The 72089-nt window shown below is 42.0% G+C and overlaps 3 pseudogenes; all 3 read right to left on the minus strand.

The window, feature by feature from the left end:
* Positions 1-15815: 15815 nt before the first annotated feature.
* On the minus strand, positions 15816-20060 carry LOC148147450 (putative G protein-coupled receptor 139; annotated as a pseudogene).
* Positions 20061-28948: 8888 nt separating this feature from the next.
* On the minus strand, positions 28949-33225 carry LOC148147451 (putative G protein-coupled receptor 139; annotated as a pseudogene).
* Positions 33226-60500: 27275 nt separating this feature from the next.
* Positions 60501-64543, minus strand: LOC148147452 (putative G protein-coupled receptor 139; annotated as a pseudogene).
* Positions 64544-72089: the final 7546 nt, after the last annotated feature.

Genomic DNA, 72089 nt, shown 5'->3' on the forward strand with positions numbered 1-72089 from the left:
CTAGAGCTCTATTACTATCAACTGTTGTTTGCTCTTAAATTAATAATTTTTACAAGATTAAAATGTCGGAGACAACACAGAAACTACAATTTGAGCAAATTGTCATGAGGTCAGTGGCAGACATTGCAGTGAAAATTGGTAAAAGGAATGACTTATTTATAACTGACACATGCCTCTGAGTTTTCTACCATCCTTGTTTCTTAGGGTTGGGCCATGAATTTCTCCTGGATTAATCCCTATTACTTCGCAAATCATTGGGATGGTGTGCAGTTTTCCTCTGTGGGAAGTCCAGGAGATTCAGCTACTCGCACCACGTGCCATCAGAGGCATTTGGAGGATTTGCGGCTTGACAACCAACTTTTCTCATTACTTTACAAACAAGCTTTCCAGGGCTAACAAGTCCATAAAACCATCAGGTACAGGAGTTTAATTCAGCCATCTGGGCAATTTAGCATGGTCAATTCACATAACCTACACATCTTTGTCCTCTGGGAGGAAACCGGAGCATCGGGAGGAAACTCACACAGATACTGAGGGAATGTGTAAACTCCACACAGAGAGGTTGGAAGCGAACCCAGGTCTCTAGTGCTGTGAGGGAGCAGTGCTAACCACTGAGCCACTGTGCTGCCCTAAAGTATGTAAAACACATTCGCAGTAAAAAGAAAAACGATGACCAAGGGAGACCAGCAGCCTGAAGAGTGAAGACACAGAAGGAGCCTGTGTGGTTTTGAGACTAAGTTAATGGAATTTTAATTAGTGGTTTATTGGAACAGCATAAGGTGAGCTTTTCTGGATGTTTGGTTTCATTAAATCTTCTGTGTCATAACACTGAGGAGAAAGTGAGGACTGCAGATGCTGGAGATCAGAGCTGAAAATGTGTTCAGCTATCTCCATTTCCCTTTCTTTCATTAGTCTTCTGAAACTCATTGAATTCTGATTATAACAGGCTCACTGACTGAGCTTCCACAACCCTCTGGGATAGGGCGTTCCAAAGATTCATCAGAGATTCCAAAGACGGCCTCATTCCTGATGAAGTGCTTATGCCCAAAACATCGATTCTACTGCTCCTCGGATGCTGCCTGACCGTCTGTGCTTTTCCAACACCACACCCTGTGACAGAGTTCCAAAGATTCATCAGTCTTTATGTGAAAAAGTTTTAATGCCTTCCACGAGTGTCACAAACAAGGGCAAACATCCTATCACTGTTAAATGAGTAGAACATAAACAGTACAGCACACAGTACAGGCTCTTTGGCACATAATAATGTGCCAAGCATTAATCTTAATCTATGATCAACCTAACCTACACACCCCTCAATTTACTGCCATCCATATGCTTATCCAGCAGTCACTTAAATGTCCCTAATGTCCCTGACTCTACAACCACCGCTGGTAGTGCATTCCATGCACCAACCACTGTCTGTGTAAAGAATCCATCTCTGTCTTCTCCCCTGTACCTTCCTCCAATCACTTTAAAACGATGGCCACTCATGTGACAGCCATTTCTGCCCTGAGGAAAAGTCTCTGGCTATCTACTCTATCTATGCCTCTCATTGCTTTATACAACTCGATCACGTCACCTGTCTTCCTTCTTCTCTCCATGTGAAAAGCCCGAGCTCACTCAACCTCTCTTCATAAGACATGCTCTCCAGTCTAGGCAGCAACCGAGTAAATTTCCACTGTACCCTCTCTAAAGCATCTACATTCTTCCGAAAATGAGGTGAACAGAACTGGATACAATATTCCAAGTGTGGTCTAACCAGAGTTTAAAAGAGCTGCAGCTAAACCTCACGGCTCTTAAAATAAATCACCCTGTTAAATAAAGACAAACCAGCATACACCTTTTTAACAGCACAATCACATTGGGTGACAACTTTGAGGGATCTATGGATTTTGATCCCAAGATCCTGCTCTTCCTCCATGCTGCCAAGTATCCTGTCTTTAACCCTGGATTCAGCATTCAATTTCGACCTTCCAAAATTAATAAGTGGCAGCTGGTATTTATTCAGGTTGAATGCCAGCTGCCACTTCTCAGCCCAGCTTTGTATTCAAGATGCTGGACAATTGACGTTTTGGGAATGAGGAGGGTCGATTCTCCTGCTCCTTTGATGCTGCCTGACCTGCTGCGCTTTGACTATTTGAACACGACTAGATGTAGTAACATTAAATCATGTGGGGCTTGGGAAATGTATATTAGTCACGCACATGGGGTGCCATTAAATGTACTGCTTTTACGCTCAAGACAGAGATCTGTTGACAGTTCCCCTAAGAGGTAGCTTGAAAGCTACTCTGTGGTGTCGACTCTAGATCTCTCACCGACTGAACTGAAATAAAGAGTATGTTGAAGCCGAAAGTTTTGTGTGGTATGGAATGTTTTGAGTCAACATTTTGCTGCTGTGGGTGGCATGGTGGCACAATGGTTAGCACTGCTGCCTCAGCGCCAGAGGCCCGGGTTCAATTCCCACCTCAGGTGACTGACTGTGTAGAGTTTATACATTTTCCCCGTGTCTGCGCGGGTTTCCTCCGGGTGCTCCGCTTTCCTCCCACAGTCCAAAGATGTGCAGGTTAGGTGAATTGGCCATGCTAAATTGCCCGTAGTGTTAGGGGCAGGGGAATGGGTCTGGGAGGGTTGCACTTTGGCAGGTTGGTGTGGACTTGTTGGGCCGAAGGGCCTGTTTCCACACTGTAAATAATCTAATCTCAACATAGGGAACATTACTCTGGGCTGAATGAGTGACCGAGAGTTAGAATCGAGCCAAATAGAGTGTAGACGCCTCGAAGTGTTTTACCTTGTTTTCGGACAGACGATCTGCCCCTCGCCCAGTCAGACTGATATTATAATTATAATCACTTTTTAAAACCTTGATTTGGATTGACAAAAATAGTTTCACTGAAATTTCTGTTTTGCTTTGCAATTCCTTGTGAAATCAAGAATTTTACCCAGAAGGGTTGAATTCTTATTTTAAATTACAGAGTGAAGTACTTCAGCAGTAAACTGATTACATAATGGACAATGATATGTCATTGTTTAAACCTATACCATCTTTATACCACGTAAACAGTGAAGTAGAGGTCACATTTTCAATCCATCCTATATCTGGAAAAGTAAGCAGACGGTATAATAAAGAAATGTATAATACTGTAGAAATCGGTTCCATATCTGGTAAAATGCACCTCACATTGATTTATTCTGTCTGTCTGTCTGTAAACAACAATTGCAGCTTTGAATGCAGTAAATGTTAACAAGGTGGATGTGGAAAGTATGTGGATCAGTTCAGAAATTAGGGCCACTGTTTTAATATTGGAGGAACCTTTCAGGAAGGAGATGTGAGGAGAAGAATTTTCTATCTGAAGGTAATGCAGCTTTCGAGTCTCGGAAGGCAAGGAAAGAGGAGTTACTGAATATTTTTAGAATGTAAGTAGATAGTGTTATGACACAGCTGAAAATGTGTTGCTGGAAAAGCGCAGCAGGTCATGCAGCATCCAAGGAGCAGGAGAATCGATGTTTTGGGCATGAGCCCTTCTTCAGGAATGAGGAAAGTGTGTCCAGCAGGCAAAGATAAAAGGTAGGGAGGAGGGACTTGGGGGAGGGGCGTTGGAAATGCGATAGGTGGAAGGAGGTCAAGGTGAGGGTGATAGGCCGGAGTGGGGGTGGGGGCGGAGAGGTCAGGAAGAAGATTGCAGGTTAGGAAGGCGGTGCTGAGTTTGAGGGATTTACATAGAACATAGAACATAGAACATAGAAGAATACAGCGCAGTACAGGCCCTTGGGCCCTCGATGTTGCGCCGATCCAAGCCCACCTAAACTACACTAACCCACTATCCTCCATATACCTATCCAATGCCCTCTTAAATGCCCATAAAGAGGGAGAGTCTACCACTGTTACTGGCAGGGCATTCCATGAACTAACGACTCGCTGAGTGAAGAACCTACCCCTAACATCAGTCCTATATCTACCCCCCCTTAATTTGACTGAGACAAGGTGGGGGGAGGGGAAATGAGGAAACTGGAGAAATCTGAGGTCATCCCTTGTGGTTGGAGGGTTCCTAGGCGGAAGATGAGGCGTTCTTCCTCCAACCGTCGTGTTGCTATGATCTGGCGATCGAGGAGTCCAAGACCTGCATGTCCTTGGTGGAGTGGGAGGGGGAGTTGAAGTTTTGAGCCACGGGGTGGTTGGGTTGGTTGGTCCGGGTGTCCCAGAGGTGTTCTCTGAAACGTTCCGCAAGTAGGCCGCCTGCCTCCCCAATATAGAGGTGGCCACATCGGGTGCAGCGGATGCAAGGGTTCGTCAGAGGGTGGGCGGGAATCCTGGTTGAAGAAGTAGGCGCAGAGGCAAAGGCGGCGGAAGAATTGTTCGATGTCACGCCGTGTGTTGAACTCGTTAATCCGGGAGCGTACGGGAATGAAGGTGACGCCTCTGCTGAGGACTGATCTTTCATCCTCAGAGAGGGCAAGTTCTGGAGGGATGGTGAAAACACTGCAGGGCTGGGAGCTTGGACCTGGTATGGGGCTGGAGCTGGGAGTGCGGGTGGGGTTGGGCGTGGGGATGGGGACAGAGTTAGGCGTGGTTACGGGCATCGACGTGTGGGCGGAGTTAGGCGTGGTGACGGAGATTGGCGTGGGGGCGGAGACGCATGCGGCGGGGTGGTCGTACAGGTTAGTGATGTCACTGGGGGCGGAAGTGGCTGCGGCGACGACAGAAACGGTGTTAGTCCCGATCTCCGCGGAGGCCGCGAATCTGTCAGCGATGGTCTTCCTGGCGATCGTGAAGGCGGTTGTCTGGGCGGCGATCGCGGAGGCTGCGAGGTTGGTGGGGGCGGAAGTGACGTCATGGCTCGCGGCGGCGGTTGCTGCCGCGGGCGCTGAAGCGGCCGCATGGTTAATGGCGCCGGACTGATTTCGGAGGCCAATGAAAGATTCTGGAACAGGTGAGAAACCCAGAATGTGGGGGTAAGTACATGAAAGTTCTGGAACAGTTGAGGAACCCCGAGTGTGGGGGGTAAGTACATGAAAGTTTCTGGAACAGTTGAGGATCCCAGAGTGTGGGGGTAAGTACATGAAAGTTCTGGAACAGTTGAGGAACCCCGAGTGTGGGGGGTAAGTACATGAAAGTTTCTGGAACAGTCTGATCTCCAGCATCTGCAGTTCTCACTTTCTCCTTGAAGATGTTAACCTACTGCGAATCCTCTTGCAAGGATGCCTACCTTGAAGAAGCTCTCTTCCTCCCTCTACAAGGATTTCAGTGAGTCCCTCTCTCACTGCACACCCCAGGTCATCTCCTCTGCCCAGAAGCTCTTCAGCCACGTTCTCAAACAGACTCGCTACCACAGCCACATCTCCTTCCTCAGCACCTGCCTATGGAACCGACTGATCCCGCACGGACTCTGGACTACGTTCAGACCAACAAAATTTGGACCCAACGAGGACAACCAGTACCTACAACAAATCCGAATCCTCCAGCAACAGACCTCCCTCCGGATCCTTCGCTCCACACTTGCAGCCATGCGCCGCTACCTGCATTCCCTGCAATTAGACCTACCCAGCTCAGGACAACACTCTCACAGACCTGCAAAGGACCTCGACTGTTCTTCATCCACAGAAGAATCCATACACTAATCAAACAGTTCTTCCTAGCCATATCGGAAATTAAAGACAGTAAGTATCAAAAACTTTCATGTACTGACCCCAACACCACGCCTAACCCCGCCCCCACGCCTAACCCCGCCCCCACACCGATATCCGTCACCATTCCTAACCCTGCCCCCACGCCGATCTCCGTCCCCGCCCCAACGCCTAACCCCGCCCACACGCCGACCTCTGTCCCCGCCCCCACGCCCAACCACGCCCTCACTCCCAGCTCCAGCCCCACAGCAGGTGCTAGCTCCCAGCACTGCCATGTTTTCACCATCCCTCCAGAACTACCCCTCTCTGAGGATGAAAGATCAGTCCTCAGCAGTGGCCTCACCTTCTTTCCCCTACACTCCTGGATTAACGAGTTCAACACGCGGCGTGAAATCAAACAATTCTTCTGCCGCCTTCGCCTCCGCGCCTACTTCTTCAACCAGGATTCACGCCCACCCTCTGACGACCCCTTCTCCCGCCTCCAACACACCCCATCCACCTGGACACCCCGTGCTGGCCTCTTACCTGCCCTCGATCTCTTCATAGACAACTGCCGCCGCGACATTAACCGCCTCAACTTCTCCACCCCTCTCACCCACTCTAACCTCTCACCCTCGGAACGTGCAGCCCTCCACTCCCTCTGTTCCAATCCCAACCTCACTATCAAATCAGCAGACAAGGGAGGTGCAGTAGTAGTTTGGCGCACCAACCTTTACACCGCTGAGGTGAAACGCCACCTCGCGAACACCTCCTCCTACTGCCCCCTTGACCATGACCCCACCTCCCACCATTAAACCATCATCTCCCAGACCATCCATAACATCATCACCTCATGGGATCTCCCATCCACCGCCTCCAACCTCATAGTCCCACAATCCCACACCACCCGTTTCTACCTCCTGCCCAAAATCCACAAACCTGACTGCCCCGGCCGACCCATTGTCTCAGCCTGCTCCTGCCCTACCGAACTCATCTCTGCATACCTCGACACGGTCCTGTCCCCCTTAGTCCAAGAACTCCACCTACATTCGGGACACCACCCACGCTCTCCACCTCCTCTATGGTTTTCGCTTCTCCGGTCCCCAATGCCTTATCTTCACCATGGACATCCAGTCCCTGTACACCTCCATCCCCCATCACGAAGGCCTCAAAGCCCTTCACTTCTTCCTTTCCCACCATACCAACAAGTAACCTTCCACTGTCACCCTCCTTCAACTGACTGAACTGGTCCTCACCATGAACAACCTCTCTTTCCAATCCTCCCACTTCCTCCAAACCAAAGGAGTAGCCATGGGCACCCGCATGGGCCCCATCTATGCCTGCCTCTTTGTAGGATATGTGGAACAGTCCATCTTCTTCAGCTACACTGGCACCACACCACACCTTTTCCTACATCGATGACTGTATCGGCGCTGCCTCATGCTCCCATGAGGAGGTTGAACAGTTCATCCACTTTACCAACACCTTCCACCCCGACCTCAAATTCACCTGGACCGTTTCAGACTCCTCCCTCCCCTTCCTAGACCTTTCCATTTCTATCTCGGGCGACCGAATCAACACGGACATTTACTATAAACCAACCGACTCCCACAGCTACCTAGACTATACCTCCGCCCACCCTTCCCCCTGTCAAAACGCCATCCCATATCCCCAATTCCTTCGTCTCCGCCGTATCTGCTCCAAGGAGGACCAGTTCCAATACTGTACAACCCAGATGGCCTCCTTCTTGAAAGACCGCAATTTCCCCCCAGATGTGATCGACGATGCCCTCCACCGCATATCCTACACTTTTCCTCCTCCGCCCTTGAGCCCCGCCTCTCCAACCGCCACCAGGACAGAACCCTACTGGTCCTCACCTACCACCCCACCAACCTCCATATACAGCGTATTCCGCCACTTCCAAACGGACCCCACCACCTCCACTCCCTTAAATTCAAGACAACACACTTGAAACAAAGTGGTAGACAGGACGCTATCAGGTCACGTTCTCCTTTGCTCAAAGTGCTCATTATTCCAGGATCAATCTTGAAAGAAGACATAGTCTTTATCTCATTTACTGCAAACACGTAAACTCGGAGTAGCAGTAGGCCCATTAACCACCCAAACCTACTCTTTCATCCAATATGATCACAGCTGATATAATTACTCCACCCTCCCAACTAACCACAATTCCCTTTCACAACCTTACTTCGCAACAATCTAACTAACTCTGTCAGCAAAAGATTCAACGAGTCACTTTGCCAAACGTTGGTGGAACCAGAATTCCAAAAGCTCATGACCCTCTGAACAAATTTGCCTCATCTTGGTCCTAAAGAGACGACTCCTGATGTTTAAACAGAGATCATTGGATTCTGAGTTCTCTCACAACAGGGTGTTCCCTGTCTTTCAAATGCAAACCAATTTTTCGCCGCTTCTGTCAGGCAGCAGCAGCAGCCATTTTACCATCTGTGCTTTTTCTCCTTTGTATGTCTTTGCTCCGTGACAAGTGGGAGGCCATCAAAGTGTCTTTAAAAAGGTTCAGAGGCATGTTCCTGTTGGGGAGAAAGACAAGGTTGGTAAGATTAGGGAACAATGCATGAACAAAGGTACTGAAGTTCAAGTCAAGAATAAAGAAAAATCACATATTAAATGCAGACACTAGGATCAATTGAATCTTTTCACATGTATAAAGAGTACTGGACCATTCTTAAGAAGGAAATTGGGAATGCAAAGAGGATATATGAGATTGCCTTGGCAAATAAGATTGAAGATAATCTAAAAAGATTCCGCAAGTATATTAAGAGCACAAGAGAAATTAGAGAGAGAAGAGGGCTCCTTAAAGATCAACAAGGTCATCTTTGTGTGAAGCCCAGGAGATGGGAGAGATATTGAATGAATGTTTTATATTAGGTTCACTGTTGAGGAAGATGCGGAGGCTCGAGAACTCAGAAAACTCAATAATGATGTTTTGAAAGCAGTTTACGTTATAGAAGAATTGCCAGAGATCTTAGAAAACATAATAGTAAATATATCTCAGGGAACCGATCAAATGTATTCCAAGAAGTTGCGGGAAGGCAGGCAAGAAATTGCAGGGCTCCTAGCAGGAATATTTGTATCATTGCATGATCGACAATTTAGTTACGTTAAATCACGTCAGATTCAAGGTGAACTTGTTAATTAGATACAAAATTGTGTTTCTGGTAGGAGGGTGGTAGTGGAGAGTTGTTTTTCAGATTGCAGGCCTGTTTCCACAGGGATCAGTATTGGGTGCACTTTTGTCTGTCATTTATATAAATGATTTGGATAAGAATATGGAAAGCATTGATAATAAGTTTGGAGATGACATGAAAGCTTGTGGTTTACTGAACAATGAATAAAATTATCTAAGATTACAAAATTACAAAGAGATCTGCATCAATTGGGTTAATGAACCAAGGAGCAGCAGATGGAGTCTATTTGAATAAATGTGAGATAATACAAACAAGGGCAGGAATGGTTGGGCCCTGGGTAGTGATGACATTTGGCAGGAGAGAGGACATTTCAGGCAGGGCCCTTCATCCCTGCCTGAAACATCGATTCTCCTGGTCCTTGGATGTTGCTTGACCTACTGTGATTTTTCCAGCATCACACTCTATTGACTCTGCCTCTCCAGCATCTGCAGTCCTCGCTATTCTCTGGATAGTGGTGTAGAACAGAGAGACCCAAGGATTCAGGTGAATTATTTTTGAAATTTGCATTACAGTTCGACGGGATAGTTAAATCTTGTTTAGTACGCTTGCCCTCATTGCTCAGACCTTATGGTATAAGAGTTTGGATGTCCTGTTGAAGTTGTACAAGACGTTCGTGAGGCTTCTTCTGGAGTACTGCTGGCAGTTCCGGTGGCACTGTTTTAAGAAGGATATTGTTAAAATGGGGTGGGGTCTGAAAGGTTTTACCAGGATGTTGCTGGGAACGGAGAGTTTGAGATATAAAAATAGACTGGAAAGTCTGGTACATTTTTCACCAGTGCATAGCAGGTTGTGGGGTTACCTTAATTGGGTTTATGTATCCTACTCGTGATTTTATAAGTTGGATGACAAGGATATTTTATTCGGGTGGTGGTTTCAAAACTTAGTGGGCATGTTTTTAAAGTGAGAGGAGAAAGATATAAAAGGACATGAGAGGCAATGTTTTTATACAGGGTAGTTCATGTGTGGAATGAACTGGCAGTGAAAGTGATGGATCCAGTTAGAATGTTAAAAAGACATTTGGATAAGTTCATGAACAGGAAGGGTTTAGAGTGATGTGTGCCAAGAGCAGTCAGGTGGAACTAGTTTACACTGGGGGCATGTTCAAAACGTGTAGTGCTGGAAAAGCACAGAAGGCCAGGCAGCATCCAAGAAGCAAGAGAATCAAAGTTTTGGGCATACGTCCTTCAACAGGAATGCCCTTTTCAACACCACACTTCTTGACTCTGATCTCCAGCATCTGCAGTCCTCATTTTCTCCTACATTGGGAACATGGTCAGTGTGGATGTTTTGGGCCAAAGAGTCTGTTCTCCTGCTGTATGACTCTGTTCTTTACCTATTTAAAGGCTGTGGATCTGCAACATCTTCCATTACTGACAATGAATATATTCTGCATGAGATTTAGGATTAGTGTCAGTGGAAGGAAACTTGGAACCAGGAAGATTGGGTCCAATCTTTCAGCATTCGTCACCTGACCTCAGCAGTCAATCAAGTCAACAACGAGATCCACGCCATCATGGTACAGGAGCAAAGTCTCCGGCTGCTGGAAGGCACAACACGGTGACATGAGCCGGGTGATCTTCCACCGTGTAGCAATTTGACCCAAACTCCAAGCATCAATATTGATGGCCGTCAAGGAAGATTTCCACTGACCCACTCTGCCACTCTCCCAATGTTCAGCCACAACCAATAGAGAAGTTTCCTAGCAGCTGAACACGGGGTAGGAAGGGCACCCCTTAAAATCTTGCCGAACTGGGTAATAATAATCTGACTGAGGAAGCTCTTCCATCACTTTGTCAGAAAATAAACACAAAATACCAGTGAAAATAGGTTGTGATGTGTGGCTCTGACAAAGACTCACTCCCCCTGCTGTTTCCAGCCATTCCAGTCGGCTGGTTGGTACGCAAGCGCAGAGCTGACTCCTGCTATTTTTGATCTTCTGCTGAATGTGACAGTCACTGATAACGGGAAAGTGTGGACAACAGATCAGAGTCAAACAGTGTGGCCAATTCACCTAACCTGCACATTTTTGGACTATGAGAGGAACCCTGAGGAAACCTGCGCAGACATGGGGAGAATGTGCGAACTCCACACAAACAGGCTGGTATCAAACCTGGGTCCCTGGTGTTGTGAGGCAGTAGTGTTAACCACTGAGCCACCGTGTTGCACCAATTCTTGCCTTAAATGTACAGAATGAATTATCTTAAACTTTTTCAACCTGCCCCCAGCTCACTCAACAGTAAAGTGATAACATAACGGATGATTGTATGCCATTGTTTAAACCTGTACCATCTTTATACCATGTACAGTGAAGTAGAGATCACACTTTCAACCCCTCCCATATCTAGCAACAGGCAGCAGACGGTATAATAGAGAAATGTATGAAACTACAGAAATCGGTTCCATATCTGTGGTGAAATGTACCTCACACAGCTTTATTCTGTCTGTCTGTAAACAATGATTGCAGCATTGAACACAGTAAATGTTAATAAGATGGTTGCGGAAAGTGTGTGGATCAATTCAGAATAAGGGGGCATTGTTTTAATATTGGGGGTTAGCCTTTCAGGAAGGAGATGTGAGGTGAAGAATTTTCTCTCAGGAGGTAATACAGTCTTGGAAGTCTCAGAAGGCGATGAAAGAGGGGTCACTGAGTATTTTTAGAATGTAAGTAGATAGATTCTTGTTAGACAAATGAATCAAGGGTGCATGAAGATATGGAACTTGAATCAGAAACTAATCTGTTGTGATCTTCTTGTATAGTGGTGCAGGCTGGAAGGATGGTATGCTCATATGATGTCCAGTTCACATTGCCCCTGTGGAAACTCATTGTCCAGTGAAATTTCCATATCCTTTTGTTTGGCAACATAAAGGATGCTATTTGAATCTTTGGATCCATTATAGCTTCTTGGTCAAGCTATGCAATTAATCCAATCATGCTGTTTCTACTTAGCCCTGTAAAGGAACCATAGTACCTTGAGAGGGCATAGCTGGCAGTGCAATGCTAGAGGCCACGCTCATGGACACAAGTTCTAATCCCAACAGGGCTCCTGCTGTTTAAATTCTATTAACAAAATATCACCTTGAAACCCTTCAGCCAGAATGTGGTGAATCTGTGGAACTCATTGCCATAGAAGGCTATGGAACCCTAAACACTGAGTATATTTAAGACAAAGGTTCTTGATTAGTCAGGCAGTCAAAATTTACAGGGATAAGGCAGGAGGATAGGATTGAGAAACATATCAGCCATGATCAAGTAGTGTAAGAGACTAGATCAGCCCAATGGCTGAATTATATGCCTGTACCTGATGTTTGTATGGATTATTAGCCCTAGAAAACTTGTTTGTAATGTAGTGAGACAAGTTGATTGTCAAGCTGCAAATCCTCCTAATGCCTCTGGTAGCACGTGGTGCAAGTAGCTAATTCTCCTGGACTGCTCTCCCACAGAGGAAAACTGCACACCATTCCAATGATTTATGAATTAATGGGGATTACTCTAGGAGAAAATCTTGGCCCAACCCTCAGAAACAAGGATGGCAGAAAACCCAGACAGAGGCATGTGTCAGTTATAAATAATTTTACCAATTTTCACCGCAATATTGTCTGCCACTGACCTCATGACAAATTGCTCAGATTGTAGTTTCTGTGTTGTCTCCAACAGTTTAATCTTGTAAAAATGATTAATTTAAGAGCAAACAATAACATGATACCAATACAGCTCGAGCACTATCGGCCTGGATGTGTCGAAGATATTTCCCCTCGTCAGAGAGACTACGACCCGAAGGCACAGCCTCAGAGTGAAGCGATGACCATTCATAACTGTGATGAGGAGACATTTCTTCAGCCAGAGGGTGGTGAATCCCTTGCACTTATTTCCATAGAAGGCTGTAGAGGACAAGCTATTGAGTATCTTTAAGACAGCGATAGCTTGTGGGGTTTTTTTTAATCAATAAGAGGATTAAAGGTTACTGGTAGTAGGTGGGTCAATGGAGTTGAGAAACATTTCATCTATTATCGAATGATGGAACAGACACAATGGGCCAAGTGGTCTAATTGCACTGCGAAAGAGTGATATTCATCATTTAAAATACTGTGATGTATTGACATAGAATTGAGTATTCTATCATTGGATTATGATTGTATAGTTCTTGCGTGTATTGAATGCGGCAAGACAGTTTTTAAGATATTTCATTTAAAATAGTGTGGTATACGTGGAATATAAGATAGTATTTATAAGTTGTAATAATAATTATGATGATCTGATTATAATTTATTGTGTTTGTAATTATTACGACACGAGGTAAACTCTTCTGCTTAATTTAAACGAGCAACACAGAAAAGACTTATCCCGTGCAGTAATTTGTCAAAATTCGAGAGGTCAAAAACTATTTAAAGTAAAAATTAACAACTTTATTTCTTAAAGTACAACAGAGAATAATCAATGAACAATTATTTAGAACTCCTTCCTCTAACTTATCTTTTATCTTCCCTCTCCACAATACTAGTCCGATAAATCTCCTAATTAAGATTTAGAAATCAAAACTTCTGAACTCAAAACTAAGCAGCATTTCTTTCTTTTTTGTATTTCTGCCTCCTTTTCTTCTTCTTGGGAATTCTGCTTCACTGATTACTATTTGACAAAGGTACATTTAAGAGAGCTATTTTTCAGGCAGATTTTACATGCTGGTAGCTTGGCAGTTCTCCTCTCAACTGTTAAATTTCCTTGGTCTTATACCCTCAAAATATCAGATTGTGTTATTGGCTTTTACGATTGGCAATATACTCCATTCAAACTTGATTGAGGGTGGGTGTTTTGGCGTATAATTTAAACTGATTGGCCAATTTGATATTGCTTTTATCTCCAGGTAAACAGCTAATCAATGTTACATTACAACTTTTTTCAGATCATTTGGTGCTGTCATGTACTTTTTGCTAGCTTTTAATTCTCTTAAAGGTACAGTACATCCACATCTTTATAACAGTAATATTAGCTCATCTGTTTTGAACGCTATTGTGCTTTCAGACACATAACCTTTAGATTTCCTTTCAATGCATTGGAATGTCTATCCTTATCTGTTGATGTACTCTTGGACTTGTTCTTTGATCGCCTCTTGTCATGGTCCATTTACAATTTCCCATTTAATGCCATTCTCTGCTGCCTTGTCCCTGTTCTTTGGTTTGCAATATCCCTCCAAGTTGCTTTCCTTGACTCACTGTTTGCTTTAAAGCTCTCTCCACGTCCCTAATTATGTGGCTTGTTAAAGCACTGTTCCCATCTTTGTTCAGTTTTAAACCATCGTTGTGGCATGGACCATTCTTTCCCCAATACTGGTGCCAGTGCTCGATGAAACAAAACATACTTACATTTCATAGTATTTGGGATTTGCATTCACTTCTTTAATTTACTAGCGTTGTTCCAACATGCATGTGGCTCTGGTAATATTCCAGAAATTATTAACTTAAACGTTCCTTTAATTTGGTCCCCACCTTCTTGTTCTCACAATGCTGAACGTTTTTACTTTATTCTGCCTGTATCCTTGTTATCTCCACGATCACAATGACAGGATCCACATCCTCCCACTCTGTGTCTTCAGTTCTGAGCAGATGTCCTCATCCCTGAGGCAGGACGGGCAAGTGACCTTTATTGGGCAGCCTCATTTGCTGCAGGTTATTTCATCAACAGCCCATCACCACTATCACTCCAATGTCTGCAGTCATCATAACATAAGCATTTGCTATCCCAACTTGTATGACTTCCTGTATCATGGTGTAATGGTCAATTATCTAATCCACACAGCACCTCTTGCTCTCATTCAAACAATCTGTAACTAACTGGAAGCTGTTGCATAGTTGCAGAGGGTGAGTATCTTACACTCCTGTCCCACTCCTGTTCAACTGCCTCGCTTGCAGTCACACAATCACTTCCCAGATAAGCCAAAGAACAAGACACGATCTGAAAAGAAATGTACCCACTTCATTGCAAAAGGTGCACAAGTAACCTTCTAACTCTATGTCCCAGCAATTGTAGTTTGGTCACCAGGCCATAAAACCTGATTTGGAATTATGCCAGTTTTAAACCCTATTGCTATGATGGGTGTCCTGGATCACATTGTTGTCCAGTAGATCCCACATTCCACAATCACAATATGCCTCATGCTTTGTACACTAATTAAGTTTGCAATGACATAATTTATGAATTAATGCCTGTTATCAGAATTACTGACATTACACCTTAAATCTCCAAAGACAATAGCCTTTATTTCTTTTGAATAAGATAAACATATGATTTATTATTTATCAAGGTCAAACACTATGATAAATCGTCATTATTATTGCTTGTGAACCTTATTTTGAACAACTTTCATGCATATTTTCTAAAAGAAATTGAATATCCTCGGGCAAAATATCCACCAACGAATTATTGCTTTGCTTTCGTAAGATGTCAGTCTTTGCTTTCTCTCAGAACATACCTAATCTGCTCCTGGTGACACTGGGTGGGAAGCTGTACTGAATGATGCTGACTGCCTCTGGTTTTCCATTCAATTGACCCTCAAACTGACATTGACTGACTATCTGTAAGCATGATACATTTGGGAAATAGTTATATGGCAAGTCACAGAAGGCCATGACCTATTGCTGGAAAATAGTATTAGAATAGGTGGCTGTTTTTGAACTATACAGACACACACTGTGCTGCAGATCTCTATGACTCTATGGATCCCGTTTTTGCTCGCTGTTAGAACCAATAGGGATTGCTCCCGTCCTGCTGCTCTAACAAATGCAGCCTGTGTCTAGAACTTGTTTTTGCAGACCTTACTTTCTTCAGGTAATATTCTCACTTTCTCCTCTAACTCGTGCTTTCTGTCTCTGGATCTTCCTCTCAATTGCTGCCATAATTCATTGCCTTTTCCATGCTTGCAATAAATTTTAATAAATCTTTTCCAAGAAGATCAAAATGAATTCTGAAAGTAACAAAAATCAAAGAAGTTTTCATAGTTTGATAGCTTTGAGAATCAAACTGAAAGGGTATTTCACAACTGTCTTTAACTGCTCTCGGAACTGACTCTGGGTCACTGTGTAGATGCAAGTGTTTGTGCAGGTACTGAGGAGCTGGAGCAGGTATGCAGCTGTATCAATAGTGGCTGAAGATGGAGATAAATTGTACACAAATGCAATTCGCTGATGGATGAAACATGTAACATTGCCCATCCATTGCCCATCCATGAAACTGCCTGAGATAGCGAAGAGTAAAATGATGGACTTTCTGCGCCTTTCCATCTCTGGGTCATGGGGACCCTCTCTTGCCGTTTCCACCCGGAGTCTCCTGCGGGCTTTACTTGCCATGACGATATGTCTGACTGTCAGAATGTTAAAGAGAACTATCAAAAGGAATGGCCCTAAAAAGTTAGAAAGCGATGGAGAAGTACATATGCAGTCCAGAAGATTGAAGTGTAATATTCTGGTTTTGTAATGCAAAACCACTCCATGTTATTGAAGGTGTATTTAGCTCTGTATTTGAAGAACCAGGGAATGCTTTCCAAACAGCCCGGCACACTTACTGTTCCAATAACCACAAGTGCTGTTCTCTCGGTACAGTATTTTGTTCTTAGCTTCTTACAACAAATAGCCACAAATCGATCAAAGGTGAAAGCAACTGTGAGCCAAACTGAACAGACTGTGGTGGCAAACATAAGGACGTCTACCAAACTACAGACAGGAGTAATATCCAGGAATGAAACTGGAAAGTAAATAATAAACCATCTCAACATTACGTCGGTGATGACGACCAGAAGATCTGCTGCAGCCATTGCCACCAGGTAATGACTGACACTTTTGGAGAGTCCACAGGTTCTGTGAGAGAGGATTGTGATTGCCAACAAGTTAACTGTTAAATAAAAGGTTAAAATTGCTCCAGAAGTACAATGCTATAGTTGTACAACAGAAGTGTTAATTTTGTGCACATGCTATGTGGAAATAGCTTTCTATTACATATGTGTCCTTGGTCGGAAAAATTAAAATGCTTATATTTAATTATTTTAAAAAACCCACGAACATAAAACTTTAGAAATAGATGTACAATGTTCAGTGGTTCAGATATCAGACAGATGAAGATAAGAAGTTCAGTTGACCAACTTAATTCCATTACCAAGAGAAATACCACATTTTTTCCTTGATTTTTCACTGGTCAGAAGTGTCGATAGAGATTCAGTTTGAGACCTTGTTGAGTCCCCAGGATCACAGACTTAGAGATTGATGATTCCACTGGAAATTCCAATAAGCCTGGAATCTGTTAACATCTTTGTTTATCTTGGAGACTTTAGGGGGTCCACCTGTAGTTAAGGAAATAATGACTCAAGAAACATTAGGCTGTTGAATACCTAATCCACATTCTGAGCAAATTAATCGACTGAATTCACAAATTACAACATGGATCCACGACTGCCCCATCTCCATGCATGTGTGTGTCCATCACATGCACATGGTGACAGACTGATATGTACACACACCATACAGAAGCCTGACAACCTGAGTCTACCTCTACTCTCTTAACTCTGGGATCCAGCACACTTCCTCCTTCAAGACACAGCTCCCGCATCCCCCGAGGTCTGACCCCTACCCTCCCCTGTTGCCTTCTCCAATATCTCCCATACTTCCCTCAGATGTGTAGTGCGTTATCACTCCGATCCCAATATACCCCACACCATACTTGAGACTTAACAATCTCTGACCTCCAGAACCAACAAGCTCTTGCTCCAGACCTGGTGTCATCACACCACCCCATCAGTTATCGGAATCTCCTTCCTTACTATCTTTAAAAAAGTGCTTCTCAACTATCGTTCACAACCGTGTTCACTTTAACTTTGAGCACCTGATGTACCTGGCACACTACCTACCTTGCACCCCACCTGGCACCCTACCCCATGTTCCTGACAATTCACCTACCTGGCACCCTGCCCTGTGCACATAGAATCACAGAGTAATACATTATGAAAACAGGCCCTTCAGCCCAATGTGGTCCATGCTGACCAAGGTGCCCACTCTGCTGGTTCCAATTGCCTGCATTTGGCCCATATCTTTCTTTAGCCTTCCTGTACATGTACCTGTCCAAATTATTTTTAAATGTTGCTATTGTGTTAGTTTCAACCACTTTGTCTGGCAGCCCGTTCCATATATGCACCACATTCTGCATGAAGAATTTGCCCCTCAGGTCCTGCTTAAATATTTTTCCTCGCACATTAAATCTATATCCTCTAGTTCTCAATTCCCTTTCCCTGGAGAAAAGACTATATGCATTCATCCAACTATGCCCCTCATGATTTTATGCACCTCAATAAGGTCACCCTCTCAGCCTCCTTGTTCCAAGGAATAAAGTCCTATCCTGGCCAACCTCGCCCTATAACTCAGGCCTCCTGGTACTGACAATGCCTTGTAAATCTTCTTTGCACTCTTCTAACTTGGCACCTTACCACTATACCTATCTAAAAGTTTACCTACCTAGGAACCTACATCTTCTTCACTTGATACCCGCCTTACCCATGTTCTCATGTCTGGATCTGTCACTGCTTTCTCGTCCTCTTTGGTTTGGTCAGAAACTGTGTCTAGTATGTGCATTGCTGTTTTGTATCAAAATATTATGTACATGGTAATAAGCATCTTGCATCAGTGATTTACTCATTTACTCCATTCAAAGCTGTCAAACACAATTTGTTTTTTCCAGTTTTTCTTCAGAATATCAGACCATCCTCTGAAGGAATATTTATGGGAATATGATCAATACTCAGTTTAATGGCTGTGTCCTCTCTTTTTGATGTGGCAACAACTTGCTTCAGTCTTTCAATTTGTTGTGATGTGCACTACTCAACAGTGATCAACTGTTGCATCCGTTGAATATCTGCAATTATTCGTGACAATTTCACGACCATTTTTGAATGCATTATACGCTAACAGCATGGCTTGCAGTTTCTTGGATTAATATCACAATCTAATCAATGAGGCCGGAATATACTTTACATACCTCTCAGGTTGAAAGTCAGTTAACTACTTTGTCTGTAGGCCTGGTTATCAATGTAGGTGCAATGCCAACAGCATTGGTCCAATTCCTGGACCCATCAGTCCTCTGGTGCCAAATGTATATTTAAAGGAAATTGAGAACATTTGGCCATTTACTGAGTAGTCATCAACCTTATTTCACTGACTGACCTGGATCCATTTGAACTGATATTAGCGATTAATCAACTTTAAGTAAACCAGCATTTCTGACAGCAGGTCTTTATCAGTGTTTTTCAATTATTGTTGATATTTAGTAAACCTTCATCACTTCTTAACCCTAATCTGCTACAACCAAGCCAAGAAAATCAAGTGCTGAAATGTGTTGCTGGAACAGCGCAGCAGGTCAGGCAGCATCCAGGGAACAGGAGAATCGACGTTTCGGGCATAAGCCCTTCTTCAACCAAGCCAAGAAAATCAAGTGCCTTATTAACACTCTTCTCAGTTTATTTCCCATCTTTAAAATATATTTTATATTTCCATTCATTTCTCACAATCCAGGATGATTCCAACATTGTACAATTTGTTTCCAATTAACTGATCCCATATGTTCTACTTAAGACCATTTGAATTGAATTTATTTAGAGGGAACATTGTGTTATTAATCACAAGCAGTTCTATATCTAGCCCAGCCTGAAACTAAAACATTCATACATCATCTTTCTCTGTGCTCTCACAGCCACTGATGCACTGCTGTCATGAATGTCAGCTGAACTGGTAAATAGTTTAGTCATAGTATTTTAAATAAGTTTTAATTATTTGAAACAAGGTTGTCCACAGGCAGTGAATGAGTGAATTCGTATTCCAATAATTATATTTTGTGATAACCACAATATTAACTTGTTAAAATAAAACATCATGCTCTTATATTCTTAAATATGGTCAACAATAAATTACCAAGGGTGTACATTCTTAAAAATCAACATATTACTGACTCATTACAGACTTTGTATTCAAGAGAGAAGCAAATAATTTGCTTAAGAACTTGATGCCATTTTATATTTTGACAGTTTTGAGCACAATTTGCTGCTGTGTTATGCATTGCAGTCAAAGCAGAAATATTTGTCTAATTACACAATGCTGAAGAGGTATTAGCAACTTACTGGGTATTCCAATAGCACCAAGTACAGGGCAATAAATGAATTCAATATCAGCGAGTGTTGGAAACAGATTGAATGGATACATCATACTCAGAGGAAAGCGATAAGATCAAGCTTATCTGAAATTGTGATAATCATTTATATATATAAAAGATGCCCTCCGGGGGAAGAATTTGGATGGATGATTATTGATATTAGTTACGGTTCTTTTAACAAACGTATCTGAGAGAGACAACTTGCATCAGATTAAACATTAATTCTGACTTAGAAGGGTTTAATGAATGAGAGAAATAAAGATTACTTGAAGATTGGGCACATTGAGGTCATGCGTAACAGAGTGGGGGGGGGGGGGGGGGGGTGTGAAACATTGTGATCCTTTCTTTGGTTTAACCTCTACAACCCAACAGCATCTCAATATCAGATGGCTCATTGATTTCTTATTATCATTATCACCATTACCAAAATGAACAAATGAGCCAATAAAGAGTGAGGGTACAATTAAACTCCTCGAAAGAACGACAGTCACAGAGAAAAGCAGAGATATTCCATGAAGCTGAAAACAAGGTCATTGAAAGATGGAATTCTGTGAAGGAATAAACATTTAGAGATTATTATGAAAAAAAAGGATTCACACTGTAAAAAAAATCAGTTCTAAACACATTAGAGAACCAAGTCTAACACAGGAAATATAAGAGAAACATTTAACTGAGAACAAAAGAGACAGATATCGATCAAGAGAAATGATTGTAAGAACACTTCTGACTTTATATGTTGTATTTAAGAGTTCAGAAGCAATGGACTAACTGCTACTTTGCAATTTTAGTGACCTCGTTATTGACAGGACATTCATGCCATAGTGCAACTTCATCAGAATTTTTGAACAAACTTTTGTTAATCAGCTTATGGACTGGAACTTACCAGTTTGGATGAACAATAGGAGTGGCTTTTATTCCAGAATGCTGTTCATCCAATCAACTTTTGGATATTTGGTTGAACTCACAAAGCAAAAAGCTCTAAGCCTAACACAAAAGTGGAATACAGCAGATGCTGGAAATCTGAATTCGAATCAGAAATTAGTCAAAATCACTCTTGAGGTCAGTTATATTGTGTGGAGAGAGAAATACTTAAGATTTCAGCTTAATTACTTCTCAAAGCGTTTCCAACATTTTCCATTTTTATAAGCACTAACCCTGAACAATTTGAAAAGTTTGGACAGAAGTTTTGCACATTTTTGAAGCCAATGGAGCTCTAGTAAAAGCTGTAAAATATTATCCTTTAATCAACAGCTGTTATCACTGTGATGTAAGTGCTCCTTTCCATTTCTGATGAAAACAAGGCATTGGGTTGAAATAGGAGGACCTACTGAACCAATGCTAATGTCTTGTTGCCACTTCACCCAGAGTAAATATCATTCTCAAAATCAGAATCATGTTGAATTGCTGAAAATCATCAGCACCAATTTCTGTCGTTGATATCTGTGTAGCTGATTTCACAGCTTCCTGCCCATTGTCTGTTTTCATCAGAATGGTCTGTTTTGTACTGAATGGTTCTATACTTCTGGCAGCGTGGAGACCAGAAGTGTCAATATTCCACACATGGCCTCACAAAGGTTTCTACAGCTGCAACATCGTTTGCTAATTTTTATACTCCATGAATCAACCAATAAAGGCAAGAATGCTACACACCTTCTTGAACACATTATCTACTTCTGTTGCCATCTTCTTCATCCCTCTGTATATTAATGCTTCTAAGTGTTCTGCCATTTATTGTAGACTTCCTTCATGCAGTAAACCTTCCAAAAAGCTATACCTCGCATTTGTCCAGATTAAATTTGACATTGATGTATTGCTGTTACCCAAAATTATCTGGTCATATGGGACATATATCAACCTTGTCAGAGTTCAGCCATGATCTCATTGAAATGTGGAAAATGACCAAAATAATATGGAATTATGGGAAAATGGAATGTCAGGAAATAGTAAGGACCATAGGCAGATGTTAAAACACCTACAGGTTTATACAATTGAAAATAGCAGCAAAAGATAACATCCATCCTCAGATTGTGCAACATTGCAATCAACGTCTCCCCAACAGAAGGTACAAAGAGTATCCTTACAATAGTTGAAAAAAGGGTGTAATATGGAGTTGAACTTCAAAGAATCATAAATCAACTGAACAAACAAACTTGGAAATAGTTAATTAGCTTAAATACCGACAAGTTCCCTGGGTCTGAGAGAAGGCTTAAATGAAATAGCTTTAGAAATATCTAATGCATTTGTTACTATTTTACGGAATTTTCTAGATGTTTGAAAAGACCCAATGGATTAGAAAAGTACAAAATGTACACTTCTGCTCAAGACAGGAGAGACAGACAGCAAGGAAGGATAGGCTAGTTAGTCTAACATCAGAAAATGCTTGAATCCATTGTTCAGAACATAGGAGCAGAACATTTAGAAAAGTCATAATAAAATCAGTTTAACAAGGAGGATTGGTGAAGGGGTAGTAGTAAATGCAAAATATGTGGATTTCACTTTTTTATTCACTTCTGGGATGTGGACATCGCTGTTTGGCCAACATTAATTGCCTGTTCCTTGTTGCCCTTGAGAAATGGTGGTGAGAGGGCTTTTTGAACAATTGCAGTTCATATGCTGTAAGTCAACCTTATGGAGGAAATTCCAGGATTTTAACCCAGCAACAGTAAAGATATATTTTCAAGTCAGGATGTTGATTGGCTGAGAGGGGAACTTGCAGGTTGTGGTCTTGCCAATGTATATGATTCCCTTGTCCTTCTAGATGGGTGTAGTCATGGGTTTGGAAGATGTAGTTTCAGGTTTTTTCGTGAATGTCTTAAGATAGTGCACACTGCAGCTTCTGAGCATCGGTGTTGGAGGGAGTTGATGCTTGTGGATGTGGTGCCAATTAACCAATTTGCTTTCTACTCGATGGTGTGAAGCTTCTCGTGTGTTGGTGGAGCTGCACTCATCCAGACTAGTGGGGAAATTTCTATCAGATTTCTAACTTGTACCAGTAGATGGTGGGCAGGCTCTGAGGATTTGGGAGTGAGTTACTTGTCACATTATTCAAAGAACAAAGACCAAAGAAAATTACCTTTGACCCTCAAAGCCTGCGCTGATTCAAATGCTCCATCTAAACCTGTTGCCTATTTTCTAAGGACCTGTATCCCTCTGCTCCCTGCCCATTCATGTGGACACCTGGATTCATCTTAAATATGCTATCGTGTCTGCCTCTACCACCTCCGCTGGTAACACATTCCAGGAACCTACCACCATCTGCATAAAGAATTTTCAGTGCATATCTCCTTAAAACTTTTCCCCATTCATCTTGAATTCGTGACCCCTAATAATTGAGTCCCCCACTCTTGGAAAAAAGCTTCTTATTATCCACCCTGTCCATACCTCTCACGGTTTTGTAGACCTCAGTCAGGTCCTACCTCAAACTTTGTTTTTCTACTAAAAGTAATCATAATCTACTCAACCTCTCTTCATAGTTAGTGCCCTCCATACCATACAACATCCTAATGAACCTGCTCAACACCTCTCCAAAGCATCCACATCTTTTTGGCAATGTGGCGACCAGAACTGTATGCAATATTCCAAATATGGTCGAAACAAAGTCCGATACAAATGTAACATGAGCTGTCAACTCTTATACTCAATACCCTGTCCGATGAAGGAAAGCATGCTACTTGTGTGGAATGATTTTTCTCATTACTTTTCAGCTCCAGCCTGGATATTGGTCAGAGCATATTGCATTTCAATATGACCCGCTTCAGCCTTGGGCGACTGTGTGGAGTTTGCACATTCTCCCCGTGTCTGCGTGGGTTTCCTTTGGGCACCCCAGTTTCATCTCACAGTGATGTGCAGGCCAGGTGAAGTGGCCATGCTAAGTTGCCCATAGTGTTAAGTACATTAGTCAGGAGTTGATATAGGGTAAGGAAATGGGGTGTGTTAGTCTTCGGAGGGTTAGTGTGGACCTGTTGGGCCGAAGGACCTTTTTCCATACTGTAGGGAATCTAATCTAATCTAATCTAATCTGAGAAATTACAAATCTGTTGGACAATATGCAAACATCAGCAATCATCCCCACTTCCAATGGAGGAAGCGTCCTTCATGAAAAATTACTACCGCATGTGCACGTTTGCGGGTGATGGTTAGCATGGAGAGAGGATGTCAAACGAACAGTCAGCACACTTGAGACAAACTGTTTCTTTCCAAGCTGGCAAGGCTCTACCATAGGGCTTGATGATTATCATTCAAGTTCAACAATTTCTTATCGATATTAATGACTTGGATGAAGTGACCAAGTGCTTTGTCGTCAGATTTGCTACACATTCTGGTTGGTTAGAAAACACTTTGCGAAGATACAGAGTCTGCAGAGTGATAGAGATAGATTAAGTGGTTGAATAAAATTTGTGAGATAGAGCACAATATGGGAAAACGTGCAGTAGTCAACAATGACAAGAAGAATTAAGGAACAAAACATTAATTAAAAGAGCATTTTCTAACAGAATGCTTCTGTACAGAGGGATCTGATACAATTACAAAAAATAAAGCATTCAAATAATAGAGTTTTGACATCCCTAATTAATGTGGCAAGCAGTTCAGAAGATGTTCAGTCAGCTGATTCTTGCAGGTTATGTGTTGCATTATGTGGGGAGAAAATTCAAGAGTTCTTCCATGAAATATTGACATCACGCTTATGGTAGTATATATTACCTTCACGAAATGCGTTGGAGAGGTCAATGGTGATCTGGCTTCGTTAATGACTGCATGTCCCACAGAAGTGTCAGTTAGTCAGTCCCAGGATTTGGGACAGAGTGAACACAGTCATATAATTCCATATCAGAGTGATATTCCTATATATCTGCTCCCCATATCGCTCATAGTGGTCACTTGTTTTGAAGGTGTTGTTGAGGAAACCACCATGAATTTTTACAGTGCATCTTGTCAATGGTGCACACTGCTGCTAATGTGTTGCTCTAAGCGACTGAGAGAATATTAAAAAGATTGGACCTATATTCATTGGAGTTCAGAGAAAACGAAGAAACAAGAATGAACTTGTTGAAATAAAGAAAGCTATTTTTTATATATTCACTTTGAGATGTGGGGATCATTGGCTGGGCCAATAATTATTGCCTGTTCATTCTTGCCTTTGAGAAGGTGTGGTGAGCTTCCTTCTTGCATTGCTGCCGCCTGTGTTCTGTAAGTAGATCCACAAATGTTAATAGAGCTATGGCAATGACAATGAAGGAACAGCTATGTATTGCCAAGTCAGGATGTTTAAGGGCTTCGAGGAGAACTTCTAGGTTCCCATGTAACTGGTACACCCATCCCTCTGGAAACAAGTGGTTATGGGTTTGAAAGATGCTGACTAAGCATCTGTCATGAATTTCTGCAGTGCTTTTGTAGAAAATACTCATTGCTGCTACTAAGCATCAGTGGTGGAGGGAGCGAACCAATCAAAGTGTTCAACAAGGCACCTCATGGGAGACTGGTTAGCAACATTAGATCTCAAGGAATACAGGAAGAACTGGATACAGTACTGGCTCAAAGGTAGAAGACAGATAGGGGTTGTGGAGGGTTGCGGTTCAGACTGGATGCCTATGACACAAGGATCGGTGCTGAGTCCACTACTTTTCATCATTTATTTAAATGATTTGGATGTGAACATAGGAGGTACAGTCAGGAAATTTGTAGATGATACCAAAATTATAGGTGTAATGGACAGTGAAGAAGGTTACCTCAGATTACAACGGAATGTTGATCAGATGGGCCAATGGGCAGATGACGTTTCATTCAGATAAATGCGAGGTGCTGCATTTTGGGAAAGCAAACCAGAGCCGGGACATATACACTTAATGCTCAGGTCCTATGGAGTGTTGCTGAACAAAGAGACCTTGGAGTACAGATTCATAGCTCTTTGAAAGTAGATTTGCAGGTACATAGGATAGTGAAGAAGGCATTTAGTATGTTTTCCTTTATTGGTCAGAGCATTGAGTACAGGAGTTGAATGGTCATGTTGTGGTTGTACAGGACATTGGTTAGGCAGTTGTAGTCTCCTTCCTATCAAAAGGATGTTGTGAAACTTGAAAGGGTCCAGAAAAGATTCACAAGGATGTTCCAGGATTGGAGGATTTGAGCTAACGAGAGAGGCTGAATAGGCTGGGACTATTAACCCTGGAGCGTCGGAGGCTGAGGGGTGACCTTATACAGGTTTACAAAATCATGAGGATAAATAGACAAACTCTCTTGCCTGAGGTGTGGGAGTTAACAACTAGGGGTTTAGGGAGAGAGGGGAAAGATATAAAAGGAATCTAAAGGGTAACATTTTTAATGCAGAGGGTGTACGTGTATGGAATGAGCTGCCAGAGGAAGTGGTAGAGGCTGGTCCACTTATAGCATTTAAAAGACATCTGGATAGGTACATGAATAGGACGGGTTTAGAGGGATATAGGCCAAGTGCTGGAGAATGGGACTAAATTAGGTTCAGATGTATGATAGCATGGATGAGTTGGACTGAATAGTCTGTTTCTGTGCTATACATCTCTATGATTCTAAATGGGCTGCTTTATCCTTCATTGTGTCAAACGTCTTGAGTGCTGTTGGAGCTGCACTCATCCAGACAAGTGGGAATTCTATCACAATCCTGACTTGTGCATTGTAGTTGGTGGACAGGCTTTGTAGAGTCAGGAGGTCAGTTACTCTGCAGTATTTCTAGCCCCTGCCCTCCTGTTGTAACCACTGTACTGAAGTGACTAGTCCAGTTCAGTCTCTGGTCAGGTGTAAACTCCAGGAGTTTGATTGCAGAGAATTTAGTGTTGATAATGCTATTGAATGTGAAGTGCAAATGATTAGATTTTCTCTTGTTGCTGATGGTCATTGCCTTGCAAATGTTACTTTCACTTTTCAGTAAAATCCAGATATTGCCCAGTCTTCATCCATGTCTTTGTGTGCTACAAACAGTGTGGGAAATAATGTTTACATACCACCAGGAAATAAATGGTCTCAGCAGTCTGCTAGATCCTTGCGGTGGATTCATCTATGTGCTGCAAACAGGTTACTCTCAGTGTAACAGTGGTGTATCAATTGTAAAATCACTAGGTCACTATGTCTCAGAGTATGAGCATTGAGGTTTGAATTTGAAATGTCACATTTGGATTAGTAGGAGCAACAAGTGTGCATTCGGTAGCCTTGTAACATAATCTGAATGTGGTGCAAACATTTCAATAAACTGTAACAATGTAATATTTGTTAGATCAATGGAATAATTGATGACACCAATTGTAACACAATCGAATTGCAGAAAGCATCGAGATTGTCTCAGGTTCATGGTTGCTAATTAATAGTCTGAATGTCTTAGTGGAGAGACATCAGGAGATCAGAATGCAGGGAACTATTTCATCCATCGAATATGCCCCATCATTTGATTAGAAAGCTTCCTGTCCAGATGCAACACATATAACTGTGTAAGGCAACTGTTTTAATGTGACCATAAGAAACTGCAGAGTGTTGTAAACACAGCCTAGTCCACCACAAAAACCAGCTATCCTTCAACTGACTCTGTCTACACTTCTTGCTGCCTCGGGAAAGCAGCCAGCATAATCACAGACCCTGCCTTATACTGTCTTCCACCCTCTTCTATTAGGTAGAAGATACAAAAGTTTGAAAACAATAACCAACAGATTTAAGAGCAGCTTCTTCACTGCTGTTATTAGACTTATGAATAGACGTTTCACAAATTAGAGCTGATCCTTCTACACACCTTCTCTGTAGCTGTAACACTATATTCTGAATTCTGTTCTATTATGATGTATTCGTTATGTTATAATTTGCCCGTTTGGCACTTAAACTATACTTTTCACTGTACCTCGGTACATGTGGCAATAATAAATTAAATTAAATCAGATCATGACTGGTCATTGGCATTACTGTCCAAATCATGTTCTAGACACAAATACCTTGCTCTCATTTGGGGAATAAGAGCATATGAGTAAACATAGTACTACTTTTAAAGGCACGCAGATGACAGACAAAATAGTAATGGACAAGAGACCTGAGTATTTACTTACAAGATGCATTGTCAGTACAGGACATATGAAACAGGTTGGTACAAAGAGAAATTGAGTACCTGTAGATTTATAAATCAAAGCACATCTAGTTTATTGTTACAGGTTTTTTTTTTATCACCTTCCCTATCTATGTAAAAGTTTGACATTGGTAGTGTTCCAACCCTGTATGACTTTTCCTGGATCTCAGGATTCTTGGGAGATTGCTATCAATATATCTATGATCTCTGTGGTGAATTTTCTTAGTATCCCAGGATGCAGTATTCAATCCTCTGTTGGATATAAGTTTAAGGATTATGTGAGTTTGTGGAAGAGATTTACTGCTTATACGCGGGATGAGGAACTTCAATGAAGCGATAAATAGGGCCTGTTTTTCAGAGTCTCTTCAGCGGAATTGGATGGAAGTAGTCAAGACCATTATGTAATCAATTGGGTGAAAGTGAGGACTGCAGATGCTGGAGATCAGAGTCGAGAGTTGGTGCTGGAAAAGCAGAGAAGGTCAGGTAGCATTTGACGTTTCAGGCATAAGCCCTTCATCAGGACTCCTGATGTCATTGTATAATCATAAGAAGGAAATGGTCAGACTGAAGTAATTGTAGTAGCCAGAAAACCCAGGGGAATGTAATTGAAGTGAAAGGGAGCTAGAAATCAATATATTTAATCACTGAGTTGTTGCGATGTGGACTGACAGGATGGTGGAGACTGGCATGACTAACTTCCTGAGGGGAAATGGATAAGTCCTTGACAAGAAAAATGAATAAGATTTTCTCTGATCTCTGTGCAGTGATCAACATCCTGATTGACTCTGTCGTGGGCTCAGAGATACTCAGCTCGGCTGTAAGATGATTTATGGGATGGAATTGAAATGAAATGCATGGAAACTATTACATTTACTGTTTGATGGATCTGAGAATCAGACTGAAAGGGAGCTTCACAACAGTTTTCAGCTACTCTCTGAATTGGCTCTGGGTCACGGTGTATATGGAAGTGTTTGTGCAAGTACTGAGGAGCTGGAGCAGGTATCCAATAGTACCTGCAGTCGGGGAAAGTTGAGAATAATCATGCATTACTGCAATTCGTCGATATAGGAAACACACCACATAAGGGATCCATAAAATAATGAAGCTGCCTGAGATGGCAAAGAGTAAAATGATGGATTTTCTGCGTTTGTCCATCTCTGGGTCACTGGGCATCTCCCTGGCACTGTCCTTCTGGAGTCTCCTGCGGGCTTTGCTTACTACGACAATATGCCTGACTGTCAGAGTGTTCAAAAGAAGAAGAATAACAAATGGCAGTAAAGGGGCTAGAAGGCGATGGAATATTTCATATACTGTCCAGAAGATTGAAGTGTAATACTCTTGTTTTGTGATGCAAAACCATGGCAGGTTATTGAAGATATATTTGGATTTGAATTTGAAAAACCAGGGAATGCATTCCAAATAGTTCAGCACACTCACTGTTCCAATAATCACAGCTGCAGTTTTCTCAGTGCAGTATTTGGTTTTCAGCGTCGGACAGCAAATAGCCACAAATCGATCAATAGTGAAAGCAACAGTCAACCATACAGAATGTATTGTTGTTGCAGGAATGAGTACCATCACAAAACTACAGACATGAGTAATATCCAGGAAAGATACTGGGAAATACATTATAAGCCACCTCAGCATCACATCAGCGATGACAACAAGGATGTCTGCTGTCGCCATTGCTATCAGGTACTGTGTAATACACTTAGTGAGACCGCATGCTCTCTGAGAAAGGATCACAATCGCCAACACGTTAACTGAAAAAAATAAATAAAACTAGGTGGATAGGTTTAATACATGAGTTTGAACAGATGTTCTGTTGAATTTGCTGCATCAAAATTTGATAATTAAATCTGATTCTACAGGTGTTTTTCACAAGCAATGTTTTGAAAAAAAGGTTTTTTTTACACAGTTGTCACAAATTGAAAAAAAAATCATTTTTAAAAACATGCTTGAATAGTCCCCAGATACTTCATTGCAGAGAATGTTGCAGACATTACTATCACTATCTCTGGATATGTCCTGTACCCAATAATACAGGACCCAATAGAGGTGGTGACATACTGGTATGCAGTCAGGAGGGAGTTTCCCTGGAAAAGCTCAACATTGACTCTGGATATCATGATGTCTCAAAGAATTAGATTAAACATGGGTAAGCTATACTCCTGCTGTTCTCACTCATCTATATCTCTTCTTGAATAAGTCAAACTGTGTGGTGCTGAAAAAGCACAAATGATAAGGCAGCATCCGAGAAGCAGGAGAGTCAATGTTTCAGGCATAAGCTTGAAGTGTCAATTCTCCTGCTCCTCAGATGCTGCCTGACTGGCTGTGCTTTTCCAGCACCACATTCTTCGACTGGCCTCCAACAACTGCAGTCCTCACTTTCTCCTCCTCTTGAATAACATTGAGAGGAAGCGTTGAGGGTGACAAGTGCTCAATTTGTATCCTGGCAGGGAAATTAAATGTTCACCACCAGGAGTGGCTCAGCACTACTGATGACCTGTTTTTGTCCTAATTAATACTGTTGCTAGACTGTCTCTGTGGTAAGTGGTGAAGGAGCAAAAAGGGAAAAATCTATTTAACCTTATCTTTACCAATCTGCTTGCTGCAGGTACATCGGTCCATGACAGTATCTGTAAGAGTGACAACCGCACAGTCCTTGTGGATACAATGTCCCATCTTGACATTGAGACTACCTTCCATCGTGCTGCAGACCATTGTTATTGTTCTGCATGGGACAGACTTTCAACAGATCCAGCAACTCAAGATGGACATCCATGAGTTGCTCTTGGCCACCAGCAGCGTCAGAATCAGACATAAATCCCCCTCTCGACCATTCCCATCATGCCAGAGGTTCAGCCCAAATCCAGTGGACAGTGCAGGAGCAGCACCAAGCACACCGAAAAAGGAGTTGTCAACCTGGAAAAGCTACCAAGCAGGATTACTTGCATGCCAAACAACATAAGCAGCAAGCGAGAGAAACAGCTAAGTGATCCCACAGTCAATGGGCCAAATCTACCATTTCCAGAAATGCATTGTGCTGGACAAGTTAAAAAATTCACTGGAGGAGTTGGAGCCTACAGAAATATCCTCAATTATGGAAGAACCCCGCTATTAAAGATAAGTCTGAAGCATTCACAACAACCTTTCACCAGAAATGCTAAGCATACAATCCATCTTGGCTTGCTGCAGTGGTGCCTAACACCACAGATTCCAGTCTTCAGACAATTTGATTCAGTGCACTTAATATCAAGAAACAGTTGGAGGCACTGGATACTGAAAAGTCCTGACAACATTCCAGTGTCTGCACAAAAGACTTGTGCTTCAGAACTTCAGCCAAGCTGTTCCAGTTCAGTCAAAACACTGGTATATACCCGACAATATGGAAAATTAGCCAGGTGTGTCCTGCATATAAGAAGCAGCACAAATTGACCCTGGCCAATCATGGCCCAGGCAGTCCACTATCGATCACCTGTAAAGTGATAGAAGCTGTCATCAACAGTTCTATCAAGCATCACATGTTCAGCTACTTCATCAATGACCTTCCCTCCATCACAAGATAGTTAATCTGATGCCTGTACAATGTCCATCACCATTCATTATTCCTCAGATACTGAAGTGGTCCATGTTCAAATGCAAACAAGAGCTGAACAATATCTAGGCTTAGGCTGACAAGTGAAAATGTAACTTTGCACCATAAATGTACATCTCCAATAAGAGACAATTTAACCACCAAACCTTGACATTCAATCACCAAATTCTGTATTATCAATATTTTTCGAGTTGCTGTTGACCAAAACCTCAATTGGACTTACCATGGAAATACAATGGTTACTTGAGTCAATAAGAGGCTTGGAACACTGCAGTGGGTAACTTAGCTTCTGACTCCCGAAGCCAGCTACCAATGCACAATGCACAATTCAGAAACACTCTCCGTTTGCCTGGGTGGTTGCAGCTCCAGCAACACTCAAGAAACTTGAGACCATCCAGGACAAAACAGTCTGCATATTTGGTGCCATCGATATGCATTCACTGTCACCACCACCAAAGTTTTGTCGCTACCCTGTGTATTATCGATAAGATGCACTGCAGAAGATTGTCCAAGATTCATACACAATACTGAAAAATCAGAACTACTTCATTTAATTCTTATGAGGACAACAGATACATAAGACTGCCAGTACCTGCAAGTTCTCCATCAAGCCACACACCATCTTGACTTGGAAATATATCACACTTCCTTAACTGTCGTTGGGTCAAAATCCTGGAATGGCCAATTGTGGGTGAATCAACAGTTCATGGCCTGCAATTGTTCAAGTGCAACCCAGGATAGGCAATAAATGCTGGCCACCCAACAATGCCCACATCCCAAGAGAAAATAATGAAATATTAAATTCTTTGTCTGACACCAAAGTACAAAGGAGCACAAGTTGTCCATTCAGCACTTGAGTCTAAAGACATTGGATCAAATCATGGCTAACGAGGCTGTGGTTTGAATATCACTTACCTGTTTGATCCAAAGGCATGAATTTGTAATCAGTGGAAATGGCTTTTCCGCCAACAATGAAGCAGTGACAACGGTCTGTGAATTATAAACTTAAATTATTTTCCTTTGTCATTCAAGTCCCTCAGTCTTTTGTCTTCAATAGGTAAATAAATATGCAATATGTTGACTTTGTCCACAAAACTGCAAGTTTCCATGTCTAATCAATCACTATTGAGTGTTTTCACTATTTGAACGTTTAGTAAAGCACATTAGATAATTTGACATCAGCATCTTAGGTTTTGTTCTTTTAATTAAAGTGCAAATGAACATCAATCATAAAGATGTGAAAGAATATCATGAAGGATTTTTAAAAAAGTATCACTCCATTTGACAGGGTTCCCAATTGGTTCATAGCTAAGTTTGAAAAAGATGGTGAAATAATGTTGAATGAACAGTTTAGGAAGAGAAACACTTCTCATAAATGGTAATGTTTTGAGTGCTTAGATTATCTATCATGTTCAAAACAAAAACAGTTGATCAATTATACAAATGTGGACAGATGTTACTTACCGAACATGCCAATAGCTACAAGCACAGGGCAGTAAATGAACTCAACTTCAGCGAGTGTGGGTACCAGATTGAAAGGATACTTCATTTTTTGTGTAAAATCATCCAATCTTTACTTGAAGCCATCACCAACTCAACGAGTCTTTATACATAGCAAGCAAATCCTCCAAGGACATAATTAGATTGATATTACTTTCAGTCCTTCGAACAAACAGACCTGAACCTTGAAATGAAAATAGGTGCCAAAACACATAATGTGGACTGGGATCACAGAAACATTCCAGAAGGACGCAGGGCTGATTTAACAAGTGCCCATAACATATTCATTTTATGCTTTCCTGGGATGTGGACGTTCTTGGAAAAGCCAGGATTTGTTACCTACTCCCAATTATGCTTGAGAAGTAGGTCTCCTTGTAGCACTGCCATCCATCTGGTGCAGGTGCACACACATGCAGGTCCACATTTCATAAAGATGGAAAGTGAGTTAGTTGATTTTGAGACTTAGGCCCTGGATCTCAATAAGTGAAACTACAGTGGAATGAGGTATTGGGAATTGGGAAAAGTTATTAAAAGGAGTGACATTTATAGGAAATGGCAGACCTTTAAAGAGAGAATGGGTGAACTACAAAAATTGTTTATTCCTCTTTGATGCAAGAGTGCAAGGAGAACAGTGGTCAAACCTATGGCTCATGAAGGAAGTGACAGTGTCATAAGTGCAAAAGAGAAGCATGCCAATTGGCAAGAGAAAACAGTAGGCCGGAAGTCAGTAAATGATGATCAAGGGCTTGTGGGAAACATTAGAACTGAATGGAAAAGTTTCTATGGGCATGTAAAGTGAAAAAAAAACAATGAAAACTTAAGTCATTCCCATAGTCAGAATCAAGTGAGTTTATAATTTGGAACAAAGAAATTCAGCCTTTACTTCTGTCTTCACAAAAAAGGATACACTTAATGCACCAGAAATGAGAGCGAACACTGAATGAAATATGTATTAGCAGAGAAGTTGTGTGAGAGAAATTGATAGGATTGAAGGTTGAATAAAATCACATCTGATAATCGACATCCTGAGGATTTAGATTAGTGACCCTAGAAATAATAGATGCATTGGTGGTCATTTTCAAAGATTCTTTAGACTCTGGAACATATGTTACAGGTTGAAGGGTAGCTTTGATAACCTACTGTTTAGAAATGGAGCTACAGAGGAAACAGCAAATCATAGACTAGTGAATATGATGTCATAGAAGATAGAACATAGAAGAATATAGAGTAGAACATCGGTCCTTGATGTTGCGCCGACCTGTCAACTAATCCCCTTACACTATCCCATCATCAGCTATGTGCTTGTCCAAGGATAGCTTAAATCTCCCTAATGTGGCTGAGTTAACTACATTGGCAGGCAGGGAATTCCACGCCCTTATCACTCTCTGAGTAAAGAACTTGCCTCTGACATCTGTCTTAAATTTATCACCCCTTAATTTGTAATTATGCCCTCTCATACAAGCTGACATCATCATCCTAGGAAAAAGACTTTCAGTGTCTAACTTATCTAATCATTTTGTATGTCTCTATCAAATCCCCTCTTAGCCTTCTTCTTTCCAATAAGAACAGATCCATGTCTCTCAGCATTTCCTCATAAGACCTTCACTCCAGACCAGGCAATCCTGGTAAATCTCCTCTGCACCTTTTCCAATCCTTCCACACCCTTCCTGTCATGGCGCGACCAGAACTATACACAATATTACAAGTGCGGCCACAATAGAGTTTTGTCTAGTTGCAGCACGACATTATGGCTCTGGAACGCAATCCCTCTACCAATGAAACCTAACACACCGTATGCTTTCTTAACAGCACTATCAACCTGGGTGGCAACTTTCAGGCATCTATGTACATGGACTCCAAGAGCCCTCTGCACATCCACACTACCAATAATCTTTTCATTGACCCAGTATTCAACTTTCCTGTTATTCTTCCCAAAGTGAATCACGTCACATTTAGTTGCATTGAGCTCCATTTGCCACCTCTCAGCCCAATTCTGCAGTTTGTGCAAGTCCCCCTGCAATCTGCAACATTCTTCCACTGACTTTAGTGTCATCTGCAAACTTACAAAACCATCCACCTCTGCCTACATTTATGAAAATGACAAACAGCAGAGGTCCAAAAACAGATCCTTATGGCACACCACTAGTAACTGGACCCCAGGCTGAACATTTTCCATCAACCACCACTTGCTGCCTTCTTACAGAAAGCCAGTTTCTAATCCAAACTGCTAAATCACCCTCAATCCCATCCCTCTGTATTTTTTGCAACAGCCTACCACATGGAACCTGATCAAAGGCTTTACTGAAGTTCATGTATACCACAACAACTGCCCTACCCTCATCAACACATCTACATGCTTGGTCAACTTCTCAAAAAACTCAATGAGGTATGTGAGACATGATCTGCTCTTGACGAAACCATGTTGACTATCTGCAATCAGATAGTTGCGTGCTAGATGATTATAAATCCTATCTCTTATAATCCTTTCCAAAACGTTTCCTACAACAGATGAAAGGCTTACTTGTCTATAATTACCAGAGTCATCTCTACTGCCTTTCTTGAACAAGGGCAAAACATTTGCAATAGTCCTATCCTCTGGTATTAAACTTGTAGACAATGATGACTGAAAGATCAAAGCCAATAGCTCCAACTCTTTTTGCCTAACTTCCCAGAGGAGCTTCGGATAAATTCCATCCGGTCCAGGGGACTTGTCTACTTGCACTCCTTCTAGAATTGATAACACCTGTTCCTTACTAACCTCGATTCTTTCTAGCCTAGTAGCTCGTATCACATTCTTCTCCTCTACGATATTCTCCTTTTCCTGAGTGAATGCCAATGAGAAATATTCATTTAGTACTCCTCCGACCGCCACAGGGTCCACACACAACTTCCTACTTCGATCTTTGACTGGCACTATTCTACCCTACTCATCCTTTTATTCCTCTGGAATCTGTACAAATCTTTAGGGTTGTCCTTTATTCAACCTGCTAAAGTCTGTTCATGACCTCTCTTTGACCTGCTTAACTCTTTCTTTAAATTCTTCCTAGATAATCTTCATCTCTCTATCGCCTCATCTGAACCATCTTGTCTCAGCATCACGTAAGCCTCCTTCTTCTGCTTAACAGAGTTGCAATTTCGATATTAAATTATGGTTCCCTTACCTTATCACTTCCTCCCCACCTGACAGGGACATACCTATCAAGGACACAATATATGTTCCTTATACCAGCTCCACATTTCGATTGTTCCCATCCCCTATATTTTGCTACCCAATTCTCTGCATCCTAAGTATTGCCTAATCGCATTATCATTGCCCTTGCCCTATCGATAACCTTGCCCTGTAGCATGTGCGTAACCTTTTCCATCGCTAAACTGAATTACGGTCACTCTCTCCAAAGTGCTGACCTATCACTAGATCAAACACCTGGCCTGGTTCATTACCAAGTACCAGGTCCAGTGTGGCCTCCCCTCTTGTTGGCCCTTCGACATACTGTGTCAAGAAACTCTCCTGAACACATTGGACAAAAACCATTCCATCCAATGTACTAGAGTTATAGCATTTCCAGTGAATGTTAGGGAAGGTAAAGACCCCATAATGACCACCCTGTCCATTTCACTCCTGATCAGAATCATTTTGTCGGTCGTGGGAAAATGCTAACATCTGATGTGAAGACTATTATAACAGACTATTTAGAAAACAATGTAGAGTACAGAATGCTGATACTAACAAAAGGGAAATCACAGCTGAAACTTTATTGCTGGAACAGCACAGCAGGTCAGGCAGCATCTAGGGAACAGAAGATTCGACGTTTCGGGCACATGCCCTTCTTAAGGGAAATCACGCTTGACAAAGGTATAGAAATTCTTCTGGAATGTAACTAATCGAGTTAATCCAGGCAGTCAGTCAAACAGGCTTTGTATTTGGATTTTCAAAAGACTTTACATAGTGTCACACATACACGATTAATGTGTAAAATTAAAGTGCATATGATTGGGGATAGTGTATTGAGTTGGATAGAAAGTTGATTAGCAGACAGGAACCAAAGAATAAGAATAAATGTTCTTTTTTTTCTGAATAGCATACAGTGACTGGTGGGTTACTGCAGAGATTAGTACTGTGACACCAAATAAATGTCAGAGTTCAATGAGGGAGCTAAATGTAATAGCTCAAAATTTACAGATGATACAAAACTGGGTATCAGAGTGATCTGTGGGAAGGATTCAGAGATGTTGCAGTGTGATTTGGATAGGCTGGTAAGTGGGCCAATGCATGGTAGATAATGTGGACACTATAAGGTTTTATTAGTGAAAATATGCAGGTAGATTATTATTTGAATGGCTGCAAATTGAGGGAAAGGAATTTTCAGCGTGACCTGGGTGTCCTTGTGCATCAGTCACTGAAATGAAGCACTGCCTTCACTTCCATTCCCATTTTCTTTGGACAAGAGTCCTCTCCCTGTCCCACAGACCCCTTTGCCCAGCTCCAACACTCTCCATCCACTTGGACCTCTCCCTCTGGCCTTTTACTTGCAGTCGATCTGTTCAATGAGAACTGTAACCTGACAATGGTCGCCTCAATTTCTCTGCTCCCCCTCACCCAATCTAACCTACCTCCCTCCAAACTGACTGCATTCTGTGTGCTTAGATCCAACCCTGTCTTTGTTTATTATGCCTGCCGATAAGGGTGGTGCAGTTGTAGTATGGCATACTGACCTCTACATTGCAGAGGAGAAAGTGAGAACTGGACATCAGAGTCGAAAAGTGCAGAAGGTAGTAAAGGAGACTTCAAAGTGAGAAGATTTGAGTACACTAATAAAGATATCTTACTGTAATTACATAACCATGATGTGGAGCTGCCATGTTGGACTGGGTGGACATAGTTAAAAATCACATAGCACTAGGTTACTGTCCAAGAGATTCATTTGAAAGCACAAGCTGGTGTTTTCAAATAAATCTGTTGGATGATGACCTGGTGTTGTGTGGCAATTGTATAGAACCTTGGGATATTGTCTCCCATTTTTGTCTCCTTAGGTGACATAGGATGATCTGGCTATTGAGGGGCACAGTGAAATTTTATGAAATTTTATGAAATTGATTCCTGTGATAGTCGGACAGATGTTCAAGAAGATATTGAGTTGGATAAGATTGTGTTCTGTGGAGTTTCGAAGAATGAGGATCACCTTATTAAATCCTATGAAATTATAACAGGACGAGACAAGTTAGATACAGGAAGGATATTTTCAATGGTGGGGCAGTATAGGGAGATTATTGATAAGGCGTAAATGTTTAGGACTCAGATGAGAAATATAGTCACATGCCAGAGAGTGAATCTGTGGAATTCAGTACCAAAGAAACTGGTTGAAGAAGTGAGTTGATTCAGCTCTTGTGGTGAAAGAGTTTAAGTGGGATGGGGGGTGGAGGGCAGGACTGGGGCAAGGTGCTCGATGATCAGCCATGATCGTAATGAATTGTAGAGCTGACTTGAAAGCAGGTTACTCCTGCTCCAATCTTCTATGTTCTATAGTATCATAAGAACTGATATCGCAGAATTTTGGTCAAGTGATAATGAAGGAATGTTATATCATTCAAAATTAGAATGATGTGTGATTTCAAGATCACTTGGAGGTTCTTGTATTTCCATGTAATTGCTGTCCTTATATTTATGGTGGTAGATATCGTGAGTTTGATATATTCTTTGAAGAATGCTTGTTAGGAGGCAGAATTGACTCTTCCTCATTGTCCACGCCAATGTTACTGTATGTTGGTGGTACACAGAGTGAATGTTTAAGGTGGTGTACAGGGTGTCAAACAAACAAACGCTTTCCCTTCTTAGACCCTGTTTCTTAGCACCTCCACGATGTTTAATAAAGTTGTGTGAGAGTTGGTTCAAACTGGCCTTTTACTGACCTGACAAGCTCTGCTTCTCAGTCATTCCACTTTGAACATTGCCCGGCAAACTGCTGAGGTCTCCAGAGAACCACAAGTCATTTCAAAAAGTAAAGGTACACCATTTTTGTGATTGTTTCTTCATTTGACATAGACTGATGTGGATGTACAACTGGTGTTGAAGCTAAAAAGGGAAGGTGGAGCAAATGGAGCAGGACACAAAGCACAAATTCCATGTTACTCATGCACGTTAGAAAATAAAATAGTGAACATTAATATCCAGCTTTTGATCCTGCTCAGTACATTTTTTAATGGCCTGGCTGTTGAGATGTAATGTCCAACAGATAAGAATAAACTAAGGTACTATCCTGACCATATGGGCACAGTACGAGTGACATACAACCACCTCCAGAATGGTCTCAGTTTCATAACTCCAGCATTCATAAGTGGTGTTGATTTCATCATGTTGCCCTGGTCACTAAACCCGATTCACCAAGTATTGCAGCCGGGCCCACAGGGCCTCCCAGTCACTGCCCATTTCAATTCCCCCAACCACTCCCTTTCCTACATGACCATCCTTGGCCTCCTCCATTGCCACAACGAACCACACCACAAATTGGAGGAACCTCATCTTCCTACAGCCCGGAGGACTCAACATTTCAAATCCCTCCCTCCTATCCCCCGACTCCCTTCCCAATCCCTCCCCTCCTTTCCACTCCTCTCTGCCCTCAAACAGATTCATTCCTCTCATTGACCAACCAGGTGGTACCGACTACCTGTCTTCACCTATTCCCACCTCACCACCCTGCCTCCGTCACCCCTTTTATCTGCAGCTCCCCCCACACCCACCCTCCATCCTGAAGAAGGGTTACACCTGAAACATCAACTCCTCCACCTCCTGATGCTACCTGGCCTGTTTGTGCTCTTCCAGCCTCCTGCCTGTCTGTTCTGGTCACTAAACATGACCTTTCCATTCACGGACTCTATCCTACTTGTCATCAGGGCTAGTTTCTTTGTCACTACTAACACGTGTATAACTCTTGAATGATGGACTACTCCCGTACAAGCTCCTGCTCATTCATCACAATACATGTTATCTCCCACCTTTGTCTGTTAGCCCAATTAGATGATTCTGCCATGTTTCATAGAACATAGAATGGTATAGCAGAGTATAGGCCCTTTGGCTGATCTTTTATCCTACTCGAAGATCAAACTAACCTACATACCCTTCAATTTACTATCATTCATGTGTCTGTTCAAGAGTCGCTTAAAAGTTCCTAGTGTCTCTGACTCTACTACCATCTCTCGCAGTGCATTCCAAGCATCCATCACTCTCTGTGTAAAGAACCTACCACTGACATGTCCCCTAAACTTTCCTCCAATTACTAAAATTATGCCCCCTCATGATAGCCAATTCTGCCCTGGGAAATAAATCTTTGGCCATTCACTCTATCTATGCCTCTCATCATCTTGTACACCTCTATCAAGTCCCTCGTCTTTCTTCACTCCAATGAGAAAAGCCTTAAAGCACCCTCAACCTTTCTTCATACGTCATGCTGTCTGGTCCAGGCAGCACCCTGGTAAATCGCCTCTTCACCTTCTCTAAAGCTTTGACATCCTTCCGATAATGAGGGAACCAGAACTGAACACACTCTTCCATGTGTGGCCTCAACAGGACTTTATAGAGCAGCAACATAACCTCGTGGCTCATAAACTTAATCCCCCCGCTAATTAAAGCCAGCACACCATGCATCTTCTTAACAAACCTATCAACTTAGATGGCAACTTTGATGGATCTGTGGACATTGAACCCAAGATCCCTCTGTTCCTCCACACTGACAAGAATCCTGCCTTTAAAAATGTAATCTGCATTCAACTTTCCAAAATGAATCACTTCACACTTTTCCAGGTTGAACTTGATATGCCACTTCTCAGTCCAGTTCTGCATCCTGTCAATGTTCCATTGTAAACCACAACAGCCCTCCACACTATCCACAACTCCAAGTCATCCACTTCCTTATCCAAGTCATTTATAAATATTACAAACAACAGAAGTCCCAGAACAGATCCTTGTGGAACACCACTAGTCACCGAGCTCCAGGCTGAATACTTTCCATCCACAACCATCCTCTATCTTTTATGGGCTACAAGTTATGTGAGCAGACAGCCAAAGTTTCTTGTTCTTATCCCTTCTTACTTCCTGAATTAGGCTACAATGGGAACCTTATGAAATAGGTATACAATACAGAGGGACTATATCTGGAAGTTAGATAAGATCCCTTACAGTATGGAAACAGACCATTTGGCCCAAAAAGAAAAGAAACCTGGTCCTCATCTTCCACCCCACCAATCTCTGGGTAAATTGTGTCATCCTCTGCGACTTCCACCATCTACAAGCAGACCCCACCACGAGGGATATATTTCCCTCCTCACTCTCATCAGCATTTCAGAGAGGCTCTTCCCTTTGTGACTCTCTTGTCAGTTCCACACACCCCCACCAGCCCTTATCCAACTCCCAGCATCTTGCCCTGCACCCACACCTCCTACCATACATCTGTCCATGGCCCCAAAGCATCCTTCAACTTCCAACACAAGTTTACCTGTACCTCCACAAATGTCGTCTACTGCATTCATTGCACCCGATGGATGCAGTAGATCGGGCAGAGAGGACACCAATTTTCAGAATGTGTCTGAGACCACACTCGGGCACTCACACAAACTAACCCCAATGCCTGTGGCAGAACACTTCAACACCTCTCCCACTCTGTCATGGACATGCAGGTCCTGGTCCTCCTACATCACCAAACCCTAACCACCCAAAGCCTGGAGAAAGAACGCCTCAACTTCTGCGTTGGAACCTTGCAACCACATGGGATTAATGTGGATTCCTCATTTCCCCTCCCCCCTCCTTAACCCAGTCCCAAGCCTCATACTCGGCACTGCCCTCTTGACCAGTCCATCATTTTTCCCATCAATCCACTCCACCCTCCTCTCTGACCTTCTCGTCACCTTCATCTACCTATTGTATTCTCAGCTACCTCCCCACCCAGCCCCACCCCCCTCCCATTTATCTCTCAGGCTCCGGCCGACAAGCCTCAATCCTGATGAAGGGCTTATGCCTGAAACATCGATTCTCCTGGTCTTCAGATGCTGTCGAACAGGTTTATTTGAAATCACAAGCTTTCAGAGTGTAGCCAATTCATCGGATGAAGTGAGACAGAAGCTCACAGAACACAGCATTTATGAGCAGAGAGATCAATGGCAGAGAGATCAAAAAATATAAATGGTACAAGTGGAATGTCGAATAATAAGACTCTGCAGGTGACCAAAGGTGTTATACAGTGTGAGTAAAGTGTCAACAGCTGAATAACAAGTGAAGGGATAACCTGGAATCAGATGAAATGAGCAGAGATATAATTACAAAAAATTAAAAATAAGGCCATGCTGGAGATAAAGTAAATGACAGAAATAACACGGAACAAAAGCAGAAGTTGCAGGAAAAGCCGAGCAGGTCCAGCAGTATCTGTGAAAGAAAAGCCAGAGAAAGGTCACTGGGCTTGAAATGTGAACTCTGACTTTTCTTTACAGATGCCATTAGACCCACTTAGACCCCACCACCTACCACCACCACCACCAGCAACCCCTGACCCTGCTCGTCATTTACAGCATCCACAGTTCTTTCGGTTTTTATTTGACTGGAATAACGTGATAGGGGAAAGAATCACATGCTGAGGGTATAACCAAAATAATAAGTCGTCCAAAACGTCCAAGCTCATTATGGAAGAGAGATCATGACCATTTAATGTCCTGGTTTGACATCATCATCTTGATAAAGAAGATTTCACAGATATAGAAAAGTGTGGTGGGGGTCACATGAATTAGTGGGCAGCACGGTGGCACAGTGGGCGGCACGGTGGCACAGTGGTTAGCACTGCTGCCTCACAGCGCCAGAGACCCGGGTTCAATTCCCGCCTCAGGCGACTGACTGTGTGGAGTTTGCACATTCTCCCCGTGTCTGCGTGGGTTTCCTCCGGGTGCTCCGGTTTCCTCCCACCATCCAAAAGATGTGCAGGGTCAGGTGAATTGGCCATACTAAATTGCCTGTAGTGTTAGGTAAGGGGTATGGGTGGGTTTCGCTTCGGCGGGTCGGTGTGGACTTGTTGGGCCGAAGGGCCTGTTCCCACACTGTAATCTAATCTAATCTAATCTAATTCAAGATCATGGTTGAGACCATCTTTCTGCGTATGGAACTTGGCTATCAGTTTCTGCTCAGTGATTCTGCGTTGTTATGTATCTCAAAGGCTGCCTTAGAGGATGTTTATCTGAAGATCAGAAGCTGAATGTGCTTGACTGCTGAAGTATTCCCTTACTGGGAGGGATTATTCCTGGATGGCAGTTATTGCACAGTGTCCATTCATCCGTTGTTGTAGCATATGCATGGACTTCCAATCTCCCTTGCCTGCAATGTATGAGATAGAAAACATCGGGTGAGTCAAATGAGTATTTTTTGTGTACATGGTGGGTGGTGTTCCCACATGTGATGGCAGTATCCATGTCAATGATCTGACATGGCTTGCAGCGGTTGCCATAGCAGGTTTGTGTGGTGTTGTGCTCAATGTTGTCCTGAAGGCTGTAAAGGTTGCTGTAAATGATAGTCTGATTAAGGTTTGGTGGTTGTTTGAAGGCGACAATTGGGATGATCGTGGTGAAGATGCTAGCTGTCATCGAGGACATGTTGAAGTTTAGATTAGATTACAGTGTGGAAACAGGCCCGTCGGCCCAACAAGTCCACACCGACCCGCCGAAGCGAAACCCACCCATACCCCTACATTTACCCCTTACCTAACACTACGGGCAATTTAGTATGGCCAATTCACCTAACCTGCACATCTTTGGACTGTGGGAGGAAACCGGAGCACCCGGAGGAAACCCACGCAGACACGGGGAGAACGTGCAAACTCCACACAGTCAGTCGCCTGAGTCGGGAATTGAACCCGGGTCTCTGGCGCTGCGAGGCAGCAGTGCTAACCACTGTGCCACCGTGCCGCCCACAACCACTGTGCCACCGTGCCGCCCACGGTGTCTGTGAAGAATGTGGCATAGTCTTTCCACTTTGGGAAAGTTTGTACGATGAAGGGTATTCTATCAGCCGTATCCTACGCCTGTCTTCTGACGAGGTCATTGTGTTTTTGTTTTTGCTGAGAACATCAGAACTGGTACTTGATGAGTTGAGCGCAGTATCCGATTCTTATGAGGGTGTCCTTCAAAATCGTTTGGTGTGTGCTGTGTCCCTCACTATCTGAGCAGGTTCTGTGTATGCACAGGCTTATCTGTGAGGAATGGCTTCTTTAATATGTTTATGATAGAAACTAGAGAAGTGCAGCATCATGAGGTTATCCGTCGGCTTGTGGTAGAGTGAGATACTGAGGTAGTATCCTTGATGGTGATGAGTGAGTCTAAGAATGAGTGGGTGGCACAGTGGCACAGTGGTTAGCACTGCTGCCTCACAGCGTCAGAGACCCGGATTCAATTCCCGCCTCAGGCGACTGACTGTGTGGAGTTTGCACGTTCTCCCCGTGTCTGCGTGGGTTTTCTCCGGGTGCTCCGGTTTCCTCCCACAGTCCAAAGATGTACAGGTAAGGTGAATTGGCCATGCTAAATTGCCCGTAGTGTTAGGTAAGGGGTAAATGTAGGGGTATGGGTGGGTTGCGCTTCAGCGGGTCGGTGTGGACTTGTTGGGCCGAAGGGCCTGTTTCCACACTGTAATGTAATGTAATGTAATCTAATCTAATCTAATGAGACCGATTCTAAAGAGTAGTCCATGGTAGGTCTCATGGTGGGATGAGACTTGCAGTGATTCCTCGCCATGAGTCCAAAGGAAGAAAATGTCATTGATGTATCTGGTCTACATATGAGGAAGAAAGTGAAGAGATCTTGCTTGAACTTGTGTATGAAATGTTGATATGTTGAGGTGCAACTTTGGTCCCCATGGCTGTTCCATGTGTCTGGATAGAGAACTAGTTGTCAAAAGTGAAGACACAGTTGAGGAAGAAGTGCATGAGATGTAGGATGGCAACGAGAAATTGGCAGTTGTTGGTATTGGCTACTTGGATATTGCAGTGATACCATCGTTGTGAGGGATGCTGGTGTAGACTACCGAAATGTCCATTGTGACGAGGGATGTTTCTGGTTTGATTGGTTGGTGGGTGTTAAGTTTCTGTAAGAAATGTGTAATGTCGCGACAGAAGCTGGGGATTTCTTGTGCAATGGGTTTCAAGATGCCCTTGGCATAGCCAATGGGCCAGCAGGTCTTGCCACATCTGTGAAGAAAAATACAGTTCATATTTCAGATCCAGTGACCCTTCCATTTTTTTTAACAAAGATATCGCCAGACTGGCTGTGCTTTTCCAGCAGTTTCTGTTTTGTTCCATGTTATTTCTGTCATTTAGTTTATCTCCAGCACCAGCTTATTTTTATTTTTTTGTAATGATCTCTCTGCCTCGTTTAATCAAATGATAGGTCAACCCTTCACTTGTTATTCAGCTGTTGACACTTACTCACACACTCTTGGTTTCCTGCAGAGACCTCTTATTCAACACGCCACACACACAATTTGTATGAGTTTTTGATTTGTGTCTGTCTCTCCCTTTACCCGATGAAGAGGCTACGCTCTGAAAACATGTGATTTCAAATAAACCTGTTGGACTATAACCTGGTGTTGTGTGATTTCTGATTTTGTCCACAATGAACAAGCTGGGAAACTTCAATGTTCACCACCAAGGGTGGCTCTGCACGAATAATTGAGCTATTCGAGTCTGAAAGCGTATTGCTACTAGAATGTGTTTGTGGCAGGTTGTGAAGGAAACAACAAAAGGGGAAAAGTCATACTTAACCACATCCTTACCAATCTGCTGGCTGCAGATGCAGCCCATTACAATATCTGTATGTATTACCACCACACAGTCCTTGTGCAAGGAAGTCTCACCAACACAATGACAATTATTTCCATCATTCTGTGAGGCACTATCACGGTGTTAAATGAGACAGTCTTCAAACGCTTATCGCAACTCAAGACTGGGCATCCATGTGCCTCTGTGGGTCACCATTAGCAGCAGAATCATACTCTACCACAATTTATAACCTCAGAGCCCAACATATCTGCCACTCCTCCATTGCCATTATCAGCCCTAGTTCACTGGAGAATGCAGAAGGGCATGCCAGGGGCAGCATCAGGGAGACATAAAAATGAGTTGCAACATAGCAAATCTATCAAACACGACTAAATGGGCATCAGACAGCATAAGCAGCAAATGATAAAAAGAGTTAATTGACCCCATAACCAATGACTCCAATCTACAATATCCAGTATTGCATTGTGATGGACAATTTAAAACCTCGCTGGAGACTACACATATATCCATATCCTCATCAATGGGAGATGCCAACTCAATAGTCTTTCACCAAAAATGCCAAATGGATGAGCCATCTTGGCTTGCTCCAGTGGTCCCCACCATCACAAACAACAATCTTCAGCCCATTTGATTCACTCCACGTGATATCAAGAAATAGTTGGAGACACTGGATAACTTAACATTGGTGTCAGCCTCGATACTATGTTGAAGGTGTTAAGCCCCCTGCGTTCTGTTATGTGTGCCATACAGTTTAGACTGATTCAAATCTAAAAAAAAGTTAACAGAGTTTTACATGGATTCATGCAGTTTATGAGCATAGTACAACGTAACTCTGCAAGTACAAATTCACCCCACAAAAGTATATGTGTTTGTGTGCATGTGTGAGTGTGTGAGTGCATGTGTCTAGGGTGGGGGTTGTGAGTGTCTGAGAGAGAGCGTGTATGTGTGTGAGTAGGAAGGAGTCGAAGTCTGTGAGATGGTGCATATGTGAATATGGGTGTGTGTGTTTGTGTCTGTGTGGGTGTCTGTGTATAGGTGAGTCTGTGTGTGTGTATCTGGGGTGGGGATTGTGAGTTTCTGTGAGACAGAGTGTAAATGTGTGAGTGTAAAGCAATCTACGTCTGTGAGAGGATGCATGTGTGAGTCTGTGTGCCTGTAGGAGTGTGTGCATGTGTCTGTGAGAGAGAGTGTATATGTATGTGTGTGTGAGTGTAAAGGGGTCTAAGTCTGTGAGAGAGTGCATGTGTGAATGTGGGAGCGTGTGTGTCTGTTGGAGTGTGTGAGAGTGTCTGTGTGTGTGTGTGTGTCTGTGCCTGTGTGTGTGTGTTACATTGGTGAAACCAAGCAGAGGCTACGACAATGAAGAATGGGCACCGCACATTGATCAACAGACAGGAGTGTTCCTTCCCAGTTGGGAGTCCAGGATATTCAACCTCAGACCTTCAGGTGACCATCCTCCAAGGCGGACTTCGGGACAGGCAGCAGCGAAAGTGGTCGAGCACACACTGATAGCTACATTCCAAACCCATAGGGAGGGCCTCAACCGGGACCTTGGGTTCATGTCATACTACAGGTGACCACCATTGCACTACACACACACACACCCACACACACACACTCCTACAGACACACACACGCCCACACTCACACATACACCCTCTCACAGACTTAGACTCCTTTACACTCACACACACATTCACTCTCTCCCTCAGGCACTCACAACCCACACCCCAGACACACACACACACAAACCCATATGCACACATGAATATATACGTTTGTGGGGTGAACTTGCACTTGTAGAGTTACGTTGTACTTTGCTCAAAAACTGCATGAATCCATGTAAGACTCTATTAACACATTTTTTAGATTAGAATCAATCTAAACAGTATGGCACACACAAACAGCACACAGGGAGCTTAACACCTTTAACATACTATCTGGCCTGATTCCTGAAGAAGGGCTCATGCCCGAAACGTCGCTTCTCCTGCTCCTTAGATGCTGCCTGACCTACTGCGCTTTTCCAGCAACACATTTTCAGCAGTATCTGGCCTGACACCAATTGTTAAAGTTAATCTGAGAATGTAACTTTTTAAAAAGGTTTTGTGATTTACATATGAAAGAAGTGAAACTTACATGGTCATTCTAACAGATGAGAGACTTAACAAGCAATCAAGGTATTTTTCAATGTATAATTTCAGTTACATCACATTGTAAACTTTTGCTATAACCTCTGTGTCTTTCAATTGTGTACTCTTCAGCAGCGCTCCGAAAGCTAGTGCTTGCAATTACCCTGTTGAACTATAACCTGGTGTCATGTGATTTTTTACTTTGTCTAAGATGAAAATACAAAGCAAAATGAGTTGTCTGTTCAGCACTGAAGTGTGGAGACTTTGCCTAAGATCATGGCTTAGCAGATTGTGTTATTGGCTTCATTAACTTGTGTAATCTGTAGGCAGGAATTTCCAAAAAGTGGAAGTGGCTTTTCAAGATAACTCACCCTCAGGCAGTGAAATATTTGACAATGATCACTGAATTACAAGTACAATTATTTTTCTTCATCATTCAATGCCAAAGCCTCTTTTTCCAGATATTGGCTCTCATCACAAAGTTGCATGTTGCCATGCCTAATCAATCACCATCAACTGTTTCCATTGTTTGGACATAGAGTAACTGATCTAAAATGGGATTACACATAGCAAATACATTAGAGACTTTGATATCAGCAAGTTAGTTTCATTGCATGACAACATACCCAATTGGATCATAACTGATTTTTGAAAAACATTGAGGTCAGATTGATTGAGGAGGAAGAGAAACACTTCTCATTAATGGTATAGTTTTGAGCACCATTCTTGCCCAGATTATGGGTTACTCAAAATGGTTGATCAGTTTCTCAAACATGGACAGATGATACTTACAAGGGATTCCAATAGCCACGAGCACAGGACAGTAAATGAACTCAACACCAGCAAGTGTTCGTAATGCATTGAAAGGGTACTTCATTTTCTGTGTAAAATAATCCAATCTTTTCTTGAAGCTGTCACCAGCTCAAGGAGTTTATATATATAGCATCCAAATTCTCCAAGGACGCAATTAGGTTAGTAGTACTTATGGTCTTATGAACGAAAAACAGACATAAAACCTCCAAAGAAATGGCATTGGAACAGATTGTAGAAATACCTAATGTGGAATCGGATCACAGAACACAATGCACCCCTGAAAAGAATTTCTGCAAAACATACATGTGAATGTTGCTAGAATGTTCTATGAGGATGCAGAGCTGATTTCACAGGTAGTTGTAGTATATTCATTTCATTCTTTCCTGGGATATGGGCATCCTTGACAAAGCCAGAATTTGCTGCCCACTCTTAAGGATCCTTGGTGAGTGCTCCGAAGGTGGTGGTGAGTGATCTTCTTGTACCACTGCCATCCATTTGGTGCAGGTACACACGTCATCAAGATGGAGATTGAGGCAGCTGATTCTGAGACTAAAGTCCTGAGTCGTAGTAAAGGAAACTACAGTGATAAGAGGTTTGAATTTGAGATGATGGATTGAGAAAGGTTACTGAAAGGAATGGCAGTTGATAGGCAATGGAAAACATTCAAAGATCGAAAGGGTGAACTACAAGATTGCAAAGAGAATAGTGGTCAAATCATGGGTTATGGGGAAGTAGATGCAAAGAGAGGCATACAAATTGCCTAGAAAAAAGAAATAGACATGAGGATTGGGAACAGTTTAAAAGTCAGCAAAGGAGGTTCAAGATCTTGCTTAAAAAGGGAAAACAGAAAATGAGTGAAAGCTTGTGAGAGAACATAAGAGCTGATGGTAAAAGCTTCTATGAAAGTGCAATGAGAGAAAGACTAATGAAAACAAATGTAGGCCACTCACAGTTAGCCCACAGTTCGAAATTTATAATATGGAACCAAGAAATTACTGATGAACTATATTTATATTTCACTTCTATCTTCACGAAGGAGGACATGAATAAGACACCAGAAATGGGAAGGAACACAGGGTTTAATGAGAGGGAGGAACTGAAACAAATATACATTTATAGAAAAATTGTGTTAGAGAAATTGGTGCGAAAAGGGCCAAGGTTTGATAATCTAGATCCTGAGAATTAAAGAAAGAGACCATCGAAATGATAGATGCTTTGGTGGTCATTTTCCAAGATTCTTTAGACTCTGGAACAGTTCCTCACTGTCTCATACAAACATGCGCTCTCTCTCCCTGTCACACACATGTCCTCTCTTGCTCTCTGTCTCACACACATGCACTCTTTCACTCTCTGTCTCACACACACATGCTCCCTCCCTCTTTGTCAAACACACGCACGTGCTCTCTCTCCCTGTCACAAACACACATGCGCTCTCTCACTGTCTGTCACATACACATGCGCGCTCTTTCCCTCCCTGTCACACACCCAATGGAAAACTATGCTGGCACTTAGCCAATGGATTAACCCAAAACTGATCACATCGTTCAGTTACTGGTGAGCAACTCTCAAATGTTAAACAGCCACGTTCCATGCACCTATAAGGTAATGTCAGACTGTCCCTTGCCTTATTTGGTCAACACAGGAAACTGCAAGTCACAGCTGAGAGAACAGGTCACACCAAGGCTTGGCTGCAGGTCTAATTGAGGTTAGATTTTAAACTAACATGACCAATATTCCCAGCATGCTTGTTTGTAGCTCTTAATCAGTCTCGTAGCCATTTCTCCTGCTGGCCACCTGTCTACAATCCCTCCTCTCGATCCCGACATTCCACGCAAAACATAACCAAGTTCTCTCTCATAGGTAAGTTTTGAAATTAGTCAAACTAACTATAACAAATAGTAAGCATTTGCAATTAATTAGATTCTTGCTTAAGATGCATCAACTTTATGTTTAAATATTATGTTATCTCTCATTGCCATTTGACAAATTGAATTGTAAAAATTTTTTAAAAGATTAAAGGACATAATACGATTAACTCAATATTAATGCAATATATGACACAGGACAAATCCAAGGATGAATCTGTACATTTGTACAAAACATGATAATCACCCTTTTCAAAGTGATCTTCCAAAATTATCCCTATCGCCATTAATATAAGGTATATCTCAAATTTTGTTGCAAACGTTTCATCCCCTGGCTAGGTGACATCATCAGTGCTTGGGAGCCTCCTGCGAAGTGCTTCTTTGATGTTTCCTCCGGTGTTTATAGTGGTCTGTCCCTGCCGCTTCCGGTTGTCAGTTTCAGCTGTCCGCTGTAGTGGTTGGTATATTGGGTCCAGGTCGATGTGTTTGTTTATGGAGTTTGTGGATGAATGCCATGCCTCTAGGAATTCCCTGGCTGTTCTCTGTCTGGCTTGCCCTATGATAGTAGTGTTGTCCCAGTCGAATTCATGTTGCTTGTTGTCTGCGTGTGTGGCTACTAAGGATAGCTGGTCGTGTCGTTTCGTGGCTAGTTGATGTTCATGTATGCGGATTGTTAGCTGTCTTCCTGTTTGTCCTATATAGTGTTTAGTGCAGTCCTTGCATGGTATTTTGTACACTACATTCGTCTTGCTCATGTTGGGTATCGGGTCCTTCGTTCTGGTGAGTTGTTTAGATTAGATTAGATTAGATTACAGTGTAGAAACAGGCCCTTCGGCCCAACAAGTCCACACCGACCCGCCGAAGCGAAACCCACCCATACCCCTACATTTACCCCTTACCTAACACTACGGGCAATTTAGTATGGCCAATTCACCTAACCTGCACATCTTTGGACTGTGGGAGGAAACCGGAGCACCCGGAGGAAACCCACGCAGACACAGGGAGAACGTGCAAACTCCACACAGTCAGTCGCCTGAGTCGGGAATTGAACCCGGGTCTCTGGCGCTGCGAGGCAGCAGTGCTAACCACTGTGCCACCGTGCCGCATGGCTGTTGGTTTGTGTGCCATTATGAGTCCTAGGGCTCGCAGTAGTCTGGCTGTCAGTTCCAAGATGCTCCTGATGTATGGTAGTGTGGCTAGTCCTTTTGGTTGTGGTATGTCCTCGTTCCGTGGTCTTTCTCTTGATGAAGTTGCGCGGGTATCCGTTTTTGGCGAATACCTTGTATAGGGACAGACCACTATAAACACCGGAGGAAACATCAAAGAAGCGCTTCGCAGGAGGCTCCCAAGCACTGATGATGTCGCCTAGCCAGGGGACGAAACGTTTGCAACAAAAACTTCCAGCTCAGCGAACAGAACCACAACAACGGGCACCCGAGCTACAAATCTTCGCACAAACTTTATATCTCAAATTACTTGTTGAAAACCACCTTTCCCATTATCAGGTATGTATGCCTTACTTAAAATCCCAAAATGTACAATAGATGAAACCAGTAAGATAAAACTACTCTGATTTGGGTTAGAAATGCTTTTCGCAATTCAAAGGGAGCAATTCAGCTGTGGCCCCAGAGGCATATAGGTAGAGCAACAGGAAATTTAAGAAAGGAATTAGACGAGCAAAAATGTAAAATAAAAAAGGACACATGAACAGGATTCAGGAGAATACTAAGATTCTTTATAAATACATTCAAGGGAAGAGGTTGGTCAGGAAAGCATAGGGCCCACTGTGGTCAAGGGGGCAGCCTGTGTGTAAACCTGTTGGAGATTGAAAAGGTATTAAATGAACACTTCACTTTGGTCTTCACTCTGGAAAGGAAGAATGAAGGTACAGAATTCAGGAAAAGGGACTGTGAGGAACTTCTACTGTTTTCAATTGGAAATGGGAAGATATTCGAGGCTGTGACAGGCTTAAAAACAAATAAATGCACTGGCCTGGATGAATTACATCCTAGGCTGCTGTGAAAGGTGCGACAGGAAATTACAGGGGCTCTGATACAGATCTTTAATTTCCTACTGGTCACAGGGGAAGTATCAGAGGATTGTACCGTGGCTAATGTGGCTCCACTTTTCAAGAAAAGTCTAAAGATGAATGAGGAAATTAAAGACAGGTAAGTAGATGTGATCTATATGGACTTCAGTAAGCCTTTCGACAAGGTTCCCATGGGAGACTGATTAGCAAGGTTAGATCTCATGGAATACAGGGAGAACGAGCCATTTGGATACAGAACTGGCTCAATGGTAGAAGACAGAGGGTGGTGGTGGAGGGTTGTTTTTCAGACTGGAGGTCTGTGACCAGTGGAGTGCCACAAGGATCGGTACTGGGTCCTCTACTTTTTGTCATTTACACAAATGATTGGATGTGAGCATAAGAGGTGCAGTTAGTAAGTTTGCAGATGGCAGCAAAATTGGAGGTGTAGTGAACATCTCAGGTTACAACAGGACCTGGACCAGATGGGCCAATGGGCTGAGAAGTGGCCGATGGAGTTTAATTCAGGTAAATGTGAGGTGCTGCATTTTGGGAAAGCAAATCTTAGCAGGACTTATACACTTAGTGGTAAGGTCCTAGGGAATGTTGCTGAACAAAGAGACCTTGGAGTGCAGGTTCATAGCTCCTTGAAAGTGGAGTCGCAGGTAGATAGTATAGTGAAGAAGGTGTTTGGTGTGCTTTCCTTTATTGGTCAGAGTATTGAGTATAGGAGTTGGGAAGTCATATTGCAGCTGTACAGGACATTGGTTAGGCCACTGTTGGAATATTGCGTGCAATTCTGGTCTCCTTCCTATCGGAAAAATGTTGTGAAACTTGAAAGGGTTCAGAAAAGATTTACAAGGATGTTGCCAGGGTTGGAGGATTTGAGCTATAGGGAGAGGCTGAACAGGCTGGGGCTGTTTTCCTTGGAGCGTCGGAGGCTGAGGGGTGACCTTATAGAGGCTTACAGAATTATGAGGGGCATGGATAGGATAAATAGACAAAGTCTTTTCCCTGGGATTGGGGAGTCCAGAACTAGAAGGCATAGGTTTCAGGGTGAAAGGGGAAAGATACAAAAGAGACATAAGGGGTAACTTTTTCACATAAAGGATGGTACGTGTATAGAGTCTGCTGCCAGAGGAAGTGGTGGAGGCTGGTACAATTGCCGCATTTAAGAGGCATTTGGATGGGTATATGAATAGGAAGGGTTTGGAGGGATATGGACCGGGTGCTGGCAGGTGGGACTAAATTGGGTTGGGATATCTGGGCGGCATGGACAGGTTGGACCGAAGGGTCTGTTTCCATGCTGTACATCTCTATGACTATGACTCTAAGTTTCACATCAGTGGAAGGGAAACTATTGGATAAAATCTTAACGGAGTGAATTACGATCACCTTGGAAAGGCATGTTTTAATTCAGGAACATCAGCATGGATTTGTCAGAGTGAGGTCATACCAATTAACTTTGTAAGAATTTATTAAAAATGTGATCACGTATGTGGATAAGGGATGTTTTGTTGATGTTGTTTGTATGGATTTTCGACATGGCCCCACATGGGAGACTGATTGAGAAGGTTAAAGAACATGGAATTCAGAGAAACCTGGTGAGATGAATCAGAATCTTGCTGAGCAATAGACACAAAGGCTGTTCGAGTGACTGGAGACCAGTGTCTGGCGGTGTACCACAAGGAGCAGCACTGGGAAGCTTTGTTGGGTTAGAAATACTTTAACAAGTTCAAAGAGAACAATTCAGCCATGGTCCCAGAGGCATGTAGGAAGGGCAACAGGGAACTTAAGAAAGGAATTAGGAGAGCAAACAGGTTGAATAAGAAAAAGACCCATGAACAGGATTCTGGAGAACATAACGATCCTTCATAAATATATTAAAGGGAAAAGGTTAATCAGAGAAAGATTATCAGGAATACATAAATGATGGAGATGAAAAGTAAGTGGAATATTAGGCAAGTTTGCAAATGACACCAAGATTGGTAGGGTGGATAGTTAACTGTGAAGATGATGTTTGTAGGGTACAAGGAAATATAGATGGATTGGTCAGGTGGGCAGATCAGTGGCAGATCGTATTTAAAACTGAGAAATCCAAGTTGATACACTACAGAGAAAGAAACAAGATGGGGTCACAGTTTATGAGAAGCTCAGAGAAACAGAGATATCTTCAGGTAATTATCACAGATCGATGAAATCAGCAGAGTATGTGAATAGGATATTTAAGAACAAAGAACAACCAGACGCACAGCACAGGAACAGGCCCCTCGGCCCTCCAAGTTTGTGTCGATCATCATATCCGAACGTGTCCGCCAAAGTATCTGCTTCTTCCAGTGCGCTCCAGGCTGCTACCACTCTCTGGGTGAAAGTCTTCCCTCACACATCTCCCTTAAACTTACCCCCTCTCACCTTGAACCTGTGCCCCCTTGTAATTGAAACTTCAACTCTGGGAAAAGGCCTCTAACCATTTACCCTCTCAATGCCTCTCATAATATTTTAGACTCTATCAGGTCTTCCCTCAGCTGCTGTCTTCCCAGATTTAACAATCTTAGTTGCTTTCACCCGTCTTCGTCGCCAATGCCCTCGAGACCAGGCAACATCTTGGTGAACCTTCTCTGCACTCTCTCCAAGACTTCGACGTCCTTCTGGTAGTGCAAAACTGGACACATTACTTCAAATATGGCTTAACAAGGGCTTTATACAGCTGAAACATGGTTTGCAAACTCTTGTACTCCATGCCCTGGATGATGAAGGTAAACATGCCATATGCCTTTTCAATAACCTTGGCTACCTATGTTGCCATTTTTGCGAACTGTGGACCTGCATACACATATTTATCTGTATTTTAATGTTCCTAAGGGTTCTGCCATTTTCAGTATAGGTTACACCTAAATTTGATCCTCCAAAAATGCATCATAGAGTCATAGATTTATAGAAATGTACAAAATGGAAACAGACCCTTTAGTCCAACCCGTCCATGCCGACCAGATATCCCAACCCAATCTAGTCCCACCTGCCAGCACCCGGCCCATATCCCTCCAAACCATCCTATTCATATACCCATCCAGATGCCTTTTAAATGTTACAATTGTACAAGCCTCCACCAATTCCTCTCCCAATTCACGTTCCAACCTCTGCGTGAAAATGTTGCCCCTTAGGTCTCTTTAATATTTATCCCCTCTCAACCTAAACCTAAACCCTCCAATTCTGTACTCCCCCAATGCATGGAAAATACTTTGCCTATTTATGCTTTGCATGTCCCTTATGATTTTATAAACTTCTTTAAGGTCACCCCTCAGCCTCTGATGCTCCAGGGAAAACAGCCCCAGCCTATTCAACCTCTCCTTATAGCTCAAATCCTGGCAACATCCTTGTAAACCTTTTCTGAACCCTTTCAAGTTTCACATCTTTCCGATAGGGAGGAGACCAGAATTGCACACAATATTCCAACAGTGGCCTAACCAATGTCCTGTACAGTCGCAACATGATCTTCCAACTCCTGAAACTTAATACTCTGACCAATAAAGGAAAACATACCAAATGCCTTCTTCACTATTCTATCTCCCTGTATTTGTCTGGAATAAACTCCATCTGCCATTTCAGTGCCCAATTGCCAATTTATCTATATTCTCTTGTATCCTTTCATAATTGTCTGCACTATCAGCAACTCGATGAATCTTTGTGCCATCTGCAAACTTTTAAATCAGACTACCCACATTTTCTTCCAGATCATTTATATGTACGACAGAGGATCTATGACTGATCCCCGTGGAGCACCATTACTGACCAGTCTCCATTCTGAAAATCACTCTTCCTCCACTACCCTTTGTTTTCTATGAACAAGCCAGTTTCGTCTCTATCTAGCCAGCCTACCCCAAATCCCATGTGATTTTAGCTTTTGTACCAATCTGCCACATGGTACTTTACCATATGCCTACTGAAGTCCATATAAACTACAAACACAGCCCTTCCCTGATCAATAATCAATGTTGTCTCTTTTCCCCATAAAAAAAATGCTGTCTGTCACTAACTAGTCCATTTTCTTCCAAATGTGTACCTCAGTATCTTCTCCAAGAGGGAGCTAAGGCTGCATTGGAGCAAAGAAGGATGAGGAGCAATCTGATAGGGATGTACAAGATGATGATCATGAATAGAGAGAATAGTCAGAGACTTTCTCCCGGGGGGAAAAGCTATCACAAGGGGGCATAATTTTAAGGTGATTGGAGGAAGGTTGAGGGGAGATGTCAGAGGTAGGTTCTTTACACAGAGCGTGGGGGGTGCGTGGAATGCACCGCCAGTGGTGGTAGCAGAGTCAGAGATATTAGGGAAGTTTAAATGAGTTTTGGATAGGCACATAGATGATAGTAAAATGAAGGGTATGTAGTTTATTTTGATCTTAGATTTGGATAAAAGGTCGGCACAACATCAAGGCCTAAAGGCGCTGTACAGTGCAGTACTGTTCTATGTTCTATATTCTAAGGCATACGGGATACTTGTTTCCATTAATTGTGGCACTGTCAGAGCAAGGAGTTAATGTCGAAGTGGTACAGAGTGTCGATACAGGTCACAGCTGCCGTTCCGTTCACTGAGAAGAGTGTGATTGCACTTGATGGGATACAGAGGAGGCTCATCAGAATATTGCCTGGGTTGTAACAATTGAGACATAAGGATAAAAATCACACAACACCAGTTTATAGTCCAACAGGTTTATTTGGATCCACTAGCTTTCAGAGCACTTTTCTTTCATCAGTTGGTTGTGCTTTGAAAGCTAATGCTTCCAGTTAAACCTGTTGGGCTGTAACCTGGTGTTGTGTGATTTTTAACTTTGTACACCCCAGTCCAACACTGGCACCTCCAAATCATGAGATATAAGGAGACACTAGATAGACTTGGATTGCTTTTGTCAGAGTTGAGAAGGCTGGGGGAACATGTTTGACATGTATAAGACTATAACGGGTGCAGCAGGGAGCAGCTGTTCCCTTTGATTGAGTTTTCGGGTAAATGGCAGGACATTCATGGGGGATTTCAGAAAAAAAAGCATTTTCACTCCACAGGTCATGATAATCTAAAAAGTACTACCTGGGAAATTAGTGGAGGCTGAAAACATTACAATCTTTAAAACATATTTGCATGTGCACTTGAAATATCATAACAATTAAGAATGTGGGACAAATGCAGGGAAATTTCGATTAGCGCTCATTTAATGGTAGTTACTGTAGATGCAGGCTTGATGGGCTGAACTGTCTTTTCCACCCTGTATGTCTTTATGACTCTCTGCCTCTATAATTACTTCCTCTGACATCCAACCACACTCACGCTTTTGCTATACAAATGCAGCTGCATGTTTAGCAATATGCTGTTGTATGATTAAATCATTGGACATGTCTGTCGCTTTGAGCCAGAATTCTCCGACTGTCCAGGCTCCTGTGCCTGTCTCTGTTGGTATCTCATTGACATCAGTCATCTGCCAGCTGCATCAATTCACTGGATCAAAACAGAATTTGCATCTTCTCACAAAATTGGTGCTCAAAATATGCTCTGTTGTTCTGGGAGGTTGTACTAATATGACTGGGTGATAACAAGTTGCGTCATCCAAATTAAACTCAATCGGGTTCATTTTAAATAGTTATTGTAAATGCCCAGTAAAACCACTCAAAATAATTGTCCCTTTCTTTGACCAAAATAAATGAATAACTATCGATGTGTAAAGGGTAGTAAAGGAACCCCCATTCCCAGAACCTGCGCCATTGCAGTCACCAAAGCTATCTTCCACTTAATCTGGAGGTCTAAGATGGACCAGGTCCACAGGGATGCCAGGTACAAATCTCTGCATGTTCCAAACACTGCCCTCACCTTGATGGCCACCTTCATGAGCTGCAGCAGCATCAAGCTGTGTGTACCCCCTCGGTACTAAAACACTAAGAGTGACTCATTACTGAGGTTCAAAAAGGTGCCCAGTATTGTGAAGGATGGGCTGGCTTCAGCGTTTCCGTATCACCTGTCCTTTCTGAAGAAATTTGCAAAATACACCTTTGACCACATGTCCATCAGGAAGTGGTCAGCGTGCGGCATCCTTGAGAACCTGCTGGAAAAGGAGAGGGTGGATCTTGTTGCGTTGTTCCATTAGCAGACTTTCAAAGTCATTTGACAGAATGACTCATCTTCAGAACTTTCCAACAAACATCAAGACATTGCTTGGCTGCTAGTGAGAAGTGAGATCCTTCATGACTTTCTCACCAGCACATGCTGGCCTTTAAGCAGCTGCAGGGAGGTCGAGGCCGTCACACATTTCCCGCTATAACGTGCATTTGCAAAGGAAGTCTGGAAAGTGATACCATGGATTTTGTTGAGCATTATCCTAATCTGCTCTATGACACAGGACTCTGTGCTCTCAGATCTATTCACCAGGACACATACTAAGACATACATTGACTGAGCCTGGAGGACCATCAATTCAGCGAAAGATACTCTTTCATCTGCCCGAAACCAGAGCAAGGAGTTGACCGCAACCAAGTATTGCAGACTGGCACATTGCAAGGTGCAGGGCTATGTGCTGAGGGGCACACTAAAGCTTAAGGTGTTGACACTAAGATGCAGTGGGGAATGACCACCAAATAAAGTCTTTCTTCAGGGTTTAAATGGGGGCACATTCAGTCACTGGACCTAGCTGGTAAACGTCCCACGTCTCTGATGTGTTCTTGGAAGTTTAGTTTGGCCAGCGTCCTTAAACCCTGATCCGAAACGATTCCACTGTTAACACTACTACAGTCATCGTTGTTCAGGATCACACTGCTGCCCAGGAGATTATACATTGCGCAATCATAACACGCCTCATGCCTTCCATACTTCATTGAATTCTCAATAACTAATTTAGTAATTAATGCCTCTTATCATTATCACTAACATAATGGCTTAAACTTAGGAAATCAATCAACTTCACTCATTTTCAGTAAGATAAGCATACAGTTTATGAATTATTATCAGCCAATATTGCTATCAATAATCATTATTATTGCTCGTAAACCTTAGTTTGTACTGCTTTTATTCATATTTTACATGAGATTTGAAGATCAATAAGCAAGATATCCACCAACAAACCATTGCTTTAGTTCCTAAAATGTCAGACATAAATTTATCTCAGAATAGGTCTGCTCTACTGCTGGTGAAACTGGACTGGACGGGCCTGAAATAGACAATATGGAAGCACAATCCAGGCAGAAATCTTCCTCACGGTTATGAAGGAATTAGTTGTGCGCTTGCATTGCCAAGGCACACAAGGCTATGGGCTGAATGCTGAAAAATAGATTTAGAATAGGTGGTTGTTTTTAACTGGTCCAGACACAATGGATTGAATTGCCTTTCACTGTGCGAGAGATCTCTATGATTCCATGGGCCCTCTTTTTGCTCGCGCTTATAACTAATGGTGATTACTTCTCGGCCCTCCATCCACTCACTGCTCTGACTAATGCAGCCTGTATCCAGATCTTGTATTTGCACTCTTCGAACGAACACACATTTTCCTCGGGTCCTAATCTCACTTGCTCCTCTAACCGATGCTGCCTGCATCAAGATATTCCTTTCACTCACTGCCTTACTCCTTTGCCTACTCCCTGCTTGCAACAACTTTTAATAAATCTTTTCCGAGAAGATCAAAATGAATCTGAATAATGGCAGAAATTACAAAAAAGTGTTCACAGTTTGATAGCTCTGACAACCAACCTGAAAGGATATTTCACAACTATCTTTAACTGCTCTCGGAACTGACTCTGGGCCACTGTGTAGATGCAAGTACAGAGTAACTAGAGCTGGAATCCAATGGAACCAGTAGTAGGTGAAGTTGGATATAAGTCATAGGCAAATGCATTCGCTGATGGTTGAAACATGTAACATTATTCATCCATAACACAATGAAACTGCCTGTGATAGTGAAATGGCATTGCTGGGTCGTGGGGACTCTCTCTCTCAGTTTCCATCCAGAATCTCCTGTGGGTTTTATTTGCCATGAAGGTGAGACTGACTGTCGGGATCTTCCTGCCTTACTCCATTACATTTTTCCTTCTTGCAAAAACTTTTAATAAACATATTCCTGTTAAGGCCAAAATGAATTTTAATAATGGCATTTTTAAAAAAGAGAAGCCTTATCAGTTTGCTAGCTCTGAAAATTAAATTGAAAGGATACTTCACAATTGTTTTCAAACTGCTTTTGGCACTGGCTCTGGGTCATCATGTGGATGCAAGTATTTGTGCAGTACTGAGTTGTTGGAGCAGGTATCCAGTTGTACCCATAGTGGTTGGAGGTGGAAATGAATCGTATACTGATGGACAAAAAATGTAATATAGGTCGGCCATAAAAGGATGAAACTGCCTCAGATAGTGAAGAGTAAAATGACGGACTTTCTGCGCCTTTCCATCTCTGGGTCATGGTGACCCTCTCTCTCAGTTTCTACCCGGAGTCTCCTGCAGGCTTTACTTGCCATGAAGATGTGTCTGACTGTCAGGAGATTAAATATAATTATCAAAACGAATGGTACTAAAGGAGTTAGAAAGCGATGGAGAAGTGAAAATGCAGTCCAGAAGACTGAAGTGTAATATTCTGGTTTTGTGATGCAAAACCACTCCAGGTTACTGAAGATGTATTTAGCTCTGTATTTGAATGCTTTCCAAACAGCTCAGCACACTCACTGTTCCAATAACCACAACTGCCGTTTTGTCAGTGCAATATTTTGTTCTTAGCTTCTTACAACAAATAGCCACAAATCGATCCAAGGTGAAAGCAACTGTGAGCCAAACTGAACAGACTGTGGTGCCAGTCATGAGGATTTCTGCCAAACTACAGACAGGTGTAATATCCAGGAAAGAAACTGGAAAGTAAATGACAAACTATCTCAACATTATATTGGTAATGACAACCTGAAGTTCTGCTGCAGCCATGGCCACGAGGTAATGGCTGACACTTTTGGAATGTCCACTGGTTCTGCAAGATAGGATTGCGTCCACCAACAATTTTAATGTTAATTAAAAATGGTATGTGAAGGTGTCTTTTTGTTGTATTTGCGTTGTTGGTTGGAAAAATGAAAATGCTTACAGTGAATTACAGAAAAAAAAGAGAGAAAAGTAAATCTTTAGAAATATCTGTATGTTATACAGGGTTTCAGATATCAAACGGATGAAGACAAGAAGGTCCATTTAGAGTCAGATAGTCATACAGTCATACAGAAAAGAAACATACCCCTTGGTCTAATCAGTACATACTGAACATAATTCCAAACTAAACAAGTTCTATCTGCCTACTCCTGGTCCATATTCTTCTAAGCCTTTCGTGTCCTTATCCAAATGTCTTTTAAACATTAAATTGGATCAAACGTGCACAATTATAATTTCTTTATCCAGGAATGCTACATTTTTGTCCTGGATTTACCTTTGGTAATTGTTTCTAAAGTGTGGATGGGAGTTGCAGTTTGGGACCTGGGACCCCAGGGAAGCAGACTTAGAGACTGAAGTTTCCACTGGAAATCCCTACATTCCTGGAATGCCCTAAAAGGATTAGTTAATCTTGAGGAATTTAGGTGATTCTGTTGCAACTAAGTGAGCAGTAATTCAGGAAACAGACTAATGAATACCTCATCTGACTTCTGAGCAAACTAATCATCTGAATTCACAAATTACAACACACATCCACAACTGCTCCATTTCCACATATTTCTCCAACAATGACACACACACACACGCACCCCCCCACACACACACCCACACAGACACCTGGCGAAACTCAAGAGCTTGGGTCTACACCTACCCTCTTAGCTCTGCGATCCAGCACACTGACAAATTCAAGACACAGTTCCCATAGCCGCTGAGATATGATTCCCACCCTACCCTGCTGCCTTATCCAATATCTCCTGTACATTCCTGGACCTAATGCATATTAGCACCCCTTTGCCAACTTGATACTTAGCAACCCCCTACCACCAGAGCCAGCAAGCCCTTACTCCAGACGCGACACCACATCACCACTCCATTGGCACCTGACACCTCCTTCCTCATCATTTTTACCAAATCCTCCGAGCTATCAGTCACAGCCCTCTCTACCTAAGCTGGCACATTACTTACCTTGCACCCCAATAGCCACCCTACCCTCTGTGTACCTGTAAAACCTACCTGGTACCCTGCCCTGTACACACCTTGCACCCTGCTTACTTGGCACCCTACTCCTAAATCTATCTAAAATGTTGCCTACATGGAAACCTACCTCCTACACCACCTGATACCCAACTGATATGTTCTCCAGTTGGATCTGTGACTGCATTGTAGTCCATCTTGATTTGGTCAGAAACAGCATCCTGTACATACATAGTTATTTTCTGTTATTATATTATATACATGGTTACACATGTCTTGTATCAGTGACTTTTCATTTATCCCACTCAAAGCTATCAAATGCAAGTTGCTTTTTCCAGATTTCCTTCAGAACGTCAGACCATACTCACCACTGACAATTTCACCACTGTTTTTGATCGCATGATAAACTAACAGCACGGATTGTAATTTCTCAGATTAATATCATAATTTATTGAATGAGACTGGAATATATGCATCTGCTTGGCTGAGAGTCAGTTCGTGTGAATGTCTGGAGGGCTGTTTTTATTTTCAATGCAGTGTGATGCCAATAGCATTGGTTTCCTTCCCGGACCCACCAGGCTTCAGGTGCCAACTGTGTATTTAAAGAAGATTGAGAACGTTTGGCTGTTTACTCAGCAGTTACCATCCTTATTTCTGTGACATACCTGGATCGATTTGAATTGATCCTGATGATTAATAAACTTATTATTTAATGAACTAAGGAAACCAGCATAATTGACAGCACTTCTTTTTCAGTGTTTTTCACTTATTTTTGTAAATTAGTAAACCTTCTTCACTTATTCACTCTATTCTGCTATAACTAAGCCAAGAAAAACAAGTGCCTTATTTCCAGTCTTCTCAATTTGTTTCCCATCTTCAAAATGTATTTTATATTTACATTCAGTTCTCACCATCCAGGAGTGATTCTAACATTCTACAATTTGTTTCCAGTTAGCTGATCCCTTTTTATCTACCGAAGACCATTTGAATTCAATTTATTCAGGCAGAGTTTTGGTCTCAATACTAATCACAATCAGTAATATACCTTCCCCAGACTGAAAATCAAACAGTCATACTCAGTGCACTCAGCTTTCTCAGTGTTCAGACAGCCACTGGTGCACTGCTCCCATGAATATCAGCTTAACTAGCACATAGCTTTGTAATACCATTTAAAATCATTTTCATTTATTTAAAATCCGGTTGTACAAAGGCATTAAATGCATCACTTAGCATTCTAACAATTATATTTTGGGATAAGCACCGTGTTAATTTAGTTAAAACAAAACATTATGATTTTGTAGTCATAAATATCCCAAAATGGTCAACAATTCATTTACCAAGGGCAATACATTTTTAAAACCAGCATACTGCCTGGTCAGGATAGATTTTATGCTCAAGAGACAAGCAAATAATTTTCATGAAAACATAACAAGACACGGTTTTATATTCTAACACATTTTTGAGCACAATTTGCAGCTGCATTTTGTAACATTTGGCTGATTTCACAATGCTGAACAGGTATTAATAACTTACTGGACAGTACAATAGACCCAAGTACAGGGCAATAAATGAATTCAACATCAGCAACTGTTGGAAGCAAACTGAGTGGATATTTCATACTCAGTGGAAAGTGATTATCCCAAGCTTATCTGGAACTGAGAAAATCATTTATACGCACAATAAAGTCCCCCAGGTGTGTAATTTGGCTGGATAGTCACTGATATTAGTCATTGTTCTTTTAACAAACCTAGCCCAAACTAGTTGAACCTGTGGTTTCTCGTTTTTATCAACATTTTCTTTGGTCTCCAAGTGTTCTGCTATTCAATCTTCTCTCATAGGTTCAAGAATTTACCCGACTATTAATCTTCATTTTATATAGTGGTATTACATGAGCCATCCTCCAATTCATTGAAACTGTCCCAGAGTTTACTGAATCATGAAAGCTGACCAGCAACGCATTCATCATTTCTGGGGCCACTTCCTTTAGTACTCTTTGATGTAAATTATCAGGCCCTGGGGAGTTAATCCCACTAATTTCACCAACACTATTTCTCTTCAGATTCTAATTTCCTTTAGCTCTTCGTTTTCATTAGACATTCTTGTTTCCTAACATTTTGGGACATGATCTATGTCCTCTTTTGTGAAGATAGAAGCAAAATATATATTCAATTGGTCTGCCATCTCCTTCTCCTGCATTATAACTTTCCCATTGCAGACTGTAAGGAACCTACATTTCTTTTCTCTTCTCTTTTTCTCTTCACAAACACATCGAAGCTTTTACAGTCGATTTGCACATTTCCCAAAGCGTGCTTGTATACTGTCTTTAACCTTCTCAGCCGATCCTTTTGTCCTTCTTTGCTGAAATCTAAACTGAGCCCAGTCCTCAGGTCTGCTGCTCTTTTTGGTCAAGTTGCATGCTGTTTCCTTGAATCTAATAATATCCCTAATCTCCCTTGAAACAAAACATGCTGGAAATCACAATGGACCAGGCAACATCCATGGACAGAGAGCAAGCTAACATTTTGAGTCTGGATAACTCTTCATCCCTAACTTCACTTGTTAGCCATGCTTTTCCATTTTGTTTATGTACTAGACGGGAATGATCAATATTTGCAGCTCCTCAATGCAGTCTTTAAATGTTTGACATTGCTTATCCACTATCACCCCCTTCAGTAACGTTCTATAATTCGTCATAGACAGCTCGCACACCCACAGTATTGCGATTTTCTCTCTTAGTTTGAGGCCGCTCGTCTCAGAATCAACCACATCACCCTGCTTTTCCATTTTGTTTATGTACTAGACGGGAATGATCAATATTTGCAGCTCCTCAATGCAGTCTTTAAATGTTTGACATTGCTTATCCACTATCACCCCCTTCAGTAACGTTCTATAATTCGTCATAGACAGCTCGCACACCCACAGTATTGCGATTTTCTCTCTTAGTTTGAGGCCGCTCGTCTCAGAATCAACCACATCACCCTCCATCTTTATGAAGATTATGATGATTAATTGATGATTCTGAAAGTCAAGTTGCATGGAATATAAAAGTAAGGAAATGTTAATGCAGTTATACATGGCATTGCTGAGACCATTTCTGGGCAGGTGACTGAGAGGTGATCTTATTATCCTGTGAGAATATAGGAGAGACTTAAACTAGATAATACAGATTAGGAAGAAGAGATCTTCTGTTCAAGGTGAACCTAAGGAGCTCTCCCTTCCTCCCTCTCAGAAGGTCATTAGTATATGGTATTATCTTCTCCAGAGAATAGTGGAAGTAGACTCATTAAGTAAAGGTCATTCTGAGTCAGTGGACTGGAATTGAAAAAGACTCTAGGGTGTCAGTACACAGAGATCAGATGTGATCTCATCAAACAATGGAACAGAACCAAGGGGTGGAGAATGGCCTTCTCCTGCTCCTAATTTTTGTTTTGATACTATTGTCGGCATGTATTTCAGTTTGCTTTGCATTCCTCTGGGAACCCTTCTCTATGTTACTGCGATAATTTCTACACGACTATGTTTTTAAATCCCCTTTGCTTCTCAGATCTGTTCATTCAAATTACTGTAAGTAACATCAAGGATCATCCAACCTGTTTCCCTGGAGGATTTGATTTGCAAACATAAATACATCCTGAGATGATCCCAGTTCCAAGTAAATGTTGCAGCCTTTGCTTTATACAGAAAATGAAATATCCTGTCACTGCACTACCTACACGAGCTGATGTTGAGGTCATTTACTATCCTGTGTTCGGGGCTGTCGCAGTTTCCAGTAAGTTACTAATTTCAGTTCATCTTTGTGATATAGCCTTTTTTTTGTTTTAGCACAATCCATAATCTATGTGCAAATTATGTTCAAAGTTATGCTGGTTGTGAGCAGTGTATCTTTTCTTTCACTGTTTGTTGAAATCAGTTCAATGTCTCTGAAAACAACCTCATCACAATCTGGCATTGCAATATGATACTTTCAAAACATACACACATATATTTATGATGTTGCTTGACATATTTATTAATAACAATGTGATTAAGTTATAATGTTGTGCAATTTGATTACTAGATCAAACAGCTTCTGATGTAATGGTGCACGTCGTCTGTAACACTATTCTAAATAATTGAGTATAACTGAAAAGCTCATTGATTTATTGAATCTGGGAACATTTCAAATTTTTTTAGACAGACAAAAGATTTGCAGAAATTGTCTTTTCACTTTTCGTAATTTGTGCTTTGCAATATTTTGACCATTTTGTGTGAATTAACCTGAAAAAGAGTTGGGCGACTGAACAGAAAACTTTGCCCAATGCTGTTGACCTTAAGATACCCTGTTAATTTGTCAATGTACCTGATACCTTCATCATCTGATCATTCTCTTCATGATCTGTATTATGTTTCAGTGAACATATACTGTCTGTATATCACTCACTTAAAGTAATTTGAGCACTTATAATGGTCATGGAGAAACGCAGTGGGATTCTTGATGTTATAAGCTGACTGAACTTCAGCTTGTTGTTCATCCAGCAGATACTTAGAAGATAAATGAATAAAAAAGAAAGTGAGACTGTTGTATTTGGGGGAGGTACAAGCCAGTCTGAGAGTGACTTACTATAGACTTATGGAGAAGGAATATTCTAGAAAAAAATTTGGCTGATGTAAATAATAAGTGCAATGCTTTGCAAATAGGCAGATGACAAACGTATTTCCTGAAGAAGTAAGAATTAAGGTTGATAATGTAACACAGTTCCTGGTTTGTTTATTTATTGTGGCAATGTTGGATATCTAAAGTACTTGACTGATTTATGGCTCATTGGCAAAACTGAAGTGGATGGAATTAAAGAGACGATGCTGTGTCAATGTGAACTTGGAAATGGGAAAGAAAGCAAGGAGCACACTAAATGATAATTGTTCAGACCATTCCGAGGTATACAGTGGTTTCCTCTGGGAGTCAGTGTTGCTCTTTTGAGAGTGTGTTTGTGATGATCTGAGAGACACAGGTCTTTATTTAATAGTTTGCAGGCATCACTGAGATTGGAAATGAAAAGAATTAAGAGATTAAAGTCAGATTTCAGTGGTTCATAGATAGTCTGGGGAAATGGACAAACACACAGCCAATAAAATAATGCAGTGATGTATAATGTCATTAGTTTGGGGATAAGAATGACAAAGGAAAATATAAAGCTGTTAAAATAATTTTAAAGCTAGCATATAAATAGAGATTTAAAAATGTATTCGTGTTAATCGATGATTGAAGTTGATAGGGCAAGTTGAGAATCTTGTAATAAAATCAGATTGCCTTTTTAATAGAGGGTAAGAGAAAATAAGAAGAATACTTTGCCAGCTGTAGGGAGGTACTGGAGCAGTGGTATTATCACTCCACTACTAATCAAGAACCCAAAGCTAATGTTCTGAGGATGTGGTTTCAAATCCTACCATGTGAAATCTGAATCCAGTAAAGAAAGGGTCAGGAATAATATGAAAGAAAAGCTCGTGATCATGTAAGCATTGTCGATTGTTACTAACCTACAGTCCTTAGCTGCTTTTGCCTGCATGTGACACTAGACTAAAAGCAATGTGCTTGAATCCGAACAGCCTTCCGTACAATTAAGGATGAGCAATACATGCTGGGCAAGCCAGCGAAACCTACGTCCTGTGAACAGATCTAAATAAAAACACATGTAATGTCCTAGCGTAATTATTCTGTGCACCAGATTTTACAAATTGTTTTAAAACTTTGGAAAGAGTAGGCAAGAGTTATTGGACAGTATCGGGGGGGAAAACATGACTTAGAGAACAGCACCAGCAGGTAAGGAAGATCTCTTCAGAGCATATAAGTTTAAGTGGAATGTTAACAAGATTCTGATTATTAAATAATCAGCATTAAATACAGGAGAAACTTTCACCAATGGCAGATGTTTTGGTAATCAGAGGACATAGGCTAAGATTCAGTATATTGGACACCAATCAGGCTGGTGGACATTACTGAAATAGGAAGGGACAATGTCATAGAGGTCTTGGAGACATAATTGAAAATAGTGAAATCAAGACTTTACTGGAACGACTGTTGGCAAACACAGGTCCTACTCGGACATCACCCTTTGCTCATTAACTTAGATCATCTTCTAATTTCACCAAAAACCCCAAATTGGCAAAAGAAAAGTCACACAGAAAGTTGCTGCAATGTGGAAGGAACTGCATGATAAAGGGTAAGAGAAGCATAGAAGAATGCAAGAGAATTGGAGGAACATTTGACAGTGCTTTTGATAATTATAGGATTGAGGGGAAAGAAGGCAGAGTGGGCAGAATTCGATCTTTGTTCCATAAAATAGACACTGACATAATGGATTGAACAGGTGTGTTCTGCTGTGATGGCTGAAGCTGTCAATTCTACAACCTTCACTGCCCTTTATCTCTCCAACCAGGACCTCTCTTCTTTGTGTACATGTTAAATGTCCACAACTACAGCCTTTTCTTTGAGCTGGAATTGAGTACCTGACCCCAGACATGTGCAATAACAAAGACCATTTATCCTCACCTCCACAACCTTCTACTTTTAAATCTGCCTATCTTCTATTGAAATTTTCATGCATGTTTCTAAAGTTCTTCTGCCCAGTCTCCTATTCCCCAAACTTTAGCTTGCATGAGCTGCCATTATTCCCGCATTAGTTTGCCAACAATGGTTCCAGTAAAGCCTGGATTTCAATATTTTCATTTGTGTTTCCAAGGCCTTTATGACATTGTCCCTTCCTATTTCAGTAAGGTCCACCAGCCTGATTGTTCTCCAATATATACTGATGCAGTTTCACCTCCAGCTTCTTGGACATCCCCACTTTCACCATCATGGACACTCATCAGTTTCCCAGGCGCTATGCTCTGGAGTGTCTGTCCTGAACTGCTATATATTCATCATCTCTACTACCATGCATCCCATTTCATATCATACACCTATATCCTATTCAAACGTTACCCTCTGCTTATTAACGTAGATCAGCTTCCGATTTCACCAACACCACCAAATAAAATTTCTTATTTTTCTTTTGAAATAATTTTGTTGTCTCAACTCATCCTTATCTTGGGCGGCACGGTGGCACAATGATTAGCACTGTTGCTTCACACCGCTAGAAACCTGGGTTCCATTCCCGCCTCAGGCAACTGTCTGTGTGGAGTTTGCACATTCTCCCCGTGTCTGCGTGGATTTCCTCCAGGTGCTCCGGTTTCCTCCCACAGTCCAAAGATGTGCAGGTTAGGTGAATTGGCCATGCTTAATTGCCCGTAGTGTTAGGTCGAGGGGTAAATGTAGAGGAATGGGTCTGGGTGGGTTGTTCTTCAGAGGGTCCGTGTGGACTTGTTGGGCCGAAGGGTCTATTTCCACACTGTAAGTAATCTAATCTAATCTTTGTTATGACCTAAAGCTTCACAAATCCCGCTGCTATCTTTATTCCACTAGATCTAACCACTTGTGTGCCCTGTCTTTGCACTCAGCACCAGTGGTGATTCTTGCTACCTGAATCCCATGCTGTGAAAATAATACCCAAAACACCTAACTAATTCTGTGTTTTCTTCTGTTCTGGCTTTTGAAGGAGTACAATAAAGATTTACCAGGGTGATTCCTGAGATACCAGCACTGGATTGGTTAGGGCTGTATTTACTGGATTTGAGAAGAATAAGGAAGGATGTAACAGAAACCTTTAAAATATGAACAGGACTAGAGAACATAAGTACAGGAAGGATGTTCCCAGAACCAGGGCTCACATTCTGGATATGGAATAAATTATTTAGGACCGAGACAGGAGAAACTTCTTCACCCAGAGAATAATGAGCCTGTGGAATTAACTGTCATATATAACAATTGAGGCCAAAACACTGCTCGTTTTCAAGGAGCTTCTTATAATTCTTAGAAATAAAGGAATCAAAGGTAATGGGTAAATGAAATCAGGGCTTTTATCTGCTTGTGTGAAGACATTTTTGACAGAAAGAGAGTGTGTTTAAATGGACTTTGATGAAGATTGTCTAGTACTTCCTTAATTCTGTAAGTTATGATTTTACTGTGATTTCTTTCATTAATATAGACACTATGGCAGGGCAACATAGAACACTTTTCATTCTTTTCTTTGCAAAAATACAGATGTCAATAAATTCTAAATTCGAGAGATCGGAGAAGCAACTCCCACTCACAGAATCTGTCATTTCCATTTTGTTGGAAGCAGCAGTGGGGCAGGGGATGCTTGTGAAAGAATACCTCCATACTTACATTTTCCAAAGCTTATTAATAGCTCTTTGGATCTCTGAATCAATTTGCTTTTAACAGACAAAACTTGGTACAACATAAAACCGCATAACTCTTTAATTTCCAGTTCTCTGTGAAATAGATTGAGGTATCATGAATTGCACACATATGTCTGGTTAATACTAAACATGAAGTGCAAATTAATGGCCTTACACAACATAAAGTAATATGACTTTTACAGCTTAGCAGCAAAACATGAATTGGCTCAACCATTGTCCCTGCCAGGATATTAAGGAAAAAATATTCAATATTGAATGTGAGTCCCTTCTGCAAATATTAAATGTTCTTATACATAATTTGATTACCTGTAATTAGATTCAATGGAACTAGTAGGATTCTAAAAAGGACAAATACAGTTGGTCTTGCCAGGAATTCACTCTGCTACTGCCCTGGAGACATAATAGGTCAAAGTAGAACGTAGAACATAGAACAGTACAGCACATTACAGTTTATTCAGCCCTTAACGTTGCGCCGGCCTTTTCTCCTATGCTAAGATCAGGCTAAACTACTAACCCTTCATTGTACTATTATCCATGTGTCTATCCAAGAGTGGCTTCAATGTCCTTAATGTATCTGACTCTACTACCACTGCTGGCATTGCATTCCATGCACCCACTACTTTCTGAGTAAAAAAACCGACCTCTGACTTCTCCCCTAAACCTTCATCCAATCACCTTAATATTATACTCCCTCGTGATAGCCATTTCTGCCCTGGGAAAGAGCCGCCAGCTATCCAGCTATCTGTGCCTCTCATCATCTTTTGGAGATGCCGGTTTTGGACTGGGGTGTACAAAGTTAAAAATCACACAACACCAGGTTATAGTCCAACAGGTTTAATTGGAAGCACACTAGCTTTCAGAGCAGCTTTCAGACAGCATTCACACGA

The sequence above is a fragment of the Chiloscyllium plagiosum genome, unplaced genomic scaffold (assembly GCF_037043375.1).
Source record: "Chiloscyllium plagiosum isolate Xiang-an unplaced genomic scaffold, Cpla_swu_hap1 HiC_scaffold_17, whole genome shotgun sequence".
Taxonomy (NCBI): Eukaryota; Metazoa; Chordata; class Chondrichthyes; order Orectolobiformes; family Hemiscylliidae; genus Chiloscyllium; species Chiloscyllium plagiosum.